Below are 70,499 nucleotides of genomic sequence, written 5' to 3'. Positions count from 1 at the left end.
GGATTGGCAGTTTTGGAGTCTGTGATCTCATCTTGATTTCAGCAACCAGGTAAAACTGCAGGCTGTGTATGGAGGGAAACCAAACGTGCTTGAGTTCTTCCGATAGTCAGAATTCCTGGGGAATCCAGTTGAAGTAAGGACTTCCTGAACTGTGGGCAGTTTGGGGAAAATCTTTCACAAAAAACCAAAAAGGGTGAATGCTTAAAGTCATGTCAGTGTGGAAAGGGGCAGAGAACTGGATTTTTTCCTTTACTCTGAAATCATTGGATAGTTTGGGATAACTGGGCCATGTGCTGGTTTAAAGGTAAACCGGCAGGAGAAATGAACCCAACACAAAAGAGATTGTAAGTCAGAGTGACAATTTAATAACAACATTACAATAAATGCAATGGCACAAAGAGAAATTGGGTTTAACCCACAAAACCCAGAGGTACAAACCAGCCCCCTGGGGCACAAACACAGAGGGGTTTGGTGGCCCCTGTGCTGAGCCCCACATGGTTCCTCCAAGTCCAAAGTAAAAGGAAGGGACAAACCTCTTGGTGCAGATGATGGCACAGTCTGGTCGAGAGTGGTAGGCTCCTCCTGTCCAGGGTCTGCTCCTCCTCTGGATCCAACCAGTGGTCCCAGAAGTCCCCAAATCCCAGGAAAAATTACCTTCAGGTCCAGGTGGGAGCCCCCAGTGCCTCCCCCAGGGCAGGGAGTTCCACACTGGGGGATCTGACTCTGAGAGTCAGGGAGGATTTTGAAATTGTTTCTGGCCCATGAGCAGAGCTGAGCCCTCAGGTGGGTGTGGAGGTGCCAAGGACTCCCTGGAGGGGAGTTCTCACAGCTCCTCTACCAGGCTTCTTTCCCAGCCAGCTCCCAGCCTGAGGGGTCAGGTGTGCCCTGGGCAGCTGCTGCAAATGGTCCATTATTAGCAGTTCTTGGGAAATGAATAGAGGGTGGAGAATCCACAGCTTTGGTCACATCCACACAGGGATAAACTGGCCCCACCTGCTGAACTGAGACAGGCAGGCCCCATAGAGTGGAGCCTCTTCTTTCTTGGGTGTTAAACAAACCTGATATCTGGTCTCCTGATCTCCATGTGATGCTGGTTTTGGACAATGAGTATGTCCAGTTCCAGAAGAGACATCTCTGTGTGAGTTCCCTGGGTCAAGATTAATTAAAACTATTATTATCAGGCAGACTTTTCCTGCTTGTTTTTATTTTTCCTAAGCCCTGTTTCACTCTGCATGATTTTAGCCAGCACAGCTCCACTCTTTTGCTGGAAGGAAGGGAGGCCAGACAGGGATTTCTGCTGAGGCAGGTGACAAACATCCCAGTTTTCCTGGGGGTGGATCCAGGAGAAATCAGCTGTATTAATATCCCCCTGTTTTGCAGAGACCCTTAGTGGTCTCCTGTTGGAGCATCCTCCTGGATCCAGGAGGCAAAATCCAGAAGGGATGTTGAAAGGGCTCATCCTCTTTATCTAAATTGATTGAAAGCAAAACAAGCAAAAAAACCTCAGTGAAGATTGTCAAGAAAAATGTGGATTTTACATGATCTTGATACATTATGTGATGCACTGTAAAAAAAAACCCAAAAAGACATTTACCAGCTGTTCAAAACTCATGTAGGAAAAGCCTACAGGAAGGAACATTTCCTGGATTTTCATGGCATTTGCCTGCAATTCCAGATGCTTGGGCTGTTCATACACCATGTAATGCTGCAGTAGACAGTGTGTGCTTGCTGGCCTGAGGTTCAACCTGAATGTCATTTGCAATGACTGAGATGGAAACAACACCCTGGTGCAAAGCAAAATCTGGGAACATTCCAGTGGTTTTGTCATGGAGAGGTACCCATGGGATCTGACCTTCAGTGGGAAGGAGAGAGACAAAGTGCCTGCTTTCCCAGAATCACAGAATCATGGAATGGTTTAGGTTGGAAGGGACCTTCAAGACCATCCCATTCCAACCCCCTACCAAGGGACACCTTCCAGTAGAATCACAGAATCATGGAATGGTTTAGGTTGGAAGGGACCTTCAAGACCATCCCATTCCAACCCCCTGCCATGGGGCATCTCCCAGGTTGCTCAGAGCCCCATCCAGGTAACTGGTTCCAGCATAGAGTCATTCCCAGGAAAATGTCCATGGTGTCAGGGAGCAGAATTTGGTGGTATTAGTTTTTAGCAAAAATATTGCCTGGGCTTATATATTTTTCCAGCAGTTTCTGTGCACATTTCCAGCTTTACAGTCCCCTCAGTGTTGGCTTTTAGAGTGGGAGAACCTAGGCCAGCCTAAATCCTTGGGTGTCCAGACTTAATGAGGACCAAAGAGAACATTAATTCAGCCAAGCTTAATTCAGTTCCAGACATGATTTTCTGATCAAGCCAAAGGGAAGTGAACCACATTGCATTGAGGGCATCTTAATTCTGAAGGAAGTTGAAGATCCTAAAGCCTTCCAAGTGACTTCTTATACAGCCATGCCTCGATTCAGTTTGGATTTGCTTTCCTGGAACTCTGTGTGGAGGGGAATCCTCAGAGACAAGGATCTTTGGAACATGGTGAATTAGTTCTACATTATTGCAGGGACTTTTAGGAACCTTCAAGGGCCACGAGAAAAAAGCGATGGTGGTTGTTGAAGAAACTGATACCTGAGCAGGGAAAGCGCAGAGCAGGGGTGGAGCTGCTCTCCTGGGAATCTCCACACTGTCCTGTCCTTCCAACACTTGCAATTCTGCCATATCCCCTCACTTTCCACACCATGAAATGTGAAGGTCTGTGTTAGGTGGGTGTGAGCTGTGGAAGCCACGTATTGGTAAGGGTCCTGCACAGAACAGAGGTGTCTGTGGTCAGTTCCCCTTCCTGCCTTCACCCTCAGAGAATTAGTAAATCCCTCTCTCCAACCTCTACCTCCTCTGGGAAAACCAGGACACAACATCCTGGATGTTGTGATAAGGAGCTGTTGGTCTTTCACCGACTGCAGGACCATGGAATTGTTTGGGCAGGAAAAGACCTCTGAGATCATTGAATCCAACTGTTTAACCACCACTGCCAAGGCCACCACTGCCAAGATATCATTGTGGCTTTTCAGTAGCTAAAGGAAGCTCCAAGACACCTGAAGAGATACTTTGGACAAGGGCCTGGAGTGACAGGACAAGGTGAAGCCCTGGCACAGGTTGCCCAAAGAGGTTGTTGCTGTGCCATCCCTGGAAGTGACCAAGACCAGTTTGGACAGGGCTTAGAGCAACCTGGGCTGGTGGAAGGTGTCTCTGTCCATGGCAGGAGGATAGAACTGGATGATCTTTAAGGTCTCTTCCAACTCAAACCATTTTCTCATCCTCTGATTTTATATCACTCAAACCCAAAGACTCCCCAAATCACTAAAAGCCTAAAAGTTTTTGATATGGACTTGGTGAATAGTGGGCAGTTTTTCCATCACTCCCACATGTGATGGAATGTTTTCAAACAATATTGCACACAAAAAAATTGAAATAAAGGGAGTAAATCCCTGGAAAATTAGATTTCATTTAGTCCTAAATCTTAAAGAACCCCTTGCTGGCATGAAGCATTTCTTGTTTCCCTAAAGGAAAAGAATCTTGACATTTTCAAACAAACCTTTTTGACTGTTTGTTTCTGAAAACATCACTTAAAAACTGACTTTAATTTGAAAGAAAAAACCACAAACAAACAGAAGAAAGAAAACAACAAGAGAAAGGTTAGAAGGCTTAGAAAAGAAATAAAATTTACTGTTTTGGGACTCTGAGGCTTTTGCTGAGTTGGTGCAAGAAGAAATCTTTTTTTTCCAACTTAATTTTAATCCATTGAAATATCAGGAGAGTTTCACGTCTGACTTGACCTTGCCTTGTTTTGCTCTCTCCTGATTTGACTACTCAATTAAATAAACTCCAATATCTCCCTTGCTGCAGGATTTGCATTCTCTGTGCTCCTCTGCTGCACCCTCCAGGAACACGGAACTTTCTGTGTGCCTTTGGAAACCCTTCCTTGCCCCAAATAAAGTTATTTTACCAACAGAGTCAAAGAATAATCCCTGTTTGCAACCAGAGTTACAAAGCCTATGTCCCACACTCAAAAAATTACAAATCAACTCCCTGGAGGGCCCAAATTCACTGATGATTTTGACACCAGCAGAAAAGCCCAACTTAAGGTTTAAGTAACAGAGTTAAGTAAGGGCTGTCCTTGGTTTGGGCAACAATGTCAGTGCAGGACTTGGGGTGGTCTGTGCTGGTGTTCAAACTGCTCTGGAGTTCAGGGTCACAAATTCTTTGAATCACACAATGATTGGGGTTGGAAGGACCTTCAAGACCATCCAGTTCCACCCCCCAGCCATGGGCAGGGACACCCTCCACTGTCCCAGGTTGCTCCAAGCCCCATCCAAACTGGCCTTTGACACTTGCAGGGATGGGGCAGCCACAGCTTCTCTGGGCAACCTGTGCCAGGGCCTGCCCACCCTCCCAGGGAAGGATTTCTCCCCAGGATCTCATCTAAATCTCCCCTCCTTCAGTTTAAAGCCGTTCCCCCTTGTCCTTTCACTCCATATAGAATCACAGAATCATAGAATGGATTGGGTTGGAAAAGACCTCCGAGATCATCAAGTCCAACCCTTGGTCCAACTCCAGCCCCTTTACCAGATCATGGCACTCAGTGCCACGGCCAAGCTCACCTTAAAAACCTCCAGGGATGGGGAATCCACCCCCTCTCTGGGCAGCCCATTCCAATGCCTGAGCACTCTCTCTGCAAACAATTTCCTTCTGATCTCCAACTTCAATTTCCCCTGGCAGAGCTTGAGCCCATCGTGCCCCCTTGTCCTATTGCTGAGTGCCTGGGAGAAGAGACCAACCCCCACCTGGCCAGAACTTCCCTTCCCGTGCCCTTGTAAAAGCCCCTCTCTGTCTCTCTTGTAGGAGTATAAATTAACGAGTTGAAACTTAATAAACATTGCAGAGGGAAAGACTGAAAAACACACTGACACTGAGCGATCTCTCTCATTTAATGGGAGCTTAAAAATTCCTAAATATAGCCTAAAAAGTAATGAAAATGACTGTGCCTTCCATAATAATCACCCTAAACTATTTCCTGAGCTGAGCTGATTGTACATAGCAATTCCCCCTTCAATTTTTAACAGATAACGCTCTGTAAAAACCACATCACCTGCCTGCAACTGGTATTTAGTGCAAATGAGGATCTGTAGGAGCTGGTCTAAAACAACACCCTGCTCTGTGATCAGAGGGAGCACCCAGAGCTCACCTGAGCATCATTTCCAGGTGATAAGTGGAGCCATCACAGCCGCTTTTGTCAATAATGGAAGTTTCACAGCTTTTCTAATTACGCTTTTCTTTGGTGGGAAAAAGAGAGCCGAGGGAGCAGTTGGGTTGGGCACTTCCACGGCCTGCCAGGAAGGTCAATAAATATGATTTACGTCACTGACTGGTGTGATCTCGTTGATTAAAAAAGGAGATAGAAGAGAAAAAAAAAGACCAAAAAAAAAAAAAAGAGAGAAAAGAAAGCAAGCTGGTCTAGTAGAAGATGTCCCTTCCCAGGGCTTGATCTTGGGATAATCTTTAAGGTCTCTTCCAACCCAAACCATTCCATGAGTCTATGAAATGTTTCATTATGCCATAATGTGAGTGGCTTCATCTTGGCCTCTTCTTTAAGCTGTTCTAAATAAGCAAATGAAAGAGCCCCTCACTGCAGTCACAATAGAGAAGGAAAATAAAAATCATCAAGGAATTGTGAATTAATGAATTTTTTTTTCAATTCTGTAAGTGTTTGACCCCCCATTCTCCACCATTTATGGAAATATAGAATTATTAAGGTTGGAAAAGACCTCTCAGATCACTGAGCCCAGTTTTAACCCACCACTAAACCATGTCCCCAAATGCCACATCCACAAGCCTTTCGAGCACTTCCAGGGGTGGTGATTCCACCACTTCCCTGGGCAGCCTGTTCCAATGCCTGACCAGCCTTTGAGTGGAGAATTGTCTTCTAATACATAATCTAAAGCTCCCCTGGTGCTGTTTCCCCTTGTCCTGTCATGCTTGTGAATATCTCTGCACTTTGATTCGTGGCCCAGAAAACACAGGGATGGTTCTTCCTCCGATTTCGAAGAGGATTCCAACCAGTTTGAGGCAGTTCATCCATCATTCTGCTGCTTCTGTTCCAGGTGATTCCCTACTCCCAGAGCCAGGAGCAGCAATAAGGCTTTTCTTTTTTCATTAATTGAAGATGTAAGTCCAGTGACCCTCTCGGGATTTTCATCTGGAACTGTCAGAATGAAAGTAAATAACAATTCTTAAAGTCAAATCTGGAAGGCTGGGGAACAAAATTGGAAACCTGATGAGTTTGTCTGGCACAGACAGGCATTTTCCAGCCTCATCTGCCTTTTCCAGAAGGGCATCCCCCATCCTGTCCATCTTACTCCACTGTAACCTGGCCATCAGTCTTCACCTCCCCACACCAACCTCTCATTGCCCCTTCTCTCAGACCTCCCTCACTGAACCAACCACTGAGCTTGGATTGTGGATGATTTGGAGTGGGCCATGTGGTGACAAGGACAGATTTTTCCCTTTTTAGTGGGTTTTTTCCCTGGTTTTAATTCCCACAGTGAACAGTGGAGTTCTGCCCCCCTCTGCTGGAAGAGCTCAGCACCTCCAGCTGAGCATCAAACCCCAGAATATCCTGAGCTGGAAGGCCCCCACAAGGATCATCAACTATGACTCTGCACACACAACTCCAAGAATCCCATCAGATGCCTGAGAGTGCTGTCCAAACGCTTCTTGAACTCTGGCAGGGTTAGTGCAACTCTTGCTTTTCACTCTGCAAGGCAACCAGGTTGGTCATGTCACTTTGGGCCATGCCCATAGACCATGAAAAGTCTAAACTTGGCTAAACCTGGCCAGGTCCTCTGCACTGTCCCAGGATGGGATGACAGTGTCTAATCCCTCTTTCTGGGCTGTTCCCTAAATGCTTGCTCTTCACCCTTTCACTGATGTCAGTAGTTCAGTTGTGGAACCAAATTGCATCTTCAAAGCTTCTTCCTTGCTCTTGCCAAGAATTTGTTGGCGAATGAGCCGTAAAGAGGTGCAGACACAAAGGTTGGCAGCTCTTCTTTAGGCATCTTTGGCCATCAGACCATCCCTGCTTGTCCAGTCTGAGCTCAGAAGGGGTGTCTGGCAGGTTCATTTGGCAGTGCACATTCATTCCCTGTTGGGAAAGGAATGAGCCGATTTGTTTCTCCAGTTGACCCACCCAAAGGCACATTGTCCACCCCTGGCAGTCCCAACACCATCCCTGTGGGAGAGGGACCAGGAACACAGCAGGGAATGGCAACTGAACATCTGTGGGGCAAGAAATCAGAGCCCAACTTATTGCAAAAACACACATTTCAGTTTGAAACACTCCGAGCTCCATCCCCTGCTATGTTCCTTTATGTTCCCTCCCTCCAGCCTGGATGACCCAGGGATGTTTTAGAGGTAATGAACCCAAGGAATTGAGAATCCATCAGGTATCAAAGCAGCAGCTCCTGGGTCTCTGTGCTGCTGAGTGCTGCCTTTTCTCCCTGTTGAAGCCTCTTTGCAGGTCAAGAGAGCTGACTGAGTTTTAGAGTTTTCTTTACCTTGCCCTGACTTGCCTCAGCTCTTCTGTGCATATTATTTCTCAGAAATGGGTAGGAATGTGATTACTCTCTTATTTCAGTGGCCTTTCTCTCAGCTGTACCCAACAAGAGCCCAACACAACCCACAGTCCCACAGGGGCCCACTGCTCCCACCTCATGGGCCACATGACTCCAGCTTAGATGCCAAACAACCCCCTTCAAACACCTCCGTATTTTCATCATCCAACCCCTCTGCAGCAAAGGCACAGTGAAAGATTTTCTTAAGTTAACCCAAATGGCTGAGACACAAAATTTTCAGAGGGCAACATTACTTGAGCTGCCCATAACCAAGGTTAAATAAAAAACAGACCAGAAAGCAAAGCACAAAGCAGTTGAAGCAGAATATTTCAAAGTTTTATTGTATAAATCTACAAAAGGCTTTGCTACAATAGCAAATAGAGTGTAGCACTATTCTATTGACAGGTTCTAGTGGCTTGGTGTGATCTTGTAACTCCAACATGACACAGGAGGAATAAAGTGCCTTATACAGTCAGATCTAGGGCAAGTGATGTTGGCTTACAAAGACCTTTGGTTTCAACCCCTAAAACCTGCAGTGATTCAATGGGTTTGCCTTTTGTACAAGGTTGCTTGAATTAACAAGATCTCTAGTAAAAATAAAAACTCTAAAGAAGATTTTGTCAAGAGTTAAATGTAAAATTGCCTAAGAAGAAAAAAAAATGCAGTGGTTGAAATCTGTTAAAGTTTTCAGAGACACAGCACATACACTCTTCTTCATTCATGTGGCTCTGCCCCAGGAAAACAAACTACCAGCCCTTCCTGGAGAGGCTGGTAATATAAACCAGGGTGCTACAAGGAAAGCTCCAATTTGCTAGGAGCAACAATTGCAATAAAATCAGTCCAGGAGATTCAGTTCTTCACACTCCAAAAAGTCAGCTGGAAATGTATAAACCTCAGGACCAAACAACCAAGCAGCACAGACAGGTTAATTCATTAAAAAGGCAGGAAAGCCTGTGGAAAAAATAAAATGCCTATTGAGGCAGTCAAGTCCCTTGAAAGGGACTGTGAAAATGAAGCACCTCAAACATCATTCTGACCTTGAGATGATGCCTGTGGAGTCTGGCTTGACATGGTTGTACAGAATTTCCCAGTCCTGGGCATTTTTGCTGAGCCTTGTTGGAATGCACCTTGGGTCCACCACAGAATTTAGCTAAGGTGGATTCGTTTGCTCAACACCCCCCTCCCCCACAGTGACACCCACACGCACACCCACACACACCTGGGACAGTTGGCTCTGGAAGAGAGAGGAACCAACTGGACCTCTTGAGCTGAGATGTGAACCAAAACTGCCTTGTCCAATTCATCTTTCTGGGCTCCCTGGGTCTGGATGGAAACAGTCCCACCAAAGCCAGCACAAGAACTCCAGTTCTTGCAGTAACTCTGGCCCATGCAGATCCAGAGAGCTCCTGCAGCCCCACAAGACTCTCCTTTCTGGCAAGACAGTTGGGCAGGCTCCAAGAGTTCAGACAAGCATCAGGACCACAGGATGCTTCTCCGAACCTCCAGAGCCCTTTGAGGTTTGAAACTGGTACCCGCATGAAATGAAGCTCCCCCCAGCTCAGGAAAAATGAGTTACAGCATCGACAGCCTGGAGGGTTCATAGCCTGGGAAGGGTCAGCCATTTGGCAAAGTTAATCAGGAAAGTTTTTTTGAACTGATAATCTGGTGAAGAGTTCTTTAGGTGAGTTCCAGTGGCCCCAAATCCCAGAGGTTTAGTGTCATCTCATCACACAGTCAGCACATGCCCAGCATCCTTGCTGTCCCCAAAGCCTGGACTTGGTTCTTCTGTTCTGGCCTCTCGATTTCTCTTTCCATTCTCAACACTTTCTTCTGTGCTTGGAAAACCTGGACCAGCTCAGACTTTTCTTTGTGCTGTTGGAAGTTGCTTCTGCCTTTCAGTTTTGCTCTCAGCACCTTGAACACAGCCTTGCACTGCGTGGGAGGCTCTTTGGTGCAGGATTTGCCCTCTGTCTTCCTGCAGCCTCTTCCCTGGGAAAGCTCTTGGGCACAGCGAAGGAAACTCAGCAACAGCAGCAGGGATTGCTGTCAAAGAAAAAAAATGGAATGGCTCTGATTAGATCTCTAAAGAGGAGAAGCAAAGGGGATTTCTCAGGGTTAAATTTAGCTGTGCCCATTAAGTGTCTGTAGCCTGGAGGACCCACTGGGTGTTGGTGTCTAAGGGTTTGCCAATGGTCCAGCAGAGGGAAAGTCAAGGTGTGCACTGTCCTCAGAGCATTAATCACTGGGGCTGGTGCTTGGGTTCTGGCAGCAAGAAGCTGAAATCCCACCCCTCTGGTGCTGTCAGTCTCTTGCAACCACCAGGGCTGAAGTCTCAAGACCAGCACAGATGTTTGCACCTGGGCTATTCAGTATCTCAGGTCAGGTCACTGGGGAGACTAAGAAAGGCCCACAGGGTAAGATGGGAGGTAATTACCTGTGCCAGGCTTTCCTTCAGATGGTGGAGTTGGCAGTTGGTGGCTGTGGACCCTGAGAGCAGGTCTGATGTCAAATCCTTGGTTGTGAAGATTTTTCTGTGTCTTTCCTTCCAAATCCTGAGTGCTGTGAAGTGATTCCTTCTCAGAGGAGGCTCTGAGTGAGTCACTGCAACCAAGAGGAGATAATGCTTGTAATGCATGGCCAGCTCATCCTCAGCAGTGACTCCCACTCCCCCATCACTCATCCCAGGTCATCAGCAAGAAATGCTCCCTTCTCTGCACACTCAGCTGCTCACAAACTAACTCTCTCCCAGCAAGGGATGGGAGACCCCCCACAATCCTGAGACTGGATGCAGAGTAGACAGGCATCTCCTCTGGGCTGGGTTGTCCCAGCTGGGGACTCAAGCCAAGAGCTTCATGTGGTAGGTCCTCAGACCGGGCTAATGAAGAAGCTTCCCATTTCTTCCCCATATTAATGAGAAAATGCAATATATTACCCTCTTTGGAAACTTCACCTACTCCTTGTCTCATGTTTCTCTTTGGCTGCCTCTCCCTTCCCCTTTCTCCCAACGCTAAAGCTCCACATCCCATTTCAGATTAGTTTTTATCCCAGTGCAAGTTTCCTAGTGGATGGGCCATGGCTATTTCAGGTCTGAGAAGTGCAGAGAAGAGAATGTCAGAGACTTGCCTTACCTTCAGTCTCTTGGAAGGAGTCACAGCCAAGGCCTTCTGAGCCACCAGTGCCACGTGTCTCTGCTGTGGTAGTGCCGGGAGCATCCCAAGGTCACTCCTGCTGCTGCATCCCTGCTCCATCTCTTCCAAAGGTGCTGTTTATTTGGGCTGGTGGTGAATGCAGATGATGCTCAAGATGTGTCCAGCCTCCAGAAGCTTTGAAGAGCCAAACTCCATGAATGTCTTTCACCTCTAACTCCCATCACCACACGCTGGCCAAAGGTGAATGTTGAACATTTACTGTCTCAAGATAAAGTCCCAGAGTCCAAGTCCAACTCCATCCACGGTGAGATGTTGTAGAAAGTTCTTTGTGAGCAGACACTGCTCTGCCCTCAGGTGCTCCAGGACAAGGATTGCCAGGCTTCCCAAGAGCATTCTGAGTCTGTCTGTGTGAGCAGAAACTCTTTGCCGGGGCACACACATCCTCTCTTTGCTTCTTTTTGCTTTTACATGGCAAAAGCTCCTGTTGTCTCCACACACCAGCATGGACTTGATTAGCTGCTCTGGGGATATTTTGCTCTGAATTTAGGATGTGTTTGTTTGTTTCGCTCAAAGAATAAAGATTTATACTTCCCTTCCCTCCCCCCATGCTCACAGAAGATCTCTGGTGCCTCCTCTCTCCACCTGGACACTCTCTCTTCTCTGAAAGGAAGCAGACTGCTCCTTCAATAAATGAGCTCAGAATTTAATTAGAAAATCTGTTTCCTGCTGAATGCACAGGATAATGTGCAGAGAAAGGGTGAAATTTGCCTCTGCACTGCAGTGGCCTCAATTGGAGTGAGTGGAAACTAAGACAAGGAGTAAACCAGTAAGAGCCTCTTGAGAGGAAACACATTAAAGCAGGTATTAGGTGCAGTGAAATGAAAAACATGAAAAATAATCCAGATTCTTAAAGCTTGCAGTTCCTGAAGTAATAGTAGGATTTTTGTCTTCTCAAATAAAAAAAAAATCCAAAAAATTAATTTAATCCTTTGGAACAAATAAGAGCAGGAAATTGCCAAGTGAACAGAAGCCCAGTGGTTAATCAGAAACTGGCAAGGGTCAAAAGAAAGCTGTCTCCTCAGGACTGGGACATCTCCTCAGAAGAGGGAGGAGAAAAAGAAAAAGAGAGACCCAGATGGGTAGGAACCCTCAGCCAATTGCTGCACTCACATGAAGTCCTTGAGAGCCACCAGTGCCAAGTGGCTGCTTCAAAAGTTGGGCATTGTCTCTAGTTTCCTGTCAGGGATCTCATAAAATGGGCTGTTCCCCACGGTGGTGCCAGCAGAGTCTCCAGCACCACCGCATGGCATGGCATAGGTGAGGTGGGCACCACATCCTAAGGTGCCTCTCCCCCATCATCTCCCTCCCCCCAGGAGCAAAGTTAATTCCTCTGCTCTGGGCGCTTGGGCTGAGCACACCTCATGTCCCGTCTCAGCCAGAGCCTCTCTCCAAGGAGAAGCTTCCTAAATATGTCCCCTCCTCCCTTTTCACAGAAGCCAGACCACCGCAGAGCAGCTCATATGACAGTGGCTGGGGGGCTGGGGGGCTCGGGTTGAGTGCCATTGCTGGGCACGGGACTGGCAGTGGTGGAGGGAGGCACGGTCTCCACGGAATCTCCTGACTGAACCTCAGGGGTCCTCTGTGGGCTGGGCTCATCAGAGTGGTCCATGTTGCCTTGGACTTCCTTTCCTCTTTGGATCAGCTGCTCTAAGGTCTTGGGCAAGGGGTAACTCAAGAAGCGCTTCAGTTTGGGCTGGAGGGTTCCTACCACATACTGGATAATCTCCTCCTCATCTGCATCAACATAGAGGGTCTGGTACAAGTCTCTCTTGCGCCAGAGGAACTGATCTAGGGGTTCCCCCTCTTTCTGGGGCAAATCCAGCTCCCTTTTGATAGCATCCCTAGTCAGAGTCCCCTCACTGTACTGCAGGAACTCCTTCTTGAACTCCACCCAGTTCTTGACAGAGTCCTGCTTGTATTCCCACCACTTTTTAGCTGGCCCGTTCATGTGGTTTTGGATCTGAGACAGCCAGTACTCCTCAGTTCCACCCACCTGCTTCAAGTATTCCTCCAAGTGGCTCAAGAACTCCCGGGGATCCTCAAAGACCTGGGTCTCCACTGGGGAGGCTGGAGCATCCTCCGACACAGAGACCCACTGGTAGGAATCATGGCCCTGAGGGATGCTGGGCACCTCTCCAGGGGGAGGGGTCAGGGCATACATTTGGCTCATATCCAGGGCATAGTCATAAATCTCCCCCTCACTTGGCCTTATCTCTGGGCCTCCCACCCCCACAGACACCGTCTGCTTGCCCTGGTCCCCAGGGCAGTATTTGCCTCCCATGGACTCCAGGCGGTCAGCCCACTTTTCCAGTCGGAAAAAGACCTCCTTCCAAACATTCATCTCCCTCTTGACCCACCTCTCTAGGTGGGCAATGGTTTCCTGGCATCTGGCCAGGCAGGCCTTGATGGACTTCTTCCATCTCTGGTTTTCAGTTGGGACATGGTCCTCTAAGTTGTTCTCTAACTTCCCCACTGACTTCTGCAAGCCCTTCAGCTCCCGCTCCACCTGCTTGGAGACCTCTGTCAGGAGGTGCCGGTGGGTCCTCCTGACATGCTCCAACATTTCTGCCCTGCACTTCCCGATCTGCAGGATCACATTGGGCTTGTTGGCCACTCCACGGTGCCCCTGGAAGGAGTGGATGCCCGCGCTGGTGACATTATCCAGCTGCATGGCTTCCGACCGTGCGAGTGTCAAACACTGAAATAACTGGGTTATAAGCCCTGGCACTAGAGCTGGCTCTCAAAAACCCCCACCACAACACTTCCTGAAAGACACACAGAGACTCCTAAACCCCCCTCAAAGGACTTTTCCACACAAACACAACCAAATCAGATATCACCACAGAGCGAGCTGGTTGGTCCCCGTGGATCCCAGAGAGAGTTGGAGGCAAAGTTCTCCCGCTGCCCAGCTGGAAACTCCGGTCTCAAGTGCTCAGTGTGTCCCAGAGAGAACCAGGATCCTTCAGGAACAAGAAGAGGAGTTGGATTGGAGTTGTCCAGTCCTGCTGCTCGCCCGGAGCTGAGGATCTTGAACGGCACAAAGTCCCCGCTGGAGAAAAGCCGCAGAAAGAGGCTGGAAGCTGCTGCAAAAATCCGGGTGATTTCTCCTCGGGTAAAACTTGGCGAGTCAAAAACCGCTTTTCCACTAGAGATGCAAAGAGCTGCTTCTCTTCCCTGTCTGAACTGCCACTAGTCCAGGCTCTTCCATCTACTTATACTCCACACGGCTCAACATGTGGGTGGTGCCCTGCCTCCTCTCGCACTCTCAGCGCAGCGCTCATTGGAGGAGAAGCGAGGCCGGTGGCTGTGGCAACCCAGATTTTGGCAGCCTCCCCTCGCTCGCCACCCCCTCGCTCACGCCCCCAGACTCGACGCGAGAAGCACTTGAAAGGTGCTGGAGACAGTTGGAGAGATGGATGAGTAATCGCACCTTCCGCCCTTCGGGTTGCAGGAAAAACACTTATTCATTCCACAACTATTTACTCAGCAAGGTCATCATTAACATGCTTTCCCCCTAGCAGGGCTCGCAGAGGGGGAGATGAGGAGGAATTCGGTGTGTCACACATAGAGACAGACGCCCACGGGTCCCACACACACCCCCAAAGGAGGGGACACGCACACCCGGTGAGCTCACTCCTAATGCAAATGCCTGGGATGGTGGTAAATCAGCAGGAAGGGAAAAAAAGCAGGGAGAGAAAAGAAAAGAGAAGGAGGGGAGAAGAGGGGGGAACACTCAAAGGAGCCACTTCAGCACAAACTGGAGCACTCTGGACTTTCTCAGGCATCGGTAGGTGGGAGTCATCCCCACGGCTTAATTGCACCAGACCAACTGCTATCCCGGGAATATTCGCTAAGGGAGGGGAACGACATCCTGGTTTTTTACACCGAATTAAATCCGCCCATCAAAAGCCTGTTCCGTACTTAGCTTTGAATCAGATGCTTAATCAGTGAGCCAACCCACAAGCGCAGATGAAGCCACATTTGTTCTTCCCTCTTGACAAAGCAGGAAAAGCCAACCATAAAAGGAGTCTCCGGGTCTTACATAAGGCAGAGATAAAGGATTCCCTAATCCGAGAGAGTTTCCCTGCCGGAACACCCTCGGAGAGGTGCTGAGGATATCTGGGGCTTCTCATCCTTTCCCAGTGCCAGTGACCGGAGGCAGTGGGATGCTGATTCATGGATGGCACCTAAAAAGGGGTTCTGAGCCTGTTGGCAGTGGGGGGGATGCCTTGCCTCTGCTCAGGGTGGTGGGCAGGGTGCCAGGGAGGATTAGAATGGATCCTCACTCCCACAGCTCCTGGCGGTGTGTTTCCTGGTGGGAATGAAGCCACCCTGGGAGAGGAGGAGGAGGAGGAAAATCTTTCAGTAAAGTCCTACTGGAAGGAGGCCTCAGTGACCCCAGGAATAAAGCAGAGTCCGCTTGGAGCAAACTGGTGGTGGTTGAGCTGAAGAGCACGAGGGGCAGGGGTCAGGATTCCTTCCCTTTTCCCCATATCCATGTCGTGCAGGAAGACACGTGTCTGTTCCTTACCAGGTGATGGCACATGGACAAACACTACTGTTCTATGGCTCTCAGGAAACAGGGCAGTTATTTAGGGCAGCAGCAAGATGACCCAGAAGGGCTGCATGGTTTGGTTGAAGAGAGGAGTGACACTGAGTGGGGAAGGAAGGGGACAAAAGCCTGAGGGTTTAAATGCAGAATTCCCAATCCAGCCAACCCTCCCAGTGCTAATTCTTCCACCCCACACATCTCATGGTAGTGATATCATTGCCCTCTCCCTTCCTTAATCCTCCACTTTCACTCAGTTTTCCTAAACACAAGATTTTGGGGCGTTTGTGTTTAAGAAAAGTCAAAAGTCAACAATCTGAGGGGTTTGACAGATCTGAAGCCGTTCATGCTGCAGTCTCTGCACCCCAGAGTCTCCCTCAAACCTGCATTTCCAGTAAGAGAACATGAACTGGAGAGACTGTTCCATCTTTGTATGTCTGGATTGGTGCAAAGATACTCTCTAAAGAGCTTTTCACTCAGAATCCTCAGAAATGGCCCCTAGGATGGGGACAAGTTAAAGGGGGGCATTAACTTTGCAAGATGACCTGCTTTCCACCTCATCTTGTCCCATCAAATGCCACAATCTGGGATGAAACGGCTATAAAAGCTACTCCACCAAATCAGTCCCTTTCCAGACCCTCTACCTCTCTTTCCTTGTTTCTTTTGAGCCTGGGGCAAATCACCAATTTGAATGGCTTCATTTGGCACTTAGCTCTGGTCAGAGGATCTCAAGATTACTAAGGATGAAAGGGACTTCAGGAGCTTCCCAGCCCAACCTCCTGCTCTAAGTTGAATCAGGGTCACCTGAGATGGTTCAGGTTTCAGATGTTGAAAACCCCAGGGATGGGCATTGCTCGGAGGGAAAACCTTTTTCCTTGTACCCAAACTGAGTGTCTTGTTTGAATTTAGAGCCAATGTCTGTGAAGACCCTGGTTCTGTCTCCTTGATAACCTTCCCACAGGTACAGGACACTGCTGTTAGGACCCCCAAAGCCATCACTTATCCAGGCTGGACAGGCCCCAGTCCTACACCAGGCAGGTCTCTGACCATCTCAGTGGCCTGAACTCCCTCCCTATGACCACTGTCTCATACTAAGAGGCCTAAACCTGGTTGCAGCAGCTCGATATGATCTAAAATACCCTGACTAGAGGGGAATAATCACTCCCATTGATCTCCTGGCTGTACTCATGCTCTCCCAGACCACGATGCTTTTTTTGCTGCCAGGACACACTGCAGGATCATCCTCAACCTGCTGTCCCAGAGCATTCCCAGGTCCAGCTCTGCCAGCCCCTTCCTGCCAGGGATTTTTTCTTCCCTGAAAAGCACAGAATTAGTCCTTGCTGAGTATCCTCCTACTTCCCTTGGCTCTTCCCTTCAGCTTTTCCAGGTCTCTGGGTTAATCTCATTCAGCATCCTTTCACAGAGCTCTACTAATCACTCTCCTAATGCTGTGGAGGTGGTGGGGGAAGCAGGAGAAGCAAGGAGGGAATGGGGGTTTTCCTTCTGGACCTGCTGGGGAAGGAGTTGCTGATTAAGACATGTGTGATAAGCATTTTCATTGTATTTCTAATTAAAGGAAGGTGCGTGGGAAGAGGAGGAGGAGAGAGGGGAGCCGGAAGCAAAGGGAGGAGGGAGATGTGGTGCTGTGAGGTGATGGAGAGAGACAGTTTGAGGCAGACAGACAGATTCCAGGCACAGAGACACAGACAGGCATGGAAGGACAAGATCCATGGACTTGGGCAGGATAGGAGGAAGCCCTCATAGCCACAGCGACTTCATCCCAGGGTTTCACAAAGAAGCAGCCAGACTTCTCTTGAAATTGCCTGCTTGGTCTCAGGGCAGCTGTCACTGAGGTGGACAAAACAGACAGCAGGGCATGTGGCCCTCTGGGTGGCCACAGGAGATCCGAGGCCAAAGGTGGACAAGAAGAACAGAAAGGAAAGCAGGAAGTAAGTATGAGGGTGATTGGTGAGCATCTTCCTCCAAAAGAGCTGAGCAGGAGGCAAGGGAAGGAAAGAAAATAGCAAAAAGCCACATCTCATAGCTCAGCAGGGATGGTGTCAACGTGGGTTGTCTCCCTAGAGCTTCCTGAACAGTTTAAACCCCAGCAGATTAGGATCAGACCCAAAAAAATGAGAAGGAGAAGAGCCAAGAGACTCATTAAAGGCAGCAAAAGGAGCACATGGCAGCGAGGCAGGAGAACCCCAGTGAGGGGAGTGGGACCAGAAAAAGGGACACTGAGGCACAGCCAGCACTGGCACCTTCCCCAGTGCTGTCACTGAGGACATGAAACACCCACAGCCTGGTGTCCCTCACCTTTTGGCATCTCTTCAGGCTGTGGGGCTTTGCTGCATCTCGCCTGGGAGCAAATGTGTTGGGGCTATTTTGGGGGTGACAACCCTTTGGCATTTCATCTGGACGAGTGTTTTACTCAGCTCTACCTTATGGCAACACATTTCACTCCTTGGAGACGAGCCTGAGCTGTGAGCCAGATGAACCTGGTGGGTGGGCGAGAAGGAGGAGATCCCAGGGCTCAGAAAAGTTTTTTGGTGCAGCTGATTTGAGCTGCCTTTTAGTGCCATGTGCTCTGAAGAGCTCTGGTAGATGCTGCATCACCCTCCTGTGGTGCCAGGGTCACTCTCCAATTATGCCTTGGGGATGTGCGTTGTGTTCCTCCTCTGAATTACTATCTGGAGGGCCCTGCCTTTCACCCAGGACTCTGTGAAGGGCCTGAATTTAGAAGCCTGAAGGCTTGTGGGCAATTGAGCCCAGAGTCTTGAAGGAACTAACGTTTTTTACTGGTGAACAAGAGATTTTCTGCATTATCCTATATTTGCTGTGCTAGAATTTTCCCTTTCCCTTCCAGAATTGCTTCCTCCTACAAGAAAAAAAGAGAAGAAAATAAGAAACTAAATTTCCCCCCTTCTGCCTCCACATCCTTTAAATCCCTCCTGATTCTCCTATAGCTCACCAGACAAAGCTGCCCAGTCATTTGTTTGGTAGCAAAACCCTCAAGAAGGAAATAAAATTAAGTGAAAACGAAGGTATTGGGCTTTTAAATTTGTAAGGAAAGAAAAAGGGGGAAAGAACAAGCCATTTAATTTGCACCATACGTGTCTATTCATCCATCCCCAGCTCTGGAACACTTTATTGCCCTGGAGCTGGCACTCACAACAGAGGGTTTTGCATTCAAAACGCAGTCCACGTCAGTGGCTCTATTGTTCCTGGCCACCCATCATCCCCCAGGACGTCACTGGGAGGGTGTGGAAGCAAGTGGGAACCTGAGGGCACCCCCTCCACATCAATATTAACCATCATAATGATGATTGTTATTAGTGCCACTCCTCCTGCTGCAGAGGAGCCTGTGAGTTCTCTCCTTATTCCTTTTCATCTGGAAAGCCCTCCTTTGAGGGGAAGAGAGAGTGCTTTGTTTTCGGGCTAAAAATATCTCCTGTGTTTTATAATTCTCTCCTCTCCTTATTTAATGAGATGTTTGTTATTTTCCTTTCCTCGCTGGGCAGAGGAAATGTTAATGAGTCTCTCCTCGTGCTGCTTTTGCCTCCTCCATCCTGCCTGAGGCTACAGAGAGAAAGTCAAAGGAGGCATCAGGATTTTTCACACTCTGCTGTTGGCTGTTATGACCCTCATGAGGTCAACACAAATAGAAAGACAGCTCCAAATGAGCCTCATTTTCCTCCTGTGCACATCAGGAAGGAGCTGGTAGGGCACAATCCTTGCCGTGTCAAAGGGCCTGAATCACACCTGATTTGTGACATTTTATCTGCCACATGTTTTGCAGCTGTATTTGGCCCACTTTTGGCCCCACACTTGACTCTTCGCCCACCTGCCCCCCTTTGGGTTGTCCCTCTAAGTGTTCTAGGAAAAATTTCTGATTGTAGTGCTTTTTTTCCTCCTCCTCCTCCTCAGCAGCAAACGCTGAAAATCACAGGTCTGCTAAATAAGGGAAAGAGGTGGGGTGGCTGTGAAGCTCACAGGCCTGGTTCTTCTGCTGGTGTGGCTTGGCTGACAGAGTCCCACCAGCCCAGGAGGGCTGTGCTCCTCCATCATCTGCCAGGATGATACACCCATGGATCATCTGGAGTCCATGGAGCTAATCCCACATTCCCCTGCAGACCTGGCTTTGCTCTGCTACTTCTCCCTGTGTTTCACATTGTCACTCCCATGGCAGTGTGAGATGAGCTCGGTGGTGATGGTGGAAAATCACTGAGGAATCAGAGCCACACAGGGAAAATGGGACACTGTCCTTATTGGTGGCATCAAATCCCAACCTTGATGGCGATTCTCTTGGGGAGCCAAGGGAAGCTGTGCAGCCACATGTCTCTGGCAGCACCAGCTACTGAGGTGATGATGAGAGGATGGCTCAGACTGTCCCAGAGCTTTCCTGCTCCTGCTCCTCACAGACATCTTGCTGTTCCCACAGGTGAATCCATGTTAAGCCTCTCTTTACTTCTCTCAGCACCCACATGGATTTTTCCTGCTGGACTACAGCAAAGGTCTTTAGGGGTGGTGGGAGCCTTGTTTTCCATCACTGGCTCACGGGAATATTTCCAAGCTGCAGACTCCCTGCTGTGGCCTGTGGGGAGGAGGGACCACTGTGGCCATAACCGAAAATGCTGCCTTGTTGTGGTTGTTAAAAGCCAGAGCCAGTCCCATGGACAATCCTGCACAGCCCCTTTTCCCCATCAAATTATATGGTCCTACCTGTCCTGTGAGTGGTAACAGCACTGTTCCCATGAGGGATATGCCAGAGGAAGCTGAGTTCTCAGGGAGGGGTTGCAGAAGCCTCTTTGCAGGTAGAGATGTGCAACAGCACCAAACCCCATGTTTGTTTGGACACCTCCATCCTAATCTCATTCTCAAATTCCCAATTCAGTTCCCTCTGGCTGATGCTCCTAACCTGGGTTAGAGATCTCCACATTCATAAAAAAGGGCAAGCTGAGTAGGATTTTATGCTGTTTTCAGGACCAGATCCCTCTATCTGCAGATGTCTACAGTTTAGTCTTCTGTTCACCCAAACATATTCTTCTCTGCCTGAGCCACAGATCATTTATTGTCTGGATGAATAGATGGGTAGTTTTTCACTCTAAACCACCCCCTAAATGCTTTGTTTTCCCTCATTCTTACTGAAATCCCAGAGCATTTTCAACCCTGCCTATGTCTCTGGACAACATTCCAGGCAGGTTCAAAGCCATGCTCTGCCTCATTTGGCAGTAGGGTTTCCACCCAGGTGTCCTCAGTGCTGGGACATTCCTAAAGGAAAGGGAAAAACTAAATGCTTCATTATAACTCATTTTGTGGACATTGTACCTCTCTGCACAGGAATGTGTGGCTGGCTCTTTGCAGTGCATCACAAAGGGCACCACAAAGGGCACCAAAGGGGCACGGGGCATTTCCATGATCCCAGTGGGACACAGGGATGCTGTTCCCAGCCAAATCTGTGTCTCCAGAGCTCTGTCAGTTCCCAGCTCTCTGCTCTCACAGCCATCACCACCGTGAAAACACATACTAGGCCACTGCTCACCTATTTTTATCACCGAACTGTGACTAAATTTACCTTTTCTCTATTTTTCCCTTTTCCTTCTCCTAATCTGTTTCTCTTATTTGTGTCCCCACCAAGCATCCTTGTTAACAAAGGATTTCCTCTCAGCACCTTTGCTTTCTGTCACCAATCTCTCCTAGCCATGGGGAGCCACAGCTGGAGTCAGTGCACGAATTGTGTCTCTTCTTGGCTCCAGAAAAAAACCAGAGCAGCTACCTCACATAGTGATGGGGAGCTACTGCCCCTCTAAGAACAGCAGGGGTGATGCTGGGTCACTCCTGAAGGCAAGGGAACCTCATTCAGCTCATCCTGTCCCAGCCTAATTCTACCAGCTTTTCCATTTCCGTTATTTAAGTACCTGTAAATGAGAGATGGATAATTAGGAACAGCAGGGAAGCTCAGAGGTAACAGAAGAATGTGAAAAGCAAGCAGCAGACTGCACTAATTCCTTATTTCTGGCTCTATGAGGCCCCAAACATCGCTAAAAAACATATTAGAACAGGAGACATTTAGACATTGATGTCTAAAGCTCTCCAGTTTTCCTTCCCCCCAAGCCCCCATCACAGCTCCTTGGTGCATCATTTTCCCCCAACTGAACACAACTGCTTGGTGGTCTCAGGCTGGAGATCATGAAATCCTGGAATGGTTTGAGTGGAGGGGCCCTTAATGGTAATTTCATTCCACCCCCCTGCCATGGGCAGGGACACCTCCCACTATCCCAGGTTGCTCCAAGCCCCATCCAGCCTGGCCTTGGACACTTCCAGGGATGGGGCAGGCACAGGATTAAGAAATATAAGTGTGGGACAGGAGTGATCCTGACACCAGCCTTTTCCTTGCTTTTCTCCACAGGATTATTGGAATTTACTCCATCTCCCTTCCCCTCATAGAGGTTGTCCCTCAGTAGGGATGGTCCCAACTGGAAAATAGACTGATCACAAGGGAAAACATTTGTCCCCACAGATCTTTTCAAATATAGCAAGGTCAAAGATGGAGGGAGGGGGAAAAGCAATAAAAGGACACAGAGCAGGAAAAGAAAGGAAAAAAATAAGAGAAAATTAAAAAAAAAGGGGGGGGGGGGGGGGCTAGGGCCAGGAAAAAAGAAAAGGAAAAAAAGGGAAAATAGAAAAAAAAAAAGAAAAAAGAAAAATCAGAGGCTACAATTGTAACCAGAGTTATTTCTGCCTGATTTTAGTGAAAGGATCACAAGGATTGAATAAAGATTTTAACGCCCCTGAGACATGGCCTGGGCAGGGATTATCCCTCTCTGGGGTTACTGGGATGGGTAGCACCGATCTGTGCTGGGCTCCTGATTTGAGCCCGGCAGTTGCCGGGGCGGCGGCGACAGCTCATCCCCGGCACAACAGGATTGAGCTCTCCAAGGATCCTCGCAGGAATGTTGCAACAGAGAAAGAGAGGGAAGGATTTGGGGGGAGATGCCAGGGAGCATTTGGCCAACCCAGGCAACGCTTCTCTGCCCATCGCCGCCTCTTCTCCTCCCTGGACACAAACCGGGACCTCCCCGCCGACCTTCCCGGAGAAATCCCAGCGCAGGCTGCGGGAAAGGACGTGGTTATCCTGGAATTTCCCACCTCGCTCCCCCATTTTCCATTTTCCAGCAGTCGGGTTGGGAGTGCGGGGAGTGCGGGGAGGGAAAGGCTCTCTCCGTGGTTCGGGGTTACTTGAGGAGAAGCCGAGGTGGGTCTCCATCCCTGCGGGGACCCGAGGAGCCGTGAGCCGTGCCCGTGAGCCACCCGGGTGGGCGAGCTGTGGGGGAGAAGGGCGAGTGGGAGCGGGGAGACAAAAGGCATGAGTAGTGTGTGTGCCGGCGGAGCTGCCGCACGCTCCTGCCGTTCTCCCACCTGCCTGGCAGCAGGGAAGGGACACAGGTGGAGGGGCAGCTTTCCAGGGGGTGAAAATGAGCCACGGCAGCACCCCCGGGGCATCGCTAAAATAGGGATGCTGTGGGCACGGCTCCCCAAGTGTGATGCCTGCTCTGGGTGGGGGTTTGTAGAGGTTTTTCCTCCTCCTTGGGCGCTGCATCAGGGAGGGGGGATGGTTCCTGCAGTGCTGCTTTGCTCAGAGCTAGGAGGGCTCTCTGAAGAGATCATAAAATCACACAATCCTAGAATGGCTTGGGTTGGAAGGGACCCTAGAGATCATCTCGTGATGACCCCCCTACCATGAGCAGAGTCACCTTCCACTAGATCAGGATTCTTAAAATGATGCTTGGGGAGTTTGAGCAGGAGGGAGAAACCCTAAGATTTAGGGCTTTGTGACCCCCACAATAAGCACATGCAGATCCCTCTTTCCCATCCACTGATTGCTCCTGAAAATCCTCTAACTCCTTTCCCAGGTTTTGTGAGGGCAGCACAGTCTCATCAGGGTACCTCCAGGTCTCTGTCAGTGGTCGTGCAGGACATTAATTGAACCTCAAACCCCTACCCAAAGCTCTGCTTTGCTGGTGAGATGAGAAGAGTATCTGAAAATCATGCTTATCACTTATACAGAATCATAGAACTATAGAATTGTTATGCTTGGAAGAGACCTCCAAGATAACTGGCATGGGCTGCCAGGAGAAGCTGTGGCTGCCCCATTGCTGGAACTGCTCCAGGCCAGGTTGGATGGGGCTTGGAGCAACCTGGGATAGTGGAAGGTGTCCCTGCCCATGGCAGGGGGTTGGAACTGGGTGATTTTTAAGGTCTCTTCCAACCCAAGCCATTTTGTGATTCTGTGATCAAGTCCAGCCATGAATGCAGCACCACTACCGTGTTCACCACTAAACCATGTCCTCAAATCATTAAAAAGGAGGCTGTGACTGTCCAAAATAGTCATGGGACAGCGTTCCCTTCCTGTGAGTTGTGCAAAACCACTTTCAAAACAGATTTTAACTCTTTTAACTAGCCATGAAAATCACATGAATTGTGGTTTCTTCACAGATGAAGAGCTCTGACCCCCACAGGACTAACTGCAGGAGCTTTACCTTTTGGGATAACTGGTCAGACATCCCTCAGGCTAGAACAAGGTATAGACCTGCCAACCTTAGATCTTGGAATACACACCTCGGGCTATGCATCCCATATGCCACAGAAAAGCCAAGAGCACAGAAACATTTAGGTTGGAAAAGGCCTCTAAGATCACTGAGTTCAACCATTCCCCAGCTTTGCCAAGGCCATGTCCACTAAACCATGTCCCTAAGCACCACATCCACACATTTTCCAATATCCATCTCCCTGCCTTGTCACACGTTAACAGCCAGAGGTCCCACAAGGAGGAACCAAGTCTTCTGATGGACAAAGTTGTAGAAGTAACTGGAAAAGGCTTCATCACCATTATTGGTGGTGGAGATACAGCTACTTGCTGTGCCAAATGGAACACTGAGTATAAAGTCAGACATGTCAGCACAGGACGAGGTGCCAGCCTGGAACTGCTAGAAGGAAAGATCCTTCCTGGTGTTACTGTGTTCAGTTCTGGGCCCCTCAGGTCAGGAAAGATCTTGAGGGGCTGGAGAGGGTCCAGAGAAGAGCAACGAGGCTGGAGAAGGGACTGGAGCACAAGTGCTGTGGGGAGAGGCTGAGGGAGCTGGGGGTGTTTAGCCTGGAGAAGAGGAGGCTCAGAGGTGACCTCAGCACTGTCTGGAACTGCCTGAAGGGAAGTTCTGGCCAGCTGGGGGTTGCTCTCTTCTCCCAGGCACTCAGCAATAGGACAAGGGGGCACGATGGGCTCAAGCTCTGCCAGGGGAAATTGAAGTTGGAGATCAGAAAGAAATTCTTTGCAGAGAGAGTGCTCAGGCATTGGAATGGGCTGCCCAGAGAGGGGGTGCATTCCCCATCCCTGGAGGTTTTTAAGGTGAGCTTGTCTGTGGCACTGAGTGCCATGATCTGGTAAAGGGACTGGAGTTGGAGCAAGGGTTGGACTTGATGATCTTGGAGGTCTTTTCCAACCCAATCCATTCTATGATTCTTCCAATCCAGAAGTGCCTCATCAGATGTTCACCTAAGACACAGAGGTGAACTCACCTCCTCCATTCTGGCCACCTCTGTTGACTCATCCTGAAAGCACCTTATTTCTTTTCTCAGCCCCAAACCTGGAGGGTTTCCCCAGCAGGATGATTTTGGGGGTTGTTTTGCAGTCTTTTAGGGTATAGAGGAGACCACTGGGGCTCAAAAAGCAATTACCCAAAAGCTGTTTGATCTCAGAAAGGACAACTTCCTCCCATTAATTTGGGCACTGAATGGCCAGCACAGAACTTTGTTTCCTCATCTCCTTTCTTCAAGCACTTGTGCGGATTGTCTGTGGCATTTAGAACAGCTAAAATTATCTCAGTTAAATATCTCCACTGCTCTCCTTTGTTCTCTTTTTTCTTTTTCTTTATTTTGCTTTTTCCTTCCAGGCAGCTGGAACAGGTACTTTAGACACTCTGTAAAAACAAAAGAAAAAATAGGAATAAAACACCCTACCCCAGGTACCCAACAGCTTCAGCTTGGCTTTATTTAGAAACATGATTAAAATAAATCATGTGAAGAACATTATTCTAAGATACATGGCTCCAGCATTCATCCATAGGAGAGAGGAGAGTAGTCTTTCCTAGTCACCTTGTCCATCAGAATCGTCCCTTTGTGCATCACAGGCCTTCTGGAGGTGTGGAAGAAAGGCCTAAAGGCTTGTGCACTGATTTTTGGGGCAAGCTTGGTACTAAGAGGTGGAAACAGAGTGGTGTTGTGCTCTGGGATGTGCCCCCTGCTCATCCACATGTTCCTCATAACAATACCTGACCCTTTTGATTGAGGTTGGGCTCAGGTGAAATCGTGGTTGGAAAGTGGAGATTCCTGGGGAATTTAGAGGGGGAATTTAGAGGGGGAATTTAGATTAGATCTGTGGAAGGAATTCCTCCCTGGGAGGGTGGGCAGGCCCTGGCACAGGTGCCCAGAGAAGCTGTGGCTGTCCCAGCCCTGGGAGTGTCCAAGGCCAGGTTGGACAGGGCTTGGAGCACCCTGGGCTGGTGGGAGGTGTCCCTGCCCATGGCACGGGGTGGCACTGGATGGGCTTGAAGGTCCTCCCAACCCACAACCATCAAGCCCAACCCTGATGATGTCCAAGCTGAGCCTTCCATTGTTGTGGAGTCCAGACCTGGAGATGTCCTGCTCTTCCAGCCTACAGGAGGGACTTCACAATTCCAACATCCCAGGCACTCAGCAATAGGACAAGGGGGCATGATGGGCTCAAGCTCTGCCAGGGGAAATTGAAGTTGGAAAGCAGGAAAAAATTCTTTGCAGAGAGAGTGCTCAGGCATTGGAATGGGCTGCCCAGAGAGGGGGTGGATTCCCCATCCCTGGAGGTTTTTCAGCTGAGCTTGGCCGTGGCACTGAGTGCCATGATCTGGTAAAGGGACTGGAGTTGGATCAAGGGTTGGAATTGATGATCTCGGAGGTCTTTTCCAACCCAATCCATTCTAGGATTCTGGGATTCTAGGATCTCTCAGCTTTACAAATTCCCAGCCAGTCTGTTCTGGGAGAGAGAAAATTCCTTCCCAGCAGGAAATTTGGCAGCTGCCTCATCCCTGTGCCTGACAGCATGAATCACCAGAGTTAAGTAACAAACCCATTTATACATCAAGACTCCAGCACTGTCCAAGCAATCACTGCTGTGCTTTTCAATGTGAGGCTGATAATTGTGGATTCTGCTTATACACATCTTGTTCCCCCTCTTTTGTTCCATTAGTTTTCTCCCAGGAACTTCTGGATGTTTTGCAAAACAGTGACAAAACTTCAGAAGGGGGTTGGGACGCTCAGCAGAGACAAAAAATATTTCCCAAGCCCCAAGAAGGGTTGTTTACTACTAATTTTATGTGTTTCTGGGAAACCTCTCTGGGAGCCTCACCAAAGCATGTTTGGCAAGAAGAAAAGGCTTGTTAATGAGATAGTGCCACCTGGTTTGGGTATTAATATCTTATAAATATCCTTACATACCCCTACACACTTTAAAGCACCTGTTATTTTTACAAATATTTTCTTGATGCTTTTCTTCTGTCCTCTCAGTGCCCAATTTATTCCTCTGGTCTATTGACAGTTACTAAATAAGTGATTCTTTAGTGTGTTTAGTTTCTCCTTCTGAAAATGAACTTTTGATGGGTTGAAACAGTAGTGGGTGGTCCAGCTGGAAAGGAGGATCTGGGGAAAGCACAAGCACTGGGAGTTTGTGGGGGCAGAGCAGGATCTGCCAATGTCATTAAGGCTGGGAAAAGCAGCAGGACTTGCACACTGAGCAGAACTGCAGGGTTGCAAGATTCAGTAATGGGCACAAAACGAATTTAGGACAAGATTTTCTCTCTCAGTGCTTAAATCCATGACAAAAGTAGGTGTTCTCCTGCTGTCTCTTCAGCCTGGGTCCATGCAGGACAAAACCAAGGACGTGACCATTGCTCTTTTTTCCCCCACAGTAGCTGAAGTTGCCTCATAAAGCCCAGAAATTTCTGCCTCAAATACCTTCCTGTGTCAGACTGATAAACACAGATCTCTGCTTTTCCAAATTTTCCCATCACTCTGAGTGAAACACACTCATGATATTGCCCAGAGTTGTTGACACTCCATCCTTGGAAGTGTTCCAGACCAGGCTGGACGGGACTTGGAGCAACCTGGTCTAGTAGAAGGTGTCCTTGCCCATGGAGGGGGCTGGAATGAGATGGTCTTTAAGGTCCCTTCCAACCCACACCATTCAATGATTCTAAAATCTCTCAGGTCTCTCTCTTTGATTAACAGAGTCATCCAGCAAACACTAAAACACTAGTTTTTTTTCAGAAATGAGTGATTTAAACTTGAGGAGAACTGAACTGCTGGGTCTGGGCTCTGTTCTCTCTGTGCCTCCCTCCCAGTGAGTACGTGGGCATTTCACTCCAGGGCAGGTTGCAAACATTCACCTGAATCCAAACAATTTCTCTCAGGCAGCAGCAGCACCACGGCCTGAATCTCACCCTCCAGGTTCATGTTTCAAGGACAGCAGGGCTAGCCTGAATTCCTAACAACCAAACTTAAATAAAAATTTTAAAGAACCCCCAGTGCCACCTCCCCAAGGCTGGACTAACAACCTCAGCATCTTTTAGAGCTCAGGCTTCAGGAGGGAGAGCAGAGGGCTGTGTGACAGGCAGAGTTTGGCAGCTGGGCTTCATTAACTCTGCTTTTCAAAGATGCATTTCTGCCTTCAGAATAACAATGAAGTTGTCCCAGGCCTCATATTCCATCCCCTTTATGGCATCCCCTCCCAGCTATTGCTGTGGGTACCAAGCACCCCCAGTCCCTTTTGTGCCATCATCTCCTTCCTTCCCTAACATATTAAACTGCCATCAAAGATGAGCTTTGCAAACACAGTTTGTTGCCTACTGGAGGCTCACACTTCAGAGCTGCTGCTGCTGCTGTTGCATATTTTGTAGAATATTCTTTTCAAGCAAGTCCATTTTTCCTAATGGGCTCACTTGGGGGTCTGGAGGGAAAATGAAGCCAAGCAACTTTCCTGCTGGGAGACCTTTACAAACCTCAAGAAACCTTTTTTTTTTTTTTTTTTTAAAACAGGAGTTCCATGTTCTTAATGAGATCATTTTTTGGAGGAGTCTGGGGAGAAAGGAAAAAAAAGACAAAATAGTGACAGCAAAATGGAGATAATCACTAAAAATGCTTTTAAAGTAAACCAGAGGCCCACTTGGTGTAGCAAGACAGAAAAATTTAAAGAAGCCTAAAGGAGGAAAATGTGCTTTATTTGACACAGCAGAGCCAAGTCAGTATGTAAAGAGCAGTAACATCTTGACTTTGCAGGTGGATGTCACTCCCCTGCTGCAGATGGCTGGATAAAAAGTGGGGAAACAGGACAAAATCCCACTGGTGGTGTAGCTTGGTGCCAAGAAAACTAAGGTTGGAGACAAATTTGATGTCCTGATTTGGGTGGAAAAGGTCACCTCTCTGCACCTCCACGTGGGAGATGCACTGACCCCACTATAAAGGAGTGAACTCAGCAAGGGGTGGTCAATCCATGCTGGTCCACAAAGGTTCTGGCTTGGGATAAGCATTTGGTGGGAGCTTTCATTGAATTCCAGGATGGTTTGGGTTGGAAGAGATGTTCAAGACCATCCAATTTCAACCTCCCTGGACAGGGGCACCTCCCACTATCCCAGGTTGCTCCAAGCCCTGTCCATCCTGGCCTTGGACACTTCCAGGGATGGGGCAGCCACAGCTTGTCTGGGAAACCTGTGCCAGAGCCTCACCATCCTCACAGGGAAGAATTTCTTCCCAATATCTAATCTACTCTCATTCCATTTCAAGCCATTCTCCTTTGTCCTGATAACTCCAGGCCCTTGGAAAACGTCTCTCTCCATCTTTATTTTAGGCTCCCTTCACGTACTGGAAGGTCACAATTAGGTCTCCCCCAAGCCTCCCCTTCTCCAGGCTGAACAATCCCAACTGTCTCACCCTTTTCTCATGGCAGAGGTGCTCCATCCCTTGAACCCTCTCTGTGACCTCCTCTGGACTTGCTCCAACAGGTCCTTCCTGTGCTGGGACCCCAGAGCTGGAGGCAGCTCTGCAGGTGAAGTCTCACCAGAAGAGAGGGGCAGAACACCCCCTTCCCCTGCTGCCCACACTGCTTTGGAGGCAGTGACTTTCTGGATATGATGCCATGACTTTTGAAAGCTGCCTCTGGCTCCTGGCAGAGGAACATTTCAAAATGTCCAGGGAGATCAGCCTGGAGTGTCAGGAAAACTGGAAGAAAGGGAGGAAGGAATGCAGAGACAGAGGCATCTCCTGTCAACTGCTTGTCATGGCCAAAGCCTGGAACATCTGTGTGGGAGTGATGATTAAAGAGTCCCTTGATGGTGTGAAGTGACACCTCCAGCACAGCTCTGCCCAAGGTGCCAACAGAGTTTAACAGGCTGACACTTTCCTGGTGCCTCAGGAAGTCAGAGCATGAGGATAAGGAGATGCCAGAGAAGATCCAGCTCAAATGCCAGTCTGCAACATTTTCCATGAGTTAATACCTATAAAAGAAATTATAATCAGTGTTATATCACCAGATACTCTCCAAAGCTCCAGAGATTTGTGGCTCAGTCAGTGCATGAACCAAAGCAGGTGGCTCCACATTTGCTCTCTCTTTGTGGATTTTTTTGTCCCTACAGATCTTCCCAAACATCTTTTGGATGTTTGCATGAGGCCACCTATTAGAAAGGTTCTGGTGCAGGTGGTTAAAGTGGGGACAGAGATGGAAACAGGGACAGTGTCACTCTGAGGGATGTTAAGTGTCACATGGACAGGGCATTTTTCCAGCAGGGAATCATTATCTCTATGTGTTTCTGCCCTCTCAGGGCACTTTTCCCAAATCTCTTCATTTTCACAGTGCAACACGAAGCTGGACATGGCTCAAAAAAGCCACATCTGATAGAAGATTCAAATTTGATCTGTCCACAGGGCAGGCATCCCAACTTCACTCCTGCTTCCTCTCCATTCTCCCCACAGCAGAGCTGCCTATGGAGCTCCAGCCTTAGGGCTGAACTGAGCCAGAAAAACAGGTTTAATTTCTTCCTCTTCAAGAAGGAAAAGTCTGAGCTTCCATCTTCTTCCCTGTGACATGTTAAACAGGCACCACAACTCTGACTTCTGATGACTTTGCTCCTAGACTTTCAGCTCTGATGTTTCACCAGCTGAACAAGCCAACTTCCCAGCAAGTCAGCTCCTCAGATTCCTAAATTAACTGCAGTGTAGCACTTCCTTCAAGGCTTGTTCTTTATCAGATCCTTCACTTCATCCTCTCCACCAACACTGCAAGCATTTGCAAAGTGGTACAAATTCAGGGGGGATTTTGTACCCAGCTGAAGCTTGAATATTTCCAGCAAGGCAGAGTGGGCTGGCAAATACCACAGTTTCCTTGTTGGGATCATTTCCTCCAGTCTGAGGAAAGCTGGTGAGAAACAGAACAGCTTTGGTTTCTGCACTCACTTTCCTTGACAAGGAGAAAGCTGGTGAAGCAGAAATGGGCCAGCTGGAAGGGCAGAGCTGTGTCACAAGTGAGCCAGGAACTCACACAGGCTGAGCTGGCAGGTGGCCCTTTCCCAGGGAGAACCTGCAGATGGATCCTTGTCACCCACTCACTTACAGCCAACTGGACGTGGTTGATGTGAGCTCTATGGAGTGACAGCTCAGTCCAGATGCAGAGAAAACTCTGCAGCCACCAATATCAGAAGGATGTGGAACTGGTGGATGAGTCCAGGGGAGGCCATGGGGATTCTTCAAGGGCTGAAGCCCTGGAGACAGGCTGGGAGTGCTGGGAGTGCTCACCTGGAGAAGAGAGGGCTCCAGGGAAAACTCTGAGCCCCTTCCTGTGCCTAAAGGGGCTCTGGGAGAGCTGGAGAGGGAATATGGACAAGGAGTGGAGGGGCAGGACAAAGGGAAATGCCTTCAAACTGACAGAGGGCAGGGTTAGGTGGGATATTAGGAATAAATTTGGCTGTGAGAGTGGTGGTGAGGCCCTGGCACAGGTTGCCCAGAGAAGCTGTGGCTGCCCCATCCCTGGGAGTGTCCAAGGCCAGGTTGGATGGGGCTTGGAGCAACGTGGGCTAGTGGAAGGTGTCCCTTCCCATTGCAGGGGGTTTGGAGCTGGATGAACTTGAAAGTCCCTTCCAACCCAAACCAATCTATGGTTTAAACATCCAAAGACAGATGCTGAACAGACAGGTGGAGATGTTCCTTCCAACTTCTTGACTATGGCACAAGGAGAATGAACTTCAGCCACACTCACGTGATCTCCTGTGGAGCATCTCCCTGTGCCTTTTTCAGAGATAGAGAAATGGACTATAAGGGCCATCAGTCTGACCTGGGTGGACACATTATATTTTCCTGGGTGTTTGGTGCTTTTTAAGAAAGGCTCTTCTCTGTGGTCCCCAGTGACAGAACAGGAGTTGTGTCCACTGAGCCAGTCTGGACAGCAAAGGGCTGAAAGATCTTCATGTTTCAAGAGGTTTTGTGACAATTCCAGCCACAGCAGGGCTGAAGTAGCTCAGCTGGGAGAGCGTTAGACTGAAGATCTAAAGGTCCCTGGTTCAATCCCGGGCTTCAGCAGGAGCTTCCTCCACTTTTGTGGGCTCTGCAGTCCAAGACAGACATGGACATAAAGGAGAGAGTCCAGCAAAGGGCCAGGAGGAGTATGAGGGGACTGGAGCCTCTCTCAAATTGAGGAGAGAGATGAGAGAGCTGGGAAACAGTTGCCCTCTGAGAGGTGGAGTTCCCATTTTGGACATGGTCCTGGACAACTGGCTGTAGGTGTTCCTGCCTGAGCAGGAGTTTGGACCAGATGATCTCCTTGAGGACCCTTCTGAGTCTACAAAATAAGAACATAGTTTTATAATTCAAAGGCATCAGCAAAAATAGGGATATAAAGTGGGGTTTGTTTTGTTCCTTCAGCTTCTTGTTCCCAATCCATGTCCTGGATTGCCCTGAGAAGAGGTTGACCCACAGGTGTTTGGCCAGGCAGGAAATCAAAACTGTTATTTGAGAGAAAGAAAAATACCTTATAAAAAGAGGTGATTTTAGTCTGAATCACAGCTGAGCTTGAAGTAAGTTCTCTCTCTAAAATGAGCCTTTATCTGAGCTGTTCTGCTGTGTCTACCTGTTCCTCCCAGGGAAAGAGATCCAGATTTCAGGGCTGAAGTAGCTCAGCTGGGAGAGTGTTAGACTGAAGATCTAAAGGTCCCTGGTTCAATCCCGGGCTTCAGCAGAATTTTAGGAGTTGGACTTAATGATCCATCCCTGGAGGTGTTCAAAGAATGACTGGATGTGGCACTCAGTGCTCTGGTCTGGTTGACAAGGTGGTGATGGGTCAAAGCTTGCACTCAATGACCTTAGAGGTCTTTTCCAACCTTAGTGATTCTCTGATATCCTTGTGGGTCTCTTCCAGCTCAGGATATTCTCCAATTTCACCATCTTTGATGAATCTTAGTACCCCTTTCTGAACTTTTCCCACTCTTACCTTTTCAAAACTAAAGTATCCAACATGCAGATACCCCAGAGAGTTCAAAACTGAGTAACTGAGCTTTGTATTTCCTTCTGTCCCTTTCTGACTCATTCCTGTTCCATGAAGACCTTCAGGCCAACAGCAGAGACAAGACATGAGTGACCAGTTTTTCCAAAAAATAAAAAAGAGTGAGAAGCAAATATTTGACTACCAGTTTCTCAAGATCATCATCCAATCTCTTCTACATAACAGAGCAGAGACTCTTCTTTCTGCCTGTCATTCTGGTGATGCTCCTTAAGCTCTGGACATAAAGTTTTCCTATCCTGCAGCACTTCCAGGAGGTGACCTCCCTGATCAGGATGCGAATAATAACTCATGTGTAAGTCAACCACATCATCACCTGCTTAAGCCTTGAAGAGAGACCATGTCCTGAGGGGGAAATGCCTCTGCAGAGAGCCAGGACCCAAACAGAACACCTCAAATATAACAGCTGCTCACCCAGGAGGAACCTTTGCAGACCTGATGCCTTCAGGGCAGGATCTTCTGGCCCAAGGATGCACCAGCTAGAAATTAGGCTTTTGTTATGACTGTCTTTGCCTGTATCTAAATTAGGCACGAGCCTCCTGGTCCCCAAATTGGATCAAAGTGACTCAGAACTCCCTGCATGGTCCAGGTGCAGGATTAAATTATATCGAATTTGGTACACCTTGGGCCTCATTTTGTCATGAAAACAGATCTCAGGAGTTGTGTATGGACATCCCAGGTATTGCCCTCGGGTTTAAGAACAGTTCATACACCGTGGTTGTGCTGAAGTGCCCTGACCTCATTAACCCAGTGCAGAATCCCAGCCTTGAGCCCTGAAGGCAGAAGGAAATCTGACACCAGAGATGCTGCTGGTGAGTCAGGAAGCAGCAGGATGGCACAAAGAGCAGCAGAATGGCACAGGGAGCAGCAGGATGGCACAGGGAGCAGCAGGATGGCACAGGCTCAGTGTTCCAACAGCTGTGCTGAACAATATTCTGTCCTGGTTCCAGACTCATGTGTGCTGGAAAAGGAAATAAAGGCCAGTGCTTGGCCTGTGTGGTGCTCAGTGCCCTTCCATGGTGCTTAAATGTGCCAACCTGTGTCCTCCCAGACGATGCCCAGGCACAGTTCATCGGACAACAGGGGTCAGGAACTATTCCCAAGAGGTGGTTTGAACATAACAGATTTATGAATAAAGGTGGAGAGAGCTGGGGGTGTCCAGTCTGGAGAAGAGATGCTCTGGGGAAACTTTGGAGCCTCTTCCAGTACCTAAAGGGGCTCCAGGAGAGCTGGAGAGGGACTTTGGACAAGGGATGGAGGGACAGGACAAAGGGAAATGCCTTCAAACTGCCAGAGGGCAGGGTTAGATAGGATATTGGGAAGGAATTCTTTACAGTGGTGGCGGTGAGACCCTGGCACAGGTTGCCCAGAGAAGCTGTGGCTGCTCCAACCCTGGAAGTGTTCAAGGCCAGGTTGGATGGGGCTTGGAGCAACGTGGGCTAGTGGAAGGTGTCCCTGCCCATGGCAGAGGGGTTGGAACTGGGTCCAACCCAAACCATTCCAGGGAATTTAAAATAGTTCTGCAGCATGCACAGTCTGAGCTGGCACCGTGGTGCCCATGAAGGTGACAGTGACATCTCAGCTTGTTCACCTCAAGTCCAGCACGAGGAGGCAACTGCAATGAAATTCCTTTTGGAGCCTGATCCACAGCTGTGGGAAGGCAGAGGAAAGGCCCCCACTGGTGTCAGCAATGAGGCCTCGTGTTCACAGTGCAGGACACAAAGAAACCCCCAGAGCACATAACACAGGGCTGCCAGAGATGATGGGAGCAGCTTATCCTCCTTCTCCCAACAGTTTGGTCCCCTCCTGGCTGAAACAGCTTTGTCTCAAACCCTAGTGCTGAAAGTTGCCAAGTTTCCCTGAATTTGGCTCACAGAAGGGCTAAACCTGCCCCAAAGAAGTATTAAACCTGCCCCAAAGAAGGGTTAAATCTGCCCCAGAGGAGGGCTAAACCTGCCACAAACAAGGGCTAAATCTGCCCCAAAGAAGGGCTAAAACTGCCCCAAACAAGGGCTAAACCTGCCCCAAACAAGGGCTAAACCTGCCCCATGGACAAGTTAAACCTACCCCTAAGAAGGGTTAAATGTGCCCCAAAGAAGGGTTAAACCTGCCCGAAGGGAGAGTTAAACCTGCCCCAAGGGAGGGCTAAACTTGCCCCAAAGGGTTAAACTTGCCCCAAAGAAGGGTCAAACCTGCCTCAAGGAAGGGCTAAACCCGCCACAAAGAAGGGCTAAATGTGCCCAGAAAGGGCTAAACCTGCCCCAGAGAAGGGTTAAACCTGCCCCAGCAAAGGGTTAAATCTGCCCCAAAGGGTTAAACCTACCCCAAAGGGTTACACCTGCCCCAGGGAAAGGCTAAACCTGCCCCAAAGAAGGGTTAAACCTGCCCCAAGGAAGGGCTAAACCTGCCACAAAGGGTTAAACCTGCCCCAAAGAAGGGTTAAACCTGCCCCAAGGAAGGGCTAAATGTGCTCAAAGAAGGCCTAAACCTGCCCCAGGAAAACGCTAAACCCGCCCCAGAAAAAGGCTAAACTTGCCGCAATGAAGGGCTAAACCTGCCCCAAAGAAAGGTTAAATGTGCCCAAAGAAGGGTTAAACGTGCACAAAGAAGGGTTAAACCTGCCCCAATGAAAGCCTAAACCTGCCCCAAGGAAGGGTTAAGCCCGCCCGTGCTCCCGGGTTGCTGCGGGGGCAGCCTCAGGATGACTCGCTGCGGCGGGGGGGTGGCAGCAGCGGGGGTGCCCGCCCTGGCAGCGCTTTGCCAGCCCCTCCACGCTCGCTTCCCTCCTCTCCCCGCTGTTCTGGACCCCACACCGATCAATCAATCGGCTCCTACTACATCCCAAATCCCATCTTTTCCCGAGTCCCTGAGCCGCGCCGCTCCAGCGCGCAGCTCTGCCCCACAACCTGCTCTGCCCCACAACCAGCTCTGCCAGTGCCCTCCAGTTCGGCTTTTCTGCCTGCTATTCGAGCGCTTTCTGCCGCTTTCTCTGAGTGCTTTCGGTGCTGATTTGCTGCTGCCTCCTTTCTCCCCCATCCTCGGGAACATCTTTCGCCACCTTTGGCACCAGGAGAGCCGGCAAGGATCGATCCACAAGCACGGATCGATCCTCACAGGGTCTCCCTGAGCACGCAGCGCCCAGAGCTGCATCTCCTGCTGATGCAGGAGAAAGAGCAGACAGATAAAAATAGGGGAAATCCTCAGCAGGAGCTTAAAATCCTTTCCTCCAGGGAAAAAACAAAACCAAAAAAACAAACAAAAAAACCCAAAGCAAAACATAAAACAAACAAAAACAGAAAAAACCAAACAAGAAACAAAAACAAACAAACCAAAACCAAAACAACCAAAAAAAAAACCAAACAAAACCCCAAACAACAAAAAAAGCCACCAAACCTCAAAACAACCCCCCCAACAAAAGAAATAAAAAATACGTAAAAACCCCCACCCCCCCCCAAAATCCCCCAAACAAAATACAACAAAAAAAAACCCAAACAAAACACAAAAAATCCCAAACCAACCCCCCCCCCCCAAAATCAATCAAACAAAAATACCCAACAAAATCTCTCAAACAACCCCCCTGCACACTCACTCAAAAATAAAAAAGCCAACCTAAAGCCCAGGAAATTTAGATTTTGCTGATTGGATTGTGGGGGGTTTTTGTGATAGTTTGCATTCCTATAGAGTGTTTTTGCTTTTGCTTTCCTTTTCATGGAATCAGAGAATGGTTAGGCCTGAAGGGCTGTTAAATATCGTCGGTTCCAACACCTTCCCCTGGCCCAGATTGCTCAAACCTGCTTCAATATATGGACTAATCTGCTTTGCCCCTCGCTCTGCCATGGCCAGCACAAGGAGAAGTCAGTTCTCACCCTCATATCTCAGTTTCAACTTCCAGAAAACCGGGCAAAGTGTTCTGGAATCCTTTGGAAGGCACTCTGAGCTCTGCCAACGAGAGCAGAGGTGAAGGCACAGGCAGCACACCCAGACAATAAAAGCCACTGCCAGCCCTGAAGATTAATTTTTGAAATTACATGGCAGCTACAAGATGAGGGAAAGAAAGGATTATTATTTGCATGCCATGGGAGCAATAATCCTGTGATTACTACTCCAGGCATAAAGACATTAAGGTTGGTTTATGCTGCAGTGCAGAGCTCTTGGAGGTGTGACAGCCCCGTCACACAGAGCTCCTGTGAGGCTCCAAAGGTGGCACACACCTTTGGGCAGGGCCCAGACTGGGATGAAAACCCCCCATCCCAGCATTAAGGGGTGTATCCCACAGTCTTTGCATCAGTGGGAGACAGGAGATGCCATCTAGAGCCTCTGACAGAGGATTAGGCTCAGCTTTTCTCATCATGAAGTTGTGTCAGGTGAGGTTTAGGTTGGATATTAGGAAAAGGTTCTTCACCCAGAGGGTGACTTGGAACTGGAACAGGCTCTCCAGGGCAGTGGTCACTGCACCAAGCCTGCCAGAGCTCCAGGAGCATTTGGACAATGCTCTCAGGGACATGGTGTGACTCTTACTGGTGGTCCTGTGCAGGCGCAAGGGTTGGACTTGATGATCCTTGTGGGTCCCTTCCAACTCAGCATATTCTGTGATTCTGGGATCCCACCCAAGCAGGTGAGGTTGAGGTTGACTTCCAACATCGTGATGGCTCTAAGGCACCAGCTATCCCTGCCGACTTTAGAGGGGACCTGGGATAACCAAGGTCTTTACTTCTGAGAAGTTCTGCCTCAGGGACCCTCAGGAAGCAGCCCCTGACCTGGGAGCTGACCCTTCACCATCCACAGGAGTCCAGCTGTTCCTGAGAGCTCAGCTGAGCACTCAGCTTTTCCAAAAGCTAAGCTTAGAGCTGCAAACCCATCCCTTCCTGCCTTTTGCAGTTGGAGCTGTCTGGATATTTGGAAAGGAACAGTGTCCTCGTTCACCTGATGAACATGATGCTGATGTGACTTATCCAATGCAAATATGACCTGGGGCTGGAGTGACTCTGCTCTGGAGACAGGCTGGGAGAGCTGGGGATGTCCATTCTGGAGAAGAGAAGGCTCCAAGGAGATATTAGAGCCCTTTCCAGTGCTTGGAGGGGCTCCAAGAGAGCTGGAGAGGGACTTTGGACAAGGGCTTGGAGTGTCAGAATGAAGGGGAATGGCTTCAAAGTGACAGGGGACAAGGTTAGATGGAATATTGGGAAGAAATTCTTCCCTGTGAGGGTGGTGAGGCCCTGGATCATGTTGTCCGGAGAAGTTGTGGCTCTAAGTGTTCAAGACCAGCTTGGATGGGGTTTGGAGCAACCTGGGATAGTGGAAGGTGTCCCTGCCTATGGGAGGGGGTTGGAAAAAGATGATCTTTCAGGTCACTTCCAACCCAAACCATTCTGGGATTCTGGGATTCATTCTATATGAGGATCAGGGCAGTTATTCCTTTGAGGTCATGCAACAAACCCCTGGAAAAATTTGAGTTAGGATTTACCAGTCTAAATTGTGTCTTAAAATGGGGTATGCAAAAAAACCCCTTAAAAATAAATAAAAAGGAAAAGACAAAAAATCCTCTTTCAGATGAATCAACTGTCCAAGACTTGCTCTGAACACCAAATGATAAAACTGGTGAACAACAAAAAACTTTTTGGGTTCAGCTCAGTCCTCAAGGGGACTAATGTAAAAAACCACACCAAATACCTTGGAAGTGTCATGGCTTTATTGTGTGTGGCTGATTAATTAAATGCAATTTAGGTAGTTATTTGGGCTGTTAACTTTTAGGGCAATGGGCTCTCCTTTCTCTTGGGTTTGAAAAGCAAAGCCTAATTTTATTTGTGACTGCAGGGTGCTGGTGGAGGGAAAGGCGAGAACATGAAGCTCTGCTCCTTCCAAGTGGAAGGAGGATATTTAAATATGCAAATTACGCTCAGAAAAGCAGAGAGGAATAGGATTGTGGAGCTTCCTGCTGTCGCTTATGAGATAGGGAGATTTTTATTCCCCTGCCCAGGGTGGGATTCAGGCTGGGACAAGAGTTAATGCATTTCTGGCAGCCTTTGGGAACAGCCAGGAGGGACAGGTTGGGGAGAGTTTGGAAGGTCATGCAGAAGGGTGGGTGGATTTCAGTTTGGTTCCAAACAAGTATTTACAGCACAAAAAAACCCCCCAGCCTTGGCAAAACTCTGCAAATTCAGGAAAGTGGCTCATAGAAAAAGTAGGAGAATCCAGTAGAGGAGTGAATTGAATTGCTGTCTAATATTTAAGGCTTTGAACTACACTTAGATCATCATTTTAAGTGACTTGACTTGTGCCACGTGGGTTGGAAACTTCTCTTTTGCTTTGGAAATTCAACTTTGTCTTAGAATCTTATAATCTCCAATTCGAGCAATTGGAAATGTCTAGAAAAAGGCTTGTCCTGCTGACTTTTGCTTCATTGGGGAAAAAAACCAAACCCCAACAAAAACTGACCTGGGAACCCTGCAAGTCTCAGGCGAGGAGCAAAAGGACAAAATTAAGATTTAAAAGACACTAGAAATAAATGCAAACCCATCTTAATAACAAGCACTATCCCTATCCACGGTCAGAAGGTGCTGGACAGGCATCCAGTCCCCCGGGGATTTGGGTGGAATCGACTCCACATTCCCATTCCTTTCCCCCTGCCACGGGGAAACTCCTCGAGCCGTTTTGAATCGCTGCCTCTGCCTCCGGTATTTTCATGCCAGGCTCGTTCCGTGGGTGATTCTCTGCTCCAGTTTTCAAGCAGAAGTTCGCACACATTGATGGAGGAGGTTTTGGCACCTCGGCAGGAGGAGCGAGCGAGAGAGAAGGAGATGGAGATGGAGGAGGAGAAGGAGAAGTGAAATGGGCTTTTGAAAGCCATAAAATTAGCATTGAAATCGGCGGCAGATTTTCCTTGCCCGGACTGAGAACAGACGCCTGCTGGGTTTAGTGTCACCCCATTAAAGATGCTCACGGGTGGCCACACACGTGCTGGCGCTTGCCTGGTGCTCAAAACAAGATGCTTTTACAGCTAAAACCTTGAAAAAACTAACTTCAGGCTTTATCTCCGCTGAGGATTTGCCATGAAGTCTCCCTAGTCCTGGAGCTGATAATTTAAATAAAAAAACAAGAGCATATGTCAGCAAAGCCAGGACTAGAACAATTGCAAATCCACTGAGGGTGCTTTTTTTTTCCACCTCAAGGGTTTTTAGGCCTTGAGGTCTCAGATCATCACCTCTACTTTTAGACATTTAGCTGAAGTTTCTAAGTTGAGCTGCTTTTCTTTTTTTCCCCCCAGCCTCTCCATACAGTCAGTTCCTTTGCAATTTTAGTGCTTCCCTGGAGTAAAACCTGTTAGCTCAGGGCTTGGAGCTAATAGAAAAATATAAATATAATAATAAAAATATAATATATGAAAATATAAATATAATGCTATTATAAAATGTAATATAAAATTATAAAAAACTTTATTCCTGCCAGCCCTGTAGGAGTTTCTCTGTTGGTGTGTGATGAGGAACTCGGTCACACAAGATGTTGGAGCATGGACCTGCATAGAGCAGGAACTTCTCAAAGGTCTTTCCAGAGGAGCAGGACCTGACAGCAAGAACAAATATGCACCTAGAAATATGATTTACCAGCCTGCCCGTGTGCTGATGAGGAATCCAAGTGACCCACGGGACTGGATGGGTGTCTGAGCAACCAGGTCTAAGGGAAGGTGTCCCTGCCCATGGCAGGGGGGGCTGGAATTGGATGATCTTTAAGGTCCCTCCTAACCCAAGGTGGTTCTATGATTCTGTGAATTAGGTGAGAGCCCAAGCTGTATGTGGTGGGGTGAGAAGTGAATTGTGACTTCCCCAGGTGGGTCAGACATGTCCTTTTTGAGGAGATAAGACATAAACAAGATTGAGAAAAAAACAAAATTAGAAGATATCAGGAGAAGGAGGCAAAACCCCCCCAAATATCTCAACACTTGCAAATGTCCCTCTAACCATCTGCAATATGGATCCATCCATGTCAATCCTCCAGCAGTGCTGAGGAATTTATCCCATCCCAGGGCTGGCAGCTGTCAAGAAAAATAGTTACAAGTCGGTCTCACACACTGAAGCAAATTTGAGCAGCATTTGAAACTGTGAAAAAGAGATTTATTTTTTTTTTAAGGAATATGCAATAGATTCATCAACCTAAATGAGCTAAACTTTCTGGATGATCTGTGCCCCCCTAGGCCACATTGGTAAGGATGCAAAACACATCTCCTTGAACTCCTCCTGTCCCCCTCGTGGTATTCCCAGACAAGGTTCAGTCCAGAGAGTCGCTCTCAAAACGCAGCTGAATTTCACAGGATCCCCCATCCTGCTCTCACCTCCTCCAGGGACAGCTTGTCTTCCCCTCCAGGTGGACTTTTCCCTCTGGCAGGTGGGAGCTGAGTGGGTGGGCAGCACAGACAGGGAGCAAGGCAGGGCCCTGGGAATGTGTTACTAGTTATCCCAATTTCCTGCTCGAGAGGCTCTGCTGCCACTCCCAGGAGACACAACATCCCTCTCCATGTCCATCATTCCCGTGGCAGCCGCCTTTGCCAGCTGATTTTATTGTTTTGGGGGACAGGAAGAGAAGAGGGAAGAGCTGGAAAATTAGATTAGTTGTATTTTGCCCTCTCTGCCCTTGATTTTCATGGAACTGTGTGCTTTGAATCATAGAATCATTTAGGTTGGACAGGACCTTTAAGATCATCAAATACAACCATTAATCTGAAAATCCCCAGTCCACCCCTAAACCATTTCCCCAAGTGCCACATCCATGTAGCTTTTACACACATTCAGGAATGGTGACTCCACCACTGCCCTGGGCAGCTGACCCAGGGCTGGGAAACCCTTTCAATGAAGAAATTTTTCTTAATTACCAACCTGAGCCTCCTCTGGTGCAACTTGAGGCCATTTCCTGTCATCCTATTCCTTGTCACTTGGGAGAAGAGCCTGATCCCACCCTGCTCCAAGCTCCTATCAGGGAGTTGTAGAGTGAGAAGGTCCCCCCTCAGCCTCCTTTTCTCCAGGCTGAGCCCCCCCAGCTCCCTCAGTGGTTTCTCATCAGATTTGTGCTCCAGAACCTCTCCCAGCTCTGTTCCCTTCTCTGGACACTCCAGCTCCTCAATGTCTTTCTTGTCCTGAGGGGCTTAAAATTCACCCCAGGATTTGAGTTGGATTTGAGTCACTGATCACTGCCCTGGTCCTGCTGACCACACTATTCCTGATGCAAAATATAATGATTTAAACTTTCTGATAATGAGATTTTCCACAAGCACACACAGAGAGCCTGTCCAGTGAGCACCCACATAACTGAGATTTGAGCAAATATGGACCTCTCCATGAATGCAGAAAAGGAGCAAAGAGGGCCTTAATTCAGTTTGGTCTCTTGTCCTTGATTCTATGTGATGACCACTTCTCTTGCCAAAATGAGCAAAGTATCTCCAACCAGAAACAGACCCCATGAACCAAAATCAAATTGATCAGAAAGAGTTTTAACAGTTTTGGACAAAATCTTCATTGGACAGATGCATCAGGGTTAATAAAGGGGGCAGCACCAAGACAACTGGCACCTGAAGATGTCCCAGCACCTTCAGTTTTGGCAGCTGGGAAAACCAAAATAAAGATTGTTCCAAAGCTCCCCTATATCAGAGATTTTCTCAAACACCTTCTGGTGATTGACTCAGGGTTTGATGGACCTGTGACCATCCACTTTTCTCCTGCAAAGTTCTGTCTTTCAATGTTTTGTTTTCAACTGGAGAGCTGGAATGGCTGGAGAGCGAAACTGCAGAAAGAGCTTGTCCCGTAGGGAATGAGCAAGTCTTGTTTCTCACTTTGCCCTCCCAAGAAATAAACAGTTGGAGATGAAGGACAAGGTCAGAGCTTTCTCCTTCCCTGTTCTACTTGCTCATGGATTCCAACTCCTTCTGGACAGATGTTTTTAGCCAGAATGATTCCTGTTCTTTAGGGATAGAATCCCTTAATGTAACCCATAGTGCCATCCCACATCACTGTCTACAATGGTCATGGACTGGTGTCAGCAAGTCAGGCCTGATCTGAGCAAGACCAAAAATGTATAGACAGTAACATTCCACCTTGGTCCTTCCTTCCCATGTACCCCATGCCAAGTCATCAACCCTCCCTGACAAGGATAAAGGATATGGAGAAGAACTGAAGGCATGGAAGTTGGTACCACTGGATCCTTAAAGGTAAGCAAGCCGTGTCCAAGGAGAACTTTGGGCTACAATATCAAAATCAAAATGGAATACAATTTCAAAAATAAGTTAAAATCCAGGGATTTCCTCGAGTTTTGTGGTTTATACAAGACCTCATCTTTTCTCTTAAGAAAATAAAGAAAACAAACCCCAAATGTTCCACATTAAAAATTTCTCAGGGAAGGAGAATGGAGAAGAGCAGGTTTAGTTTCATCATTTCTTCTTCATCTGCTTTGTTATGTCTGATGGAACCTGAGTTTCCTCAGCGTGATCAGCCACAGTGGCAGCAGAGGTGGCTGTGCAGCAAAATTCCAGGGATATAAAGGGGATTCCCAGCCCCCACAGGGTAAAACTCTTCCTAAGAGACCCACTACAAGACTTTCCTGGCATTTCTTGCCCTTCCTGGACAGAGCTTGCTGAGAGTTACTTCATTCTGGCAGGGAGAAAACTGAATTTTCATCTCCTTAACCAGTTTAAACCCATTCCTTACAATGTTTACCTTGAGCTCAGCTTCATATTGTTCATTCTTGGTGTTTATCTCCTCCAGGTACACCACCAACACTCAACCTCCCCAGCCTTTGCCAGATGAAATATTCCAAGTTTTTCTCAACTCCAATATGTGACAGCCTCTCCCTTTCCAGCTGAATCCCAAAGTCTTTCTTGGCCATTTAAAATGTTCTGTATCAATGATGACCCAGATTCTGGTTCTCTTGCCTCATCTCCAGTCTACCATCCTCTTTCCTACTCTGTTTTCTAATTATTTACCTCATCTTTCAGTGTTCTCAAGTGATCTATCCTCTTTCTTATCACTCCCACCTCCCCATTTCCGATCCAGCTTGAGGTGAATTCACCTGAAAGTCACAGGAATTTCGTAGGAACAATAGGAACAGTCTCCTGAGCACAGCTCAGTGACGCTGATCCCAGCTTTGTGAGGGCTGAGCTTTGCTGGATAGCGTGACAGCTCCTAATTCCTGCAAATAAAAGGAATTAGAGAAAGAGAGGACTTGAGAGGTGTGTGAGTAATGCAGCAGCATCCCTGGGGACACGTGCTGGGAGAACACACAAAAACAAGCTGGGAACACAGAGTACTTCCACCTGCAAGCTGAATGTCCCCACACCTGGGAAGGGAAAGGGAAGGGAAGGGTAGGTTTGGGAAGGGAAGGGAAGGTTTGGGAAGGGAAGGTTTGGGAAGGGAAGGGAAGGTTTGGGAAGGGAAGGTTTGGGAAGGGAAGGTTTGAGAAGGGAAGGTTTGGGAAGGTTTGGGAAGGGAAGGAAGGTTTGGGAAGGGAAGGTTTGGGAAGGGAAGGTTTGGGAAGGTTTGGGAAGGGAAGGGAAGGTTTGGGAAGGGAAGGGAAGGTTTGGGAAGGGAAGGGAAGGGAAGGGAAGGTTTGGGAAGGGAAGGTTTGGGAAGGGAAGGTTTGGGAAGGGAAGGGAAGGTTTGGGAAGGGAAGGTTTGGGAAGGTTTGGGAAGGTTTGGGAAGGTTTGGGAAGGTTTGGGAAGGTTTGGGAAGGGAAGGTTTGGGAAGGGAAGGGAAGGTTTGGGAAGGGAAGGGAAGGGAAGGGAAGGGAAGGGAAGGGAAGGGAAGGGAAGGGAAGGTTTGAGAAGGGAAGGGAAGGTTTAGGAAGGGAAAGTTTGAGAAGGGAAGGGAAGTTATGGGAAGGGAAGGTTTGGGAAGGGAAGGGAAGGTTTGGGAAGGGAAGGTTTGAGAAGGGAAGGGAAGGTTTGGGAAGGGAAGATTTGGGAAGGGAAGGTTTGAGAAGGGAAGGGAAGGCTTGGGAAGGGAAGATTTAGGAAGGGAAGGTTTGGGAAGGGAAGGGAAGGGCTGGGCTTCAGCAAGGGAATCTGAGGCACAAGTGTGCAATTTGCACAACTCATTAAGCTGGTTTGAAGAGCCTGAGCTCAGGTTCTTCATAGTTTGTTGTGGGTCATCCCCAAACCAAGGCTGTATGTTCAGAGCAGGTCTGGATATATTTATCTACAGAAGGTGTTTAAAGGAACAATTCCTTGAGCTCAGTGACTGTAGATGCTACAAGTACAGCCTGGCTCAGCCTGCAGGGCCTGAAAACTCTTCATGGTCTATTTTTCCACATTTGGATGCTGAAGGAAGTGAGAGAAAAGATTGCACAGGATTCATGGTGGGGTCCATCACAAGTGTTTACTTGTATGTAAAGCTTTCTTTGGAAGGTTAGTGATGTCTGGAGTGCAGGTTTGCTCCAGGCTTAGTTCTTCTTCAAAGACTGTCTGAATTAGGCCATTCAAATTAGTAAATCTTAATTTGTTTGCACAATAGGAAAACTAGACTAGGAACTTCATCCTGGTAAAAGGACCAGAGAAAGGCAACAAAGCTGGTGAAGGGCCTGGATCACGAGTCCTATGAGGGGACACTGAGAGAGCTGGGGAGGCTCAGCCTGATGAAAAGGAGGCTCAGGAGGGACCTTCTCCTTCTCTACAACTCCCTGACAGGAGCCAGGTGGGGACTGGCCTCTTCTCCCAGGTAACCAGTGGCAGGATGAGAGGACATGGTCTTAAGGTGCACCGGGGGAGGTTCAGGTTGGACATCAGGAGGAATTTCTTCACCAAAAGGGTGATTAGACATTGGAAGGGGCTGCCTGGTGAGGTGGTGGAGTCCCCATCCCTGGAGGTGTTTCAGGAAAGACTGGACAAGGCACTGAGTGCTCTGGTCTAGTTAACAAGGGGGGGATTGGTCAGGGCTTGGACTGGATGACCTTGGAGGTCTTCTCCAATCTAATTTATTCTGTGGTTCTGTGACCCAGAACAATTGGGTGTTCCAGTGATTTGGACCTGTCCATGACATCCCCAGCTTGGCCCTGCCTCCCCTCATTGTTCTTACCCTCATTAACAACCCACAGTGATGCCCCTTCTCTTTCTCACAGCCGGGTATGACCCAGTGTTGGCTCACCCTCATCTGTGGGTTGCCCCTGAGCCTCTCCCAGGGCCATCTGACCAAGGCTGAACACCAAAACGAAGCTGTCACAGCAAAGCAATCCCTGCTTGCACAGAGCTGGCACCAGTCCCACCCCGCCAACTCCCCACCTCCAAAGGAGTCTGGAGCTCAGCAAGGGGAAGGAACACACCATAGAAGGGAAGAGATCCCTGCCAGGCTCTACAGAAATGGGACACAGATGGTGCCTTCAAACGAGAGCGGAAGTTTATTTGGGGGCCCTGCGCGTGACGTCGCGCTGCGGATCCTGCAGCAGATGACAGACACCAGCTCTTCAGAGCGGGTGAGGAGTTAAATTTGAAGCTATTGGTTTGAGTGAAAATCAGAAAAAAATAAAGGAAAAGAGAAAAAACTTTACCTTGGTAGATATTTTAAAGATAGGAACATTTAAACCCATTTTTATTTATGTGTAGATCTGGTTCTTCTGATACTCTGTTGACAGGTGTGGTTGTGCTGGTTGGACTGGTGGAAAAATATGAGGGTATCATCAGCTTGTCTTTTCCCTGCTCCAGACATAAACTGTCTTCATCCTGTACAGACAGAATAGCTGGAAGGGATTTCTGGACATCTTCCCATACAACCCCCTGCTCTAGCAGGGCCACCAAGAGCCAGTTGCCCAGGATCACATCCAGGTGGCTTTTTAAAACTTCTCGGAATGAAGATTCCACAACCTCTCAGGGCAATCAGCCCCAGGTCTCTCAACTTCTCTTCATAAAAAAAGGTGCTTCAGGTTCTCCCATCTTGTCCTGGGCCAGCTCAACCTTGAGAAGAGATGACTGAGAAGGGACCTCACCCATGTCTGTCAGTATCTGCAGGGAGAGGACGAAGGTCAGAGGATGGACCAGGCTCTGCTCAGGGGTGTGTCCAGCAATGAACAAGAGAGAACAGGCAGGAATTGATGCACAGGAAGTTCCACCTGAAGATGAGGAAGAACTTCTTCCCTGTGCAGTGACCCAGCCCTGGAACAGATTGCCCAGAGAGGAGGGTGTGGAGTCTCCTCACTGGGGATATTCCAGAACCCCCTGAAGAGGATCCTGTGCCATGTGCTCTGGGATGACCCTAAAGGAGAAGGGGGGTTGGGACTAGATGATCCCACTGTGGTTCCTTCTGACCTGACTTGTTCTGTGACCACCGTCCTGGCCCTTTGCTGGACTCTCTCCTGTATGTCCATGTTTCCCTTGGACTGCAGAGCCCACAAAAGTTAAGGAAACTCCTGCTGAAGCCCGGGATTGAACCAGGGACCTTTAGATCTTCAGTCTAACGCTCTCCCAGCTGAGCTACTTCAGCCCTGCTGTGGCTGGAATTGCCACAAACCCTGGTGAAATATGATGATCTTTCAGCCTTTTCGGGCAACCTTTACTTGACTTCAGCTTGGGAGCCAAAGAAGTTGTTTCAGGGAATAAGTTACAGGCAGACTGGCACCAAAAGCACTGGTCCAAGGTGCCACCACAGCCTCCCTGTCAGCGTGTGTGACCTCCAGAGATGTGTGTGACTAATGATATGACCCTGGAGGATCTGTGGAAGTGGAGCAGGGAAACAGTTACTTTGATATCAGAGGAGGGCTCTGTTGATCACAAATCATTGCAAGGAAAACAAGAAGGTGGAGTTGGGTCTCTATGGATGCAAAGCTATGGAAGGGGAAGCTGAATGTGAACTGACAGAGGTGATGGAGGATGAAGAGAAAGACAAATGCACTGTAGGAGGAGGGCTCAAGAGATGACTGGAAAGAGAGTAAAAGAAACAGTCAAACACAGATTGCTCTCTGTGTGCTGGTGTTGATGTTGTCTTGTCTTGTTCCTCAGACTCTCTTCCTTTTTCATTCTGTTCAGAGTTTCACAGTGGTCTGACATGTCCAAATATATATATTGGACAAATCTGCAATGCCCAAACCCCTTCCCTGTGGTGTGTCCTGGTGAGAAATCACAGAATCACAGACTGTTCTGAGTTGGAAGGGACCCACAAGGATCATCAAGGCCAACTCAAATCAATGGCCCACACAGGGGATTGAACCCATAACCTTGGCATTATTACAACCAAGTTTTAACCAACTGAGCTGATCTCAGGGTTCATAATAAATTAGGATTTGCTGCTGTACTTGAAGACCAAAGTCAATATCATTAGGGAGAAATTCTTCACTCAGAGAACTGGAACAGGCTCTCTAAAAAAGCTGCGGCTGCCCCATCCTTGGAAGTGTCCATGGCCAGGTTGGATGAGGCTTGGAGCCAACTGACCTAGTGGAAGTTGTCCCTGCCCATGGCAGGGGTTGGAATGAGAAGATCTTTAAAGTCCTTTCCTGCTTAGATCATTGTGGGATTTTATGATCCTTCGATAAAACACAGCTGAAGTCTGGATTTAAACAGCAGCCTTGAGCTGAGAACCAGTCAGGAGCATTAGGAGTGAACAGACTTTCCTCACATCTTTTCACAGAGCCCACAGAAGGATCTGGAGCTATCCATGGAGCCTGGCTAATCTTTTCACCTCAATCTGTCTCCCTCCACCCAGGGAATGGGATCCAGGCATATTCATGCTGTGAGATGGGACAGGTGTGCCCAGCCCACCAACTTCTCCTGCAAATAATTCACTCCCAGGCCAATCTCCCATCTTTCACCAGCTCCAAATTCACATCTTCCCAAAATACTTCTGTGAAATGCACTGTAAGTTTTCCTTGTCTGTCAAAAATCTGGTAGTGAAAGGTGTCAAAAATATATTTAATCTGGGCTTGAATGTTCAGCTCGACAGCAGCAGATATTTCCTCCCAGGGATTTATTAGATAACAACTCCTGATATTTAGGGCTCCAAAACTAGGCTATGGAACCTCTTGCAATACCCAGACAGCAGGATCATACCCCAAGTGGGTTTTCTGTCTGGCAAAACGCTTCCTTTCCTGGATTCCAGTGGTGATCCTACCTGTGGTCACTGAGGAATTGGTCACAGAGATGTGGCTGAGGGTCTCAGCATCTTTCTGCTTATGAGGTGGGGACCTCTTTGGCCAGCTGAGTGCTGCTGCTTGTCCATGGACACTTAGGGATTGCCTCCTCCATGTGAGCAGATCCAGCTCTTGAAAGCTCAGTGGTGCCAAGGGAAGAGTGCACAGAACAAACCCAGGGCATCACTGAAAACCTCAGCCAGGAGACAACACAACCCAAACCCAGATTCCTCTATTTGGTGTCTGCTGGAGATGCTGACATGAGAGGAATCAACAGTATTTCTCAGTGGGAATGAGCAATCTCTGCTGTCTGTCCTATTGAATGTCTCTCTCATTTCCACATGGGCATCAGGATCCATAAGAAGGTAGTTGGGAATCGTCCTCAGGAAGTCTTTTCAATAGTTCATGACAGAGGATAAGGATGAAATCCCATAATCTGCCCCCTGCAAAATCATCCCCAAGCCAAGGCTGTATGTTCAGAGCAGGTCTGGATATATTTATCTACAGAAGGTGTTTAAAGGAACAATTCCTTGAGCTCAGTGACTGCAGATGCTACAAGTACAGCCTGGCTCAGCCTGCAGGGCCTGAAAACTCTTCCTGGTCTATTTTTCCACATTTGGATGCTGAAGGAAGTGAGAGAAAGGATTGCACAGGATGTATGGTGGGGTCCATCACAAGTGTTTCCTTGTATATAAAGCTTTGCTTTGGAAGGTTAGTGATGTCTGGAGTGCAGGTTTGCTCCAGGCTTAGTTCTTCTTCAAAGGATCTGTCTTTGAAGGCAAATCAAAATAGGCCAACATTGATTTTGAAGCATCAGAGCCTCTGATTCCCTGAAATAGTGTTGTTTTGTTTTTCCTTTAAGAGCTGTGAGCTCCTTAGTGTCAGCAGCACTGATGATTACCAAATTCCTAGAAGGCCAGATGGGGACATCAGTGTGACAGGAAGCAAAGACCACAAGAAAAGACCCAACAGGACTTTTTTTCTGCGAACTCCAGCAGCTTGCAAAAGGTTTTTGGGATGGGATTCATCTCACTTACATCTCAGAGGGCCAAAAAAAAAAAAATCTCTAAACCTGACCTAATCATAGAATTGTTTGGGATGAAAGGGACCTTCAGGATCATTTCATTCCAACCCTCCTTGATATATTCCGCTAGTCCAGGTTGTTCAATCACCAGAGCCCACAGAAATCAGGAACGCTGGTGCCAAGTTCCAAAGTTAAATCTCCCTTCAAAATGCAAACAAAAAAACCTTTGAAAGTCAACTCTGGAGGTCTCCGTGTCACACCTGGAATTCTGTCATCATGTTCTCCTGGAAAACTGAGCATCCCCTTTCTAGCAGCCAATCATAAATGCATCAAGATCAGCTTTGCTGTGAGTTACAACTGATCTCCCTGCAGCCACCCCAGAAATTAAATTACCCAATAAGTGACAATAAGTTATTTCCACAACTGAGTTCAGCTCAAGCACGGCTGAAGTTCAAGCCCAGAGGAGACAGGTTATATCTTTCCATGGGATTTTCCAGAATCTGGATGATGCCCAGTGCAAAGATAGGCTGGGTCCTATCACAAGTTTCTCTCTAATTTAAATCACAGTGAACTTTTAGGTCTGGACAAAACTCATTCAGCTCCTCCTGAGCTTTTTGGGACTGGGGTCTCTGAATTGGGATTTAGGACCGTCTTTCTCGACGGAGCCAGAGCAGATGAAAGGCTTCTCAAGGCCAGTGGTGCCACCTAATGGGAAAATTCCCAAGGAATGAGTTTCTCGGAAGTGAAATCCTTATCTGGAGTGTTGCTAGGTGACGTAGGGATGGAAATCAGGAGCTCTGACGTAAGTCTCTCTTTTCTGCTTCTTTACGACCATTGCTCCGTCAATCCATTCCCTTATCCCCAGAATCCGAGCCACACCCGCGGGATCGCCCTGGGAATTTCAGCCAAGTTCCTGCTTAAATCCATTCTCAGCAAGCCCTGAAGCTACCAAAGCGTTTTTTGTGTCCTTCTTCACGCTCACTCTGGAGAGGAAATTCTCCCAGATTTCAGGATTATGAAGAGTCAAGCAGGAAACAAAAGGGAGTGAGGGAGTGCTGTGGCAGAGACCAGGACTCGGGGGGTTTTCTCCTTCGTTTTGCAAATGAGAGGTGGCACAGGCTCTGCATTCCAACCTCCACAGGCTGCTGCAGCTCAGATCCCTCTGGGATCACACTGTGGCTCTGCAAAAGAAATGATAATATCTCAGAAGTTCCCACATGGCAACCCCCTGAAACCCCTCCAAATCATAAATAATCATGAGACTGCACAGGAATGGGCTGAGAAGCTTGTCCTGATCTCAAGAGACTGTTTTGTCTTCCAAGCATTTTTCCATGACAATCTCACTCACCATTATATCCCCGCTACCTTTATTTTTCAGGAGTGTGTTACACAATTAAAACAGGGTCTGGGTTGTTCTCAGGTCTCATCTCACCTCTGCCATCAATAAATCATAAATTCTAAGCTTTCTCGTTCAGGCTTCCTTTATTTCCATTTCTCTGAAGTTGAGCTATTTCCAAGATTCTTTTAATTTTTTTTTTCCTGAGATAAAGAGGTTTGTAAGGGCTCACAAGAAGAGAATTATGTGATGTGTTTTCAGAGCATTGTTTCTGCTCTTCTTGGGGAGAGGGTACAAGTGAAGGCAGGGGAGAATCTGGGCCCTCTTTCAGTGCCTCTCTGAGCTGAAACACCATTACAGGCGAGAAGGAACCTCACAAAACCCCTGAACAATTTTGTGGTTGAAGAAGGGACTAACTTTAGGGCAAAGGGGAGAAACCTTCAATTAAGCAAGTTCAAGTCATTAATTCTAGCAAGGAGCTGAGCTTTGCTGGTAATGAGGACTCTGCAGCTGTGGCTGGTGCTGCTCAAAGCCCCAAGTGCTACCTGGCAGAGGTGGTGGGGCACCAGTGATTGTCCTCAGAGCTCAGGTTCATAAACCATGGGATGGTTTGGGTTGGAAGGGACTTAAAATTCATCTCATTCCAACCCCCTTCCATGGGCAGGGACACCTTTCACTAGGCCAGGTTGCTCCAAGCCCATCCAATGTGGCCATGGACACTTTTAGGGATGGGGCAACCACAGCTTCTCTGAGATAACTGTGCCAGGGCCTCACCACCACCACAGGGAAGAATTTCTTCATAATATCTAATCTAAACCTTCCCTCCTTCCCTCTGTGTCCTGTCACTTCAAGCTCTTGTCCCTCTCCATGGTTCTTGGAGCCCCTTCAGGCACTGGAAGGGGCTCTGATGTCTCCCTGGAGCCTTCTCTTCTCTGGGATGAACAAATCCATTTATCTCAGCCTTTCCTGATAGGAGAGGAGTTCCATCTCTCTAAAAATCTTTGTGGCCTCCCCTGGACTTGCTGCAGAGAACACCCAACCCCCACCCCCAGCCCCACCCCATCAGTGACTCAGAATGACACCACTTTGCAGGGCAGTCCAGGACACAGGACTGGGAACAGGCAGTTGATGGAACAAAAAAATACTCCTTTATATGGCAGGTTTTGCTGATGAATTGAAAATGGTGTTCCTCTTTCATAGATTCAGACTGGTTGAGGTCAGAAGGGTCCTCATGGAGGTCCCCTGGTCCAAACTCCTGCTCAGGCAGGAACACCTACAGCCAGTTGTCCAGGACCACGTCCAAAATGGGACCTCCACCTCTCAGGGCAACGTTTGCCATCTCTCTCATTCTCTCCTCAGTTGAGAGCTGCTCCAGGTCCCTTCATCCTCCCCTGGGCCTTTTGCTGGACTCTCTCCTGTACGTCCATGTCTGTCTTGGACTGCAGAGCCCACAAAAGTGGAGGAAACTCCTGCTGAAGCCCGGGATTGAACCAGGGACCTTTAGATCTTCAGTCTAACGCTCTCCCAGCTGAGCTACTTCAGCCCTGCTGTGGCTGGAATTGTCACAAAACCTGTTGAAACACGAAGATCTTTCAGCCCTTTGCTGTCCAAACTGGCTTCCCCAATGCCCCTCCAGGCAGATTCTCATAGAATCACAGAATGGTTGAGGTTGGAATGGACCTAAAAAATCATCTCCTTTCAACCCCCTGCCATGGGCATTGATGCCTTCCACTAGATCAGGCTGCTCAAAGTGACTTTTCCTTTCATATCTCTCAACCCAAGAGCTTCTGCATCCAGAAAGGAGTTCATGTGTAGGACTCAGCCTGAGGGCTGACAGTGCTTCTCAGATCTCAGCACTTTCCAGCCTCAAATGCTTGAGAACTCTTGCCTGTTAGAGCAGAGAGTCCTTTTATTGATGAAAGAAGTGGGACACGGGGGAACAAGTGGATTTTTCAGGCTTTTTTTTCCCTAGGTTTACTGAGCCACTGCTCAGCTCCTCTGGGAAAAACAGCAAATCCCAACCTGGCTTGTGAAAACTTATTTGCTTAATTTTACCATATGGAACATCACAAATTGATATTTTAAAGGCAGGATATCCCTTCCAAAAGTGTCCAGAAAGGGTGGGTGAAAGAGTTGCCACTCCAAACCTTTCCATTTGAAACAGCCCCTTCTCCACATGCAGACCCAGCTGAGGAAAGGCAGAGGAGAGGGAGTTTTCAGAGGAACAGGGTCAAACAGCCAAACTTTGCTGCAGATCCAAGAGCACAGAGCATGGAATCAATGAAAAGGTTGGGTTGGAAGGGATCTTTAAGATCATCCAGCTCATCCACAGGCAGGGACACTCCCCACAATCCCAGGTTGGTCCAAGCCCTCTCCAACCTGCCAGAGATGGGGCAGCCACAGCTTCTCTGGGCAACCTATGCCAGTGTTGGAGCAGGTCAGGTGAGTGACTGACCACACAACAAAGCAAATTTCAGGAAAACCCAGGTCAGGAACACCCTCTCCCCACGAAAAAACCAGACCTCCATGATTTTCTCTGGTGGAGCATCATCTGGGAAGCTGACATGGAAAACAGGCTTGAAAACTTCTCAGTTCTCTTGGCCTATTGTGTCACGTATCATACCATGATGTGCAATAGTTTAACTACACTTAAATCACCCTAAACTACATAAATTACTTCCAATAATCTGTCTTCTTTCCCAGTGCTGGCACATTTTTATTCCAGAACACAGCAATCTTGCCATCTTCCATATAATTGTATATGTAATTCATCTCTTCCTCTTAAATAAATAAGATTTATGTTCCCCGGTATGCAACAGTCACATAATTTTCTCTGTCTTCAAGTGTTTCAAAAAGAAAGGCAGCTGAAAAAGATTGGGGGGTAAATCTGTGCTTAAATATAAAAGGTTTGGGAACAAATAAACTCCAGGAATAATTCCCAAATCTAAATGTTATTGTTTAACAACTTGAGTTTTAAACCCTTTGCCCCAAAGTGGAATGAACAAGGTTGTTTTTTGATGCAGCTGCTGCTTGTTTATCCAACTCCAGCTTTGTGGGCAGCCCCTGGGCAGGGGATTTCAGAGGGCACATGGAGAGAGTCCTCATCCAAACCACTCCAAAAACTCCATGCTGTGTGTAGAGGGAGGAGGGATTGGGGGATGAAGCCAATGGGCATCACCAAGATGTGACACCCTCTGGCTGTTCTTGGCTTCCCTCAGCTGGAAGGAAAGCAGAGCCACCACAAAGTTTGCCTAAGTCTATAGCAGGGCCATGCAAGGCTCCAGAGGAAATTTGGACATGGGGAAAGGAGTTGAAGCTTCTTGAGCTCCCTTCCACAGCAGCCTCCTGCAGTTGAAGGCCATCAGTTCACTCAGCTGCTTCATGTCTATGCAAGGATGATAGAATCCCAGAATCCCAGAATGGTTTGGGTTGGAAAGAACCTTAGAGTTCATCTAGTTCCAACTAGGACACCTTCCACTAGACCAAGTTGCTCCAAGCACCATCCAACCTGGCCTTGGACACTTCCAGGGATGGGACTTCCAGGGTTGGAGCAGCCACAGCTTCTCTGGGAAACCTGTGCCAGGGCCTCACCACCCTCACAGGGAAGAATTTCTTCCCAATATCCCATCTAAACCTGCCCTCTGTCAGTTGGAAGACACTCCCCCTCATTCTGTCACTTCAGGCTCTTGTCAATGGTCTCTCTTCATCTTTATTGTTGTCTCCCTTCAGGTACTGGAAGGCCACAGTTAGGTCACCCCAGAGTCTTCTCTTTTCCAGGATGAACAATTTCAACTCTCCCAGTCTTTCCTCCCAGCAGAGCTGCTCCATCCCTCTGATCATCCTGGTGCCTCCTCTGGACTCGCTCCAACAGCTCCATGACCTTCCTGTGCTGGAGACCCCAGAGCTGGAGGCAGCACTCAGGGATCCCCCTTCCCTTTGACATCTTGCTGTTTCAACTGTGGGATTCAAAGATTTACCCAGTCTTAGGTCTGGGTCCATGATTCAGCTTCATTCTTTGTCCATAAAAACCAGATAATCTCTGACAAGGAAAAACACCTCGATGTGCAGGATAGAAAGGGATTATGACATGTGTGAAGAATGAGAGGTTCTACATCTTCATGGTTATCAAAACTTTGATCCAGTCCTGAAGGCTACACAAAATGCTTTTCCATCCTTGGGAGACTCCTCCAGGCACTCCTCCCTTTCACACATGGGATGTGTGATGCTTCTTTCCATGGTTTCTCCACCAAAATTCCACTGCAGCTACTTTGGCAGCTTCTGCAAGTGCACAATAAGCTTCCTTGGATAGACAGACATTCCCTGGCAAGGTCTGAGACTGGCAGTGCCAGCTGGAGGTGTTTCATAGGATATGTTGGGAAGGGGGGAAACAGGAGCTGGAAATCTCTTTGGAAGCCTGGTAGTTAACACCAGGCTGTTGGGAAGTCTTCACTCAGGGTCCAGGCCTGGAGATGTCTCCTGGGGGAAGGTGGCTAAGGCAAAATACTCTCCTAAAAGTTTGCTGCTTGAGATACATGTGGCATAAATAGATTCTTGGGCTTGGCATTTAGACAGGAGATGAGGTTTAAATCCCCAGCCTGTCTGAGAAGGCCAGAACTTCCAGAACTAAGACTCATGCTCTGCTTACCTGGCTATAGGTATCCTGCAGAACTTACAGTACCTAAAGAGGGGTCACAGGAAGGATGGAGAAGGTCTTTTGACAATGGCAAACAGGGATAGCAGAAGGGGTGATGTCTTTAAGCTGAAGGAGAGTAGATTTAAACTGGGTATTAGTAAGAATTTCTTGGCTGAGGGTGGTGAGGCCCTGGCACAGGTTGCCCAGAGAAGCTGTGGCTGCCCCATCCCTGAAAGTGTCCAAGGGCAAGTTTGGCAGGTATGGGAACAACCTGGTCTAGTGGAAGGTGTTCCTGCCCATGGCAGGGAGGTTGGAACTGGATGATCTTCAAAGTCTCTTCCAATCCAAAACACTCCATGATTCTGTGACACTTCCAGAAAACATGGACAGGATCAAGCCCTGCAAACAACATAAACCCAGCAGAGCAAACATCCTTGGAGGACCCATCTCCCCCACATCACTTTGACATTTGAAACATGGGAATAATTGAACATGGGGTGTTACAAGGGCATTGCTTTAAAGCCAGAGACGTCCCTGAGCAGTAAACAAGATAATGGCACTAATTAGCCAGCCCCAAGCCATGCAATTGATTCTCCATGGCTGATGCATCCAGAGGGAAATGGACCTGAGTGACACTGAGTTTGATGAGAAGACTGACAGGTTTGAGGCGTGGAAGAATCGACCCAGAGGGACTCATGGCATGTTATCTGGGTCCTGTGTGGCAGGAATGACTTTGGTGCCCGGGATCAAACATCCAGACAGGATCTGGAGGCAAACAAGTCTTGTCCTTCCCCTTCCCCCTGTATTTCTCAAGTTGACATGTGCCAATAAACCCTCTGGAAAGGCTGGAAGGATAAGGGTGTCCTGGATGTAAAGTAAACTCCAGCTGTTCTGACCTGTTTCTAAACAGGCAATTTAAATTCTTTTTCCAATATTTTCCCAAATGTGATGAGACTTCTGCTTTTGCTACTGCCATTTATTTCACAGGAGTCAGCAGATAAGAGCTCAGTGGCTACCACACCATTCCTGAAATTCATGTAGGATAATATCCAGGTCTGTCTGCAGTTACAATAAACCAAAAACATGCACAGAAAAGTAGCATTTCACACCCTTGTGCACAGAAAACTGTAGCTGCTGCTGTAACTTGTGTTTAAGGGTATCCCATGCATATCCCATCCCTGTCCAAAGCAAGTTTCTCCTGCCCTCTCTCCCCTTCTCCACTTTCCAGTTTCCCCCTCCCCACCCCCAGACATCAAACTTTCAATCTTCATAAGGAAAGGGAAAAAAAGACAATAAATCGCTGAGCTCTGACTTTCAGACCCAGCGTCCCCCAGGTGGGAAAAGCCTGAGCAAAGCCTGTAAACAGCACATTGCAGAGCAACTCCCACTCCCCGAAGCTGCTGCTTCTCCCTCCTGCCTCTCCCTCCGAAGGCAGCGCGGGGATGAGTCAGAGCTAAAAGCATCTCCCTCCCCGTGGGGCAGGGGCTCCGCCTTGCCCACCTGCCTGCCCCCGCCGAGCAGGTGGGTGGTGCAGCCCCCCGGGCACTGCCTGTGAGTCAGGGGGCCCCAAAATATCCCCGCGGAGGGAGGCAAAGCCACCTGCAGGCTCCTGCTCATCTGACATTTAAAGGGTGTTTTATCCCAGCAGGGCATAGCAGGGCTAGAGGGGGAGAAGCTTCCATCGGGCTGGAGCTCTGAGAGTGCTGGGATACCGAATCCTAACATGGAGGAGCAGCCTCCACGGAGGTCTGGGAATTCTGTGATACCAAATCCTAACATAGAGGAGAAGCTTTCATCAGTCTGGAGCTCTGAGAGTGCTGGGATACCAAATCCTAGCACAAGGGAGAAACCTCCATGGAGCTCTGGGAATGCTGTGATGCCCAATCCTAACATAGAGGAGAAGCTTCCATTGGGCTGGAGCTCTGGAAATGCCCTGACAACAAACCCCAACATGGAGGAAAGGCCTCCATGGAGCTCTGGGAATGCCCTGATACCAGATCCTAGCAGGGGGGAGAAAACTCCATGGAGCTCTGGGAATTCTGTGTTGCCAAATCCTAATATGAGGGAGAAGTCTTCATCAGTCTGGACCTCTGGGAATGCCAGAGTACCAAATCCTAACATGGAGAAGAAGCCTCCATGGAGCTCTAGGAATGCTGTGATGCCAAATCCTAACATGGGGGAGAAGCCTCCATGGAGTTCTGGGAATGTTGTGATGCCAAATCCTAATATGAGGGAGAAATCTTCATCAGCCTGGAGCTCTGAGAGTGCTGGGATACCAAATCCTAGCAGGGGGGAGAAACCTCCATGGAGCTCTGGGAATGCTGTGATACCAAATCTTAATATGAGGGAGAAGTCTTGATCAGTTTGGAGCTCTGGGAATGCCAGAGTACCAAATCCAATCATGGGGGAGAAGCCTCCATGGAGCTCTGGGAATGCTGTGATGCCAAATCCTAACATGGGGGAGAAGCCTCCATGGAGTTCTGGGAATGCTGTGATGCCAAATCCTAACAGGGGGAAGAAGCCTCCATCAGTCCAGAGCTCTGGGAATGCCCTGACAATAAAACCCAACATGGAGGAGAAGCCTCCATGGAGCTCTGGGAATTCTGTGCTACCAAATCCCAACATGGAGAAGCCTCCATGGAGGTCTGGGAATGCCATGATGCCAAATCCCAACATGGAGGAGAAGCCTCCATGGAGGTCTGGGAATACCATGATGCCAAATCCTAACATGGGGGAGAAGCCTCCTCGAAGCTCTGGGAATGTTGGGATACCAAATCCTAGTATAGAGGAGAAACCTCCATCAGTCTGGAGCTCTGGAAATGCTCTGACAACACATCCTGATATGGGGGAGAAGCCTCCATGGAGTTCTGGGAATGCCCTGATACCGAATCCTTTGGGGGCTGCTGAAAATCTGAGCCCTCTGAGGTTTGTAGGAGGGTGGTCCTGCCCCATCAACAGCTTTTCCCTATCCAGAAACTATTTCAGGATCAGTGGTCAACCCAAGAGCAGCATGAGGGGGAGATTCCAGGGAATAGTTGCAGACCATTGTCACTGAGAGTGATTATGCAAACAAGTGTAACTAAATCTGGGAACAATCTTTGTCCTTCACGATGGCTCCCTGGATTATTTGATGTGTAATTTAATCCCTGTGGCTCTGACAGAGAAGCTGCATCCACTGAAACGTCCTAGAGCTGGTGGCAAAGGAGGGGTTTGTGCCTCTTAGGAATTCAGAGCCTCACCCTTTCCCCAAAAAATGGAAAATCCTTGAACTGAGGCTTTCCACATAAAAGAAGACAGGACTAAATGTAATGTCATGCAGCAAAGGGCTTCTTTTTATTTAAATAGATGATATTGGGGGAGAAATAAAGAAGTTTGACCCTCAGTCTGAATTTGTAAAGTATTTCAGCACTAAGCCCTACATTTTTGTTACTAAAGTGTTTTCATTCAATCACAGAGTCCCAGAATGGTTTGTTTGGAAGGGACCTTAAAGATCATATTGTTCTAATCCCCTGCTCAACTCTCTCCTGTTTGTCCATGTCTGTCTTGGACTGCAGAGCCCACAAAAGTGGAGGAAGCTCCTGCTGAAGCCCGGGATTGAACCAGGGACCTTTAGATCTTCAGTCTAACGCTCTCCCAGCTGAGCTACTTCAGCCCTGCTGTGGCTGGAATTGCCACAAACCCTCTTGAAACATGAAGATCTTTCAGCCCTTTGCTGTCCAGACTGGCTCAGTGGACACTTAACTCCTGTTCTGTCACTGGGGACCACAGAGAAGAGCCTTTCTTAAAAAGCACCAAACACCCAGGAAAATATAATGTGTCCACCCAGGAAAATATAATGTGTCCACCCAGGTCAGACTGATGGCCCTTATAGGCCATTTCTCTATCTCTGAAAAAGGCACAGGGAGATGCTCCACAGGAGATCACGGGAGTGTGGCTGAAGTTCATTCCCCTTGTGCCATAGTCAAGAAGTTGGAAGGAACATCTCCACCTGTCTGTTCAGCATCTGTCTTTGGGTGTTTAAACCACAGATTGGTTTGGGTTGGAAGGGACTTTCAAGTTCATCCAGCTCCAAACCCCCTGCAATGGGAAGGGACACCTTCCACTAGCCCAGGTTGCTCCAAGCCCCATCCAACCTGGCCTTGGACACCTCCAGGGATGGGGCAGCCACAGCTCCTCTGGGAATTCCATTCCAGTCCCTCACCACCTTCCCAGGGAAGAATTTCTTCTTAATATCTCATCCAAACCTACCCTTCTTCAGTGACTTTTTGCCCCATAGTGAAAGATAAACTTCAGTTATCATCCAAATAAAGTTCCTCCTGAGGGAAGATACTCCACCTCTAAAACTTACACTGCTGCAAGACTGTATTTATTATCTTTCAGATTTATTCCAAACAGTAACTGCTGATCATCCAGCAACAGCCAGAGGGAAAAGGGAAAATAAAAAAAAAATAAAAAAGGAAAAATTATGCTGTTGAAAAGTTTTGAAAACAAGCAAACTGTGAGTTTGCTGAGTCTTCCCCCATCTGCTGCATTTCACTCTGTTCTCACAGCCTTGAGAAACAGACCCCAACTAATTGCACAATTTTGCCTGCAAATCCACAGCCTGGTTGGGTTTAGCCAGCTTTGGTTTGTTTTTTTTTTCCTAACATCTCCCCAGGATGCAGAAAGCCCATCATTTCCCCACTGTCCTAATGCAAGAGAAATTGAGTGGTGGTGGGGAGATGTTGTGTCCATTAGACACCAAGAGCTGGGAGGCTTGTCCATAAATCATGTGGACAACAGCAGTTGGCATCTCCCCTGGGTGGTGAAGCCTAAGAGTGAAACCCACAAAGCCTGGACAATTCCATTGGGAATCCCAGGCCAAATTCTCACCAAGGTGGTGTTTCCTGGAGCTCTGGGTATGACCCACCAAACCTAAGGAGAACACTGTGGTCTCTGTGGAATGTTCACCACTCCTTCTGCGTGGTGTGGGCAGTGCAAGTCCACTCTGCCTCTTCATTTGCCTTCCAGCAACACAAAAATAACAACCACAGACTCATGGAATGGTTTGGATTGGAAGGAACCTTCAATATCACCTCATTCCAACCCCCCTGCCATGGGCAGGAACACCTTCCACTAGACCAGGTTGCTCCAAACTCCATCCATCTTGGCCTTGAACACTTCCAGGGACGTGGAGTCCAACCTGCTGATCACTCAGCCTGTGAGAAAAGGTTTCATCCCAGAGCTAAGATGGATGGATACAGGCTGGGATGACACACAGGGATTAAAAAAACCCAACCCTTCTGTTACTTAAATGGCTGAGTTTGAGAAATGCCAGCCAAGTATTGTATGCAGAGACAGCTGTAGATAAACAGCCTTAGAGGCAGATACATATTTTTAAAATAAAAATTATTCTTTCCACAGAATAGCACAAATATCTCCAAAGCTGTGGCCAGACTTGCCAAGAGCTGATATTTTCCCAGGAGCAGTGGGAGTCTCTTTTACTGGCAGGATTCTGCCATGCAGGACATGCCAACTTGTCTCTGATATCACACAGACAACGTGATAACTAATTGGGATAAATACCCACACGCAGCTGCTGGGCTTCCCCCAGGAGAAGACACAGCCCACACGTGGGGGAGGTGGGTTTGTGCAATGTGGGCCATGACAAAAAGCTTTGCTTTGCCAGGGCCAACCTTCCCGGTGGGTGAGTGACAAGTGTTTCCTTCTGCATCCTCAGCAAGCCTGGCAGACACCGTTGGCTCTGGGGTTGTCTAATTATAGCCAGTGTTTTAGGACAAGAAATAAAAGATGAGCCTGTAAAACTCAGAGCTGGGTGAGAAATTGGAGCAAGGTGAGAAGTTCTCACCTGAACAGCTTCTTGGGCTCATTCTGGGGCAAGAAAATTGCAGGGTCAGAACGTGGAGGAGTCACCACCCCTGGAGGTGTTCAAGGAGTGAGTGGATGTGGCACTCAGAGCTCTGGTCTGGTTGACAAGGTGATGATAACTCAAAGGTTAGACTTGATGATTCTGTGATTCTGTGATTCCCAGAATGCCAACACCCTGACTCGTGATGGGACACACCTTTTCCATAGGTAAATGCTTTCACTGGTGCATTCCAAAAGTCCCTAATGCCAGAGCAACTCAGAGGGTGGATTTTGATTATTCCCAAAGGTGAAGTAGAGCACTTGCAGAAGATGCCCAGGTCTGCAGATGTGCTGGTAAGTGTGTTACTGGGGCTGGGAGTGCTCAGATGGCCCTGAGACAGAGCTCTTCAGGACATTTCAGATCTCCTCAAGCAGAAACCAGCCATAGGATGACCACATCTGCCATAGAATGACCACATCCAATGGGATGTAGTTCAACAAGGCCAAGGGCAGGTCCTGCCCTTTGGCCACCCCAACCCCCTGCAGCGCTCCAGGCTGGGCACAGAGTGGCTGGAGAGCAGCCAGGCAGGAAAGGACCTGGGGGGACTGAGGGACAGGAAGCTCAACAGGAGCCAAGAGTGTGCCCAGGTGGCCAAGAAGGCCAATGGGATCCTGGCCTGGATCCAAACTAGCGTGGCCAGCAGGCCCAGGGCAGTGACCCTTCCCCTGGACTCTGCCTTGGGGAGGCCACACCTTGAGTGTTGTGTTCAGTTCTGGGCCCCTCAGTTGAGGAAAGAGATTGAGGGGCTGGAGCGGGGCCAGAGAAGAGCAACGAGGCTGGAGAAGGGACTGGAGCACAAGTGCTGTGGGGAGAGGCTGAGGGAGCTGGGGGTGTTTAGCCTGGAGAAGAGGAGGCTCAGAGGTGACCTCAGCACTGTCTGGAACTGCCTGAAGGGAAGTTCTGGCCAGGTGGGGGTTGGTCTCTTCTCCCAGGCACTCAGCAATAGGACAAGGGGGCACGATGGGCTCAAGCTCTGCCAGGGGAAATTGAAGCTGGAGATGAGAAAAAAATTCTTTGCAGAGAGAGTGCTCAGGCATTGGAATGGGCTGCCCAGAGAGGGGGTGGATTCCCCATCCCTGGAGGTTTTTAAGGTGAGCTTGTCCATGGCACTGAGTGCCATGATCTGGTAAAGGGACTGGAGTTGGACCAAGGGCTGGACTTGATGATCTCAGAGGTCTTTTCCCAACCCAATCGACTCTATGATTCCACATCTGCCATAGGATGACCATATCCTTGACCAGCTCAAGTCAGGTTCATCACTCTCAACTCATTCTGGTCCATCCCATCCCACCTCCCCATTTCTGGGATAACTGCAGGCAGAGCAATCTCAGCTCTGCTCTGGCCCAAGGTGGGTTTCTCCATCCGAGTCACTCTCGGCTCCTGCACAGCTAATGCCACAAGGCTGAGGGCACAGTTTATCTCCACCTGCAGCAGGTGGAGAAAGTCAGTCAGAGGAATCACATCCTAAAAATTTCTCACTATTGAATCCTTCAGAGGGGTGCAACTTCTCTCCTACGAGGAAAGAGTTGGGATTATTTAAGCTGGAGAAGAGCAGGCTCTGGAGAGACCTTATTGGAGCCTTTCAATACTTCAAGAGGGATTTTAAGAAAGATGGAAACAGAGTTTTCAGTGGGGTGAGTAGTGATAGGACAAGAGGTAAAGGGTTTAAGCTAAAAGAGGGGAGATTTAGACTAGATATAAGGAATAAATTTTTTACTGTTTGGAGGGGTGGAACACTGGAATAGGTTGCTCAGAGAGGTGGTAGATGCCCCATCCCTGGAAACATTCAAGTCCAGGTTGGACTCTGAGCAACCTGATCTAATTGAAGAGATCCCTGACCACTGCAGGACTAGATGAACATTAAAGGTCCCTTTCAACCCAAACCACTCTATGATTCTGTGATAAAGGGGACTGACTGGGACCAGCTCAGAGGGAGTTCTCTCAGGTGAGATGAGGTGGATTCCAACCCAAATATCTGTAAGTTACTAATCCCAGGGATTACATTGCTAAAAAGGCAAGTAAGTTGTGGACCTCCCCAAGGACACAAATGTGCCCCCACTCCTCATTTCTTTCACAAAGCCAGACTGTTCTGCTGTTAGGCTGGATGTAAACCAGGGCAGGACTGGGGTGGGTTAAACCCTGCCTGGCCTGAACAGTTCCAGCTGGACATCACAAACCCCTGCCAAGTCCAAAGTGCTTAAAACTCTTGACCAGAGGGCAAAGTGTGCAGTGTCCCATCCTGGTGATGGTTTTGAGAGCCTGGCTGTAAACCCAAGGATATCTGACCATCTGTGTCTTTGTTTCTCTTACCTGCCACAGTCAGTTGAGCCCAGATACAGAACTGTTGCACTCACAGCTATAAAATAAGACAATAATAAATAATAAACTCCTTTACAATAAGAGTTCATTACTGAACGAGAAACTTTCAGGCTTTATAGGTCATAATACTCCTAATAAAAATTAAAAATAGGAAAGGAGGCATATCTTATTTGATTGCTCCTCAAGCCACACTTTTTGTCTTTCTTCATCTTTTCCATCTGCCTGACTCATCCCAGTCCTGCCCTCTCCAAGTTCTTTTTCCACCCTGAGGGCATAATAAGCTCTGTGTCCCATCCTAAGGGCCACCCATGTATTTTGTTGGTGGGAATCTTCAGGCACAAGGAAATGTGGCAAGTCTTGGCCTATCCAAGATAGAGAAATTCCAGGCAGTGATTTGAGTGTCCAAGTCCAAGTGTTTCTGGAAATAACTAAAAACCTAAAAAGCCTCCATTTTGGACAACAAAAGTGCTTTAAGCATTTGAACTGCTGCTTTGATGGGAAATGACTAAAAACTAAAACAGGCAAATGCTGTGAGCTTGGAAAGTGCTGGTTGTCCCATGGGGCCAACACTCTGCTGATTGAAGAGACACTCCAGGTGACCAGCACAGGAGAAGCACTTTGTACGTGAAGGGTTTCACCTAAAAAACTAATTCCTCCCTGTTTAAGAGAGTTTTCAATAATCTGCCCTTGGACTTGCTGGTCTGGACCCAACTTCACCACCACCTTCACTTACAGTTGCTCACAGTGTCCAGCTCGAGACAGGCAGGTGCCAGCAAACTAAAAGAGGAGAGGTTTAGATGAAATGTGAGGAAGAAGTTCTTCATTTAGAGGGTGGTGAAGGACTGGAATGGATTACCCAGAGAAGCTGTGGCTGCCTCATCCCTGGAAGTGTCCAAGGCCAGGTTGGAGAGGGCTTGGAGCAACCTGGGATAGAGTAAGGTGACCCTGCCCATTGCAAGGGGTGGAACTGGATGATATTTCAGGTCCCTTCCAACCCAAACCATTCACTGATTCCATGACAAGTAACTCTCTCCTTTCCCTGTTATAGAACAAAACCTGGTGCTATAACCTTGCCTGGAAAAGCCCTGACACATCCCAGGGCACCAAAATCATGATTCTGTTGGTGGAGAATTCCTCTCTGTCCAGAACACACACTACAAACCTCCCAAGAAAGAACAACAGCTATTATTTCTCCAAGGGGCATATTCCTCCTGGAGTTTAAAGACGAAGAGCTCCAAGGGTTTCAATGAGCCAACTTGAAGGTTGTCTCTTCAACTTTCTCCTTGTAGGGATGGTTTGGAAAAGGGGCAGTGGTTTTGAGTCTGTTCTGTTTGATTCAATCAGACTAATTCAGATGGCAGGATCTTCATTAAAGCTGTAACAGGAGATAATTTCCATTTAGAAGTGACTCCAAATGACCCTTCATAGGCATTAACTCATTTCACGCAGAGCTGATGCCACTTTTAACTTGTTTTCATGTAGACACCAGAGACCTTCTGGAACTTACTAAGAGCAGAGCTTAGATGGAAGATTTCCATCTCTCAGTCCAATTTAACATGGTAAGAAATTTAACTAAGGCGTAGTTAAATGGTAATTAACAGAGTGATATGGGATTTTTAATTGATAATGTGATAGCCCTTAAAGCCCCAATATTATGCACCAGACAAACTGATGTGGAGGTCACAGCACTGAAGGGCACTTAGTTTAAAACTTTCTCACTAGAAGTTTTCACTAAACTTAAATTCTTGGGTTAAAAACAGATGAAAAATGCCTGTTTGATAAATTCAAAATTATTCCAGACTTTGTGTGAATTTCGCAAGTTATTTGGTCTCAGACAGACAAACAAAAAACAGCAGGAGGCAGAAAATGTGTAGGAGACAAAGCATCTCATGTTAAAAATATTTTGATTTTCTGATTGGAAATGATATTTATTCCATCAGAAGGGTTTTTGAGCAGAAATCAAAGACTGGGCACTGAAGTGGAACATCCCCTTTGAGTGAGAGCATTGTCTGCTTTCCAGTTTAGCAGAGACAAACAATGTTTGATCAGACTCTGTGCAAAATATGCTGCTGGGCTTTCCCCCCCCCACCCCATAAAAGCTGCAAACCATAAGTAAAATAATCAATCACTTTCCCACACATATCTCATATTCAAGAGTTTAATCTCTCTGCTGGAAGATGTGTTTATCAGAAATTAAGGCACAGGATCTAAATGGAGTTCATGGCGTTCTTATCCTCACTCTGAAGAAAGTTTCCCACTCCCAGAAACATTTTGATCCCTCCAGCATCAACATTCAGAGTGGGTGGCAGCTCCTCTCAGTATTCCCCACACAGTCCTTAATAAATTGTCTGGTCAGTCAGGATGATGGGAAAGCTGCAGAAAATATGACAGCAAGTCAATAAGGGATGAAGGCGACATTTTAAACCAACGTCGGGTTGCCCCAGTTTTCCAGCAAGTTCCTCAAGGTGTGCAGAATTCCCAAAGCTGTGCTGTGAGGAGAGAAAATTCCTGTCAGAGATTTATGGAGGGGACTTGGAGGTGCTTAAGAAACTGGGATTTCTGCCTTCTCAAAGGAGATTTACAGAGGTGCACACACAGCTCGAAGCAGAGCTGTACATGCACCACACGAGGGAGAAAACACACCCACACTTCACAGGCAAAGTAGGTGATGTCTGAGGAGAGGAGAAAAGGGGGGTTTGCATTTTAAAATGTATGTGAAAACAGCTAAGAATTGGTATGTCATGTGAAAGGGGGCAGTTTAAACTTTTGCCTGCCCCAGGAAAGTCCTGGTGTCCCACAGCCTGTTGGTGTCTCATAACAAGACCCTTCACCAACCGATTCACGAGGTTGGAGGAAACTTCAACCACCCTTTTATAGGGGGGACTCAACAGAGTGAAGACCCCTCAGTGGGTCCTGCCAAGGTGTTTCTCACTGCTGGTGACTGCAAGGACTGACTTTAACAGTTCATGGAATAGCTCTCCTTATTAATACCAGTTGTGACACGTGAATAAGGTTAGAAGGTTGTTGGTGATAGTTCCTATCTACAAAAATCAGTTTTAAAGCAATCTAGTGATGCATTTTTAGCAAGCACAAGCTCTGAGATACAATTCAACCTCCTAATGTGCTCTGGGGTGAGCACAAACACAAGCTCTAGTCCCAAAAGCAGCATCTAACAACTGTAGAGTATAATTCTAACCCAAGGCATCCCTTCAGGGGGAGAAGGTGGGTTCAGCCTGTTGACTGAAATTTCAGTGGAGTCTTCTCCAACTTCCCCCCATTCCCAATTTACTTTCATACCATTCCTTTATGTTTGGGTGGAGCTTGAGTGACTCCAGTCATAAATACCTTTCATTTCTGACTGGTGTGAAGTCATCTCACCACACCTCATGAGAGGGGGTTGGTCATCACTTGGCCCCTGAGGAGTGGGATTGACAGGGTTGTTGTCTCAGCAGCAGAACATCTTGACTCTCCCTTGGCAAACAAATATTGTGTGGTCTCAGTACCAGAACGTTCCCTCTCTGCTGGGATTTGAATGGAGGGAGGCCACGTGGTCTCCACTTTGTTCCACACTCCATTCTGTCCCTCTGAGCAGATGTTTCTCCCTCTACTGGGGAGTCTGTTGACCTCAGTCCACCCAGGGAGTTGCAGCTGTTTTTTACCTCAGAATTCTGAATCTCCTCTAGATTTTAACCTTATCCATCATCCCACAAGGCATCCACTTCATAAATTGAACTTAGATTCCTGAGGGTTGCCTGGTGGGGTTGTTTGGTCCTTATGAACCTGAAGGCATTTTCCTGGGGAGAGAGGGGAAAATGTTTTTCTTTCTCCATCTTAATTTTTAATATCCAAAAGAGTAACTTGTACCCTATGCTACAGATTAGAAAACCAAATTTGTGCCCATACTGAAGTACAAAATAATGGGAGGAAAATAATTTTTGTTTTCAGTGGTGTTTGGAACATTCAACTTCATCCTGAAGGTTTTATTTGATACTGGTTTAGTCTCTTGGTTCAGTCTCAATAAATAACAAGTGAGATCCCACTCTGTTTTGCAGAGCAGTTTTCATCTGAATGCAGCCTAAAGCTGAGAGCTTGGAATTATGAAGGTGTTTGTCTCTTCTTGCTTGTTTACGTGGACTCCCTCGTTCCTGGAAAAGATCCATCTAACCTGATTTCAGAGAATTCCACTGCAGGAAACTGCAGTTCCTGGGCAATCCATACCACCATTTCATGAAGCTCAGCATTAGGAGGACTTTTCACAAATCTTCCTTCCTGTAGGACAAACTTGTGCCTTTTGTGGTACCTGGCACAGTCATAGAATCACAGAATGGTTTGGGTTGAAAGGGACCTTCAAAGATAATCTTGTTCCAACCCCCTGCCAAGGGCAGGAACACCTTCCACTATCCCAGGTTGCTCCAAGCCCTGTCCAACTTGACCTTGGACACTTCCAGGGATGGGGCAGCCACAGCTTCTCTGGGCAACCTGTGCCAGGGCCTCACCACTCTCACAGCCAAGAATTTATTCCCAATATCCAATCTAAATCTCCCCTCTGTAGTTTGAAGCCATTTCTTCTTTGTCCTGTCACTCCATCCCTTGCCCAAAGTCCCTCTCCAGCTCTCCTGGAGACAATTTTGGGCCCTGAAAGGGGCTCTGAGGTCTCCCTGGAGCTTCTCTTCTCAAGGTGACCTCCCCAGCTCTCCCAGCCTGTCTCCAGAGCAGAGGGGCTTCAGCCCTGGAGCATCTCCTTGGCCCACTGTCTTGGTTTGAGATAAGCAACTGCCAACCCCCCCCAAGCACAGAGAGAAAGGCCTCCCTCCTAACACCAGGGAAAGGGAGGAAAAGAGAGGGGAAAGAAAAAAAACACTTCAAACTGCATTTATACTAAATCTACATATATTTTTCACAGAAAGAAAGAGACAATTAGAAGAGAGTACAAATATACACACACACAAGTCTGCAACAACAAGTTCCCCACCTCAACTTCTTAACGAACACACAAATTCTACTGTCCTAACTACACATTACTTAAGAAAATACTTATTCCTCAGGGAGACAAACTCAAGCAGAAAGGAGAGACCCAGAACAACACAGTTTACTTTCCTGAGCTACCCTGTGAGCCAGTGGTGGGCCTGGTCCTCTCCATCCCCCCTGGGACAGCATCGTGCGTCCTCCCAAGAGGAGGGCTGAGAAGCGACTGCCTTAACCACTCCCACACTGGTTCCTACTTCCCTGGAGATGATGTCATAATGTGGTATGGAATACAAAAGTACTGGCTAGAAGAGGTCAGCTGTTAGCTCAACCCAGCTCAAGTCAGCTGACAGCTTCAGCCTAGTCCAGACTTCAGAGCCCAAATCTAGGCCCACCTAGGGGAACCCATAACACCCACTCTGGACTCCCTCCAACAGCTCCACATTCTTCTGGATGCCCTAGAACTGGACATGGTGTTCCAAGTGAGGTCCATGAGAGCAGAGTGGGAGAATCACCTCCCTCAACCTGCTGGTCACATGTTACAGGTCTGGAAATAAGTCCATCTCTTCCACTGTTCCCACTCCAGGGTTCAGTATTTCTGCATTGAATGAAGGGAACCTTGAGACCACGAATGCCACAGCCCCTCTACATCTACCTTCAGGTTCCTAAATGTGCTGCTAAACTTGAGCAAGGGCTCTTCTACACAGTGTTAGGTGTTAGAGTTTAATTTGTTGGAGCACATTGAGCAATGTGTTCCTGGGCAAGCCAAGATGAAGTTCAGCCCTTGGCCAAATCCTGGTGGGAGCTGAGAAACAACTGCATTTAAAAGTTTTACATTAAATCTGGTTTATGTCTCTGCCAGCATTTGCCTGCAAACTTAAGAGAAACTTCTGCTGAAGACTGGAAATTTGTGACCAGAGAAGGAAATGGTGTCATTGGAGAAGAAAATCACATGGAAGTTGCCAGTAATGGGCATATGGTGAAAAATGTTAAAAAAGGGTTCGTAATAGAATATTGGAATAAAAGAATCACAGAATTATTTAGTTTGGGAGGGACGTTAAAGATCATCCAGTTCCACCCCCTGCCATGGGCAGGGACAACTTTCACTAGACCAGGTTGCTCCAAGCCCTGTCCAACCCAGCCTTGGACACTTCCAGGGATGGAGCAACACT

At 48.1% G+C, this 70,499-nt stretch overlaps 1 protein-coding gene and 5 non-coding genes across 6 annotated transcripts; 2 read left to right on the top strand and 4 right to left on the bottom strand.

The window, feature by feature from the left end:
- Positions 1-7,992: 7,992 nt before the first annotated feature.
- On the bottom strand, positions 7,993-14,049 carry ARC (activity regulated cytoskeleton associated protein). Its single transcript, XM_071553023.1, has 3 exons — positions 10,800-14,049; positions 10,106-10,272; positions 7,993-9,714 (listed from the first exon to the last, which is right to left on the bottom strand). The coding sequence occupies exon 1, from the start codon at positions 13,549-13,551 to the stop codon at positions 12,337-12,339; it is 1,215 nt and encodes a 404-aa protein (XP_071409124.1). The 5' UTR covers positions 13,552-14,049; the 3' UTR covers positions 7,993-9,714; positions 10,106-10,272; positions 10,800-12,336.
- Positions 14,050-32,006: 17,957 nt separating this feature from the next.
- Positions 32,007-32,079, top strand: TRNAF-GAA (transfer RNA phenylalanine (anticodon GAA)). Its single transcript has one exon. It is a non-coding gene; the product is annotated as a tRNA-Phe (tRNA).
- Positions 32,080-32,661: 582 nt separating this feature from the next.
- Positions 32,662-32,734, top strand: TRNAF-GAA (transfer RNA phenylalanine (anticodon GAA)). Its single transcript has one exon. It is a non-coding gene; the product is annotated as a tRNA-Phe (tRNA).
- A 14,696-nt stretch (positions 32,735-47,430) lies between these two features.
- TRNAF-GAA (transfer RNA phenylalanine (anticodon GAA)) lies at positions 47,431-47,503 on the bottom strand. The gene has a single exon. It is a non-coding gene; the product is annotated as a tRNA-Phe (tRNA).
- Positions 47,504-52,972: 5,469 nt separating this feature from the next.
- Positions 52,973-53,045, bottom strand: TRNAF-GAA (transfer RNA phenylalanine (anticodon GAA)). Its single transcript has one exon. It is a non-coding gene; the product is annotated as a tRNA-Phe (tRNA).
- Positions 53,046-59,714: 6,669 nt separating this feature from the next.
- TRNAF-GAA (transfer RNA phenylalanine (anticodon GAA)) lies at positions 59,715-59,787 on the bottom strand. The gene has a single exon. It is a non-coding gene; the product is annotated as a tRNA-Phe (tRNA).
- Between the last annotated feature and the right edge of the window lie 10,712 nt (positions 59,788-70,499).

Source organism: Pithys albifrons, chromosome 4 (assembly GCF_047495875.1).
Source record: "Pithys albifrons albifrons isolate INPA30051 chromosome 4, PitAlb_v1, whole genome shotgun sequence".
Classification (NCBI taxonomy): domain Eukaryota; kingdom Metazoa; phylum Chordata; class Aves; order Passeriformes; family Thamnophilidae; genus Pithys; species Pithys albifrons.
The sequence above is the reverse complement of the archived record's forward strand: the minus strand, read 5'-3'. Positions and strand labels throughout refer to the sequence as shown.

Bases quoted from the DNA above. Each gene is read 5' to 3' on its own strand.
- ARC (XM_071553023.1), bottom strand. From the start codon at position 13,551: ATGCAGCTGGATAATGTCACCAGCGCGGGCATCCACTCCTTCCAGGGG.